The 72089-nt window shown below is 44.6% G+C and overlaps 1 protein-coding gene and 2 long non-coding RNA genes across 3 annotated transcripts; 2 read left to right on the plus strand and 1 right to left on the minus strand.

Moving 5' to 3' along the window:
* Positions 1 to 29284: 29284 nt before the first annotated feature.
* On the plus strand, positions 29285 to 30922 carry LOC117530303 (zinc finger BED domain-containing protein 1-like). The gene is made up of 2 exons (XM_034193197.1): positions 29285 to 29565; positions 30750 to 30922. The coding sequence occupies exons 1-2, from the start codon at positions 29300 to 29302 to the stop codon at positions 30772 to 30774; spliced, it is 291 nt and encodes a 96-aa protein (XP_034049088.1). The 5' UTR covers positions 29285 to 29299; the 3' UTR covers positions 30775 to 30922.
* A 521-nt stretch (positions 30923 to 31443) lies between these two features.
* Positions 31444 to 34052, minus strand: LOC117530308. Its single transcript, XR_004566298.1, has 2 exons — positions 31986 to 34052; positions 31444 to 31649 (listed from the first exon to the last, which is right to left on the minus strand). It is a non-coding gene; the product is annotated as an uncharacterized LOC117530308 (long non-coding RNA).
* Positions 32013 to 55129, plus strand: LOC117530340. Its single transcript, XR_004566329.1, has 3 exons — positions 32013 to 32147; positions 51503 to 51509; positions 55119 to 55129. It is a non-coding gene; the product is annotated as an uncharacterized LOC117530340 (long non-coding RNA).
* The last annotated feature ends 16960 nt before the right edge of the window (positions 55130 to 72089 follow it).

The following is a 72089-nucleotide window of genomic DNA, read 5'->3' on the forward strand; positions in this document are numbered from 1 at the left end:
ATGCTGAGAATGACAGTCTCAACACTGCATTTAATCTATTATTAGACTCAATTGGCTTTGCTCAAAATGTAAATGAGTCCACCCACCACTTTAATCATATCTTAGGTCTTGTTCTGACTTATGGTATGGAAATTGAAGACTTAACAGTATTCCCTGAAAACTCCCTTCTGTCTGATCATTTCTTAATAACATTTACATTTACTCTGATGGACTACCCAGCAGTGGGGAATAAGTTTCATTACACTAGAAGTCTTTCAGAAAGCGCTGTAACTAGGTTTAAGGATATGATTCCTTCTTTATGTTCTCTAATGCCATATACCAACACAGTGCAGAGTAGCTACCTAAACTCTGTAAGTGAGATAGAGTATCTCGTCAATAGTTTTACATCCTCATTGAAGACAACTTTGGATGCTGTAGCTCCTCTGAAAAAGAGAGCTTTAAATCAGAAGTGCCTGACTCCGTGGTATAACTCACAAACTTGCAGCTTAAAGCAGATAACCCGTAAGTTGGAGAGGAAATGGCGTCTCACTAATTTATAAGATCTTCACTTAGCCAGGAAAAAGAGTCTGTTGCTCTATAAAAAAGCCCTCCGTAAAGCTAAGACATCTTACTACTCATCACTAATTGAAGAAAATAAGAACAACCCCAGGTTTCTTTTCAGCACTGTAGCCAGGCTAACAAAGAGTCAGAGCTCTATTGAGCCGAGTATTCCTTTAACTTTAACTAGTAATGACTTCATGACTTTCTTTGCTAATAAAATTTTAACTATTAGAGAAAAAATTACTCATAACCATCCCAAAGACGTATCGTTATCTTTGGCTGCTTTCAGTGATGCCGGTATTTGGTTAGACTCTTTCTCTCCGATTGTTCTGTCTGAGTTATTTTCATTAGTTACTTCCTCCAAACCATCAACATGTCTATTAGACCCCATTCCTACCAGGCTGCTCAAGGAAGCCCTACCATTAATTAATGCTTCGATCTTAAATATGATCAATCTATCTTTATTAGTTGGCTATGTACCACAGGCTTTTAAGGTGGCAGTAATTAAACCATTACTTAAAAGCCATCACTTGACCCAGCTATCTTAGCTAATTATAGGCCAATCTCCAACCTTCCTTTTCTCTCAAAAATTCTTGAAAGGGTAGTTGTAAAACAGCTAGCTGATCATCTGCAGAGGAATGGTCTATTTGAAGAGTTTCAGTCAGGTTTTAGAATTCATCATAGTACAGAAACAGCATTAGTGAAGGTTACAAATGATCTTCTTATGGCTTCAGACAGTGGACTCATCTCTGTGCTTGTTCTGTTAGACCTCGGTGCTGCTTTTGATACTGCTGACCATAAAATTTTATTACAGAGATTAGAGCATGCCATAGGTATTAAAGGCACTGCACTGCGGTGGTTTGAATCATATTTATCTAATAGATTACAATTTGTTCATGTAATGGGGAATCTTCTTCACAGACTAAGGTTAATTATGGTGTTCCACAAGGTTCTGTGCTAGGACAAATTTTATTCACTTTATACATGCTTCCCTTAGGCAGTATTATTAGACGGCATTGCTTAAATTTTCATTGTTACACAGATGATACCCAGCTTTATCTATCCATGAAGCCAGAGGACACACACCAATTAGCTAAACTGCAGGATTGTCTTACAGACATAAAGACATGGATGACCTCTAATTTCCTGCTTTTAAACTCAGATAAAACTGAAGTTATTGTACTTGGCCCCACAAATCTTAGAAACATGGTGTCTAACCAGATCCTTACTCTGGATGGCATTACCTTGACCTCTAGTAATACTGTGAGAAATCTTGGAGTCATTTTTGATCAGGATATGTCATTCAATGCGCATATTAAACAAATATGTAGGACTGCTTTTTTACATTTGCGCAATATCTCTAAAATTAGAAAGGTCTTGTCTCAGAGTGATGCTGAAAAACTAATTCATGCATTTATTTCCTCTAGGCTGGACTATTGTAATTCATTATTATCAGGTTGTCCTAAAGGTTCCCTGAAAAGCCTTCAGTTAATTCAAAATGCTGCAGCTAGAGTGCTAACAGGGACTAGCAGGAGAGAGCATATCTCACCCATATTGACCTCTCTTCATAGGCTTCCTGTTAATTCTAGAATAGAATTTAAAATTCTTCTTCTTACTTAAAAGGTTTTGAATAATCAGGTCCCATCTTATCTTAGGGACCTCATAGTACCATATCACCCCAATAGAGCGCTTCGCTCTCAGACTGCAGGCTTACTTGTAGTTCCTAGGGTTTGTAAGAGTAGAATGGGAGGCAGAGCCTTCAGCTTTCAGGCTCCTCTCCTGTGGAACCAGCTCCCAATTCAGATCAGGGAAACAGACACCCTCTCTACTTTTAAGATTAGGCTTAAAACTTTCCTTTTTGCTAAAGCTTATAGTTAGGGCTGGATCAGGTGACCCTGAACCATCCCTTAGTTATGCTGCTATAGGCTTAGACTGCTGGGGGGTTCCCATGATGCACTGAGTGTTTCTTTCTCTTTTTGCTCTGTATGCACCACTCTGCATTTAATCATTAGTGATTGATCTCTGCTCCCCTCCACAGCATGTCTTTTTCCTGGTTCTCTCCCTCAGCCCCAACCAGTCCCAGCAGAAGATTGCCCCTCCCTGAGCCTGGTTCTGCTGGAGGTTTCTTCCTGTTAAAAGGGAGTTTTTCCTTCCCACTGATGCCAAATGCTTGCTCACAGGGGGTCGTTTTGACAGTTGGGGTTTTTACGTAATTATTGTATGGCCTTGCCTTACAATATAAAGCGCCTTGGGGCAACTGTTTGTTGTGATTTGGCGCTATATAAATAAAATTGATTTGATTTGAAAACTCTTAATATTTTCAGAGTCTGTCAGATTTTGGATTCTAACGTGTGGTGATGCTGCCGTTTGTGTCGCTGGACTCTATATTAGTCCCGCCGTGAGCGTGCACGCAGTTTGTCTTCTAGAGCCCGACCGATATGGATTTTTTGAGGCCGATGCCGATAACGATATTTGGATGAAAAAAATGCCGATAATAGAAAAATCGGCTGATTTGCCGATAGCCGATAAATCAGTTGATATTCTTTTTTATTTTTTAATTAATAAAATGTTGTTTTTGGACCCTTAACAAATAAGGTATGAGCTAAAAGCTGAAGCTTTGTCCTCATATTGATTAACTTTATAACAGAGAAGAATTTTCAAGTTCAAAAAATGCAAACATGCAATTGGAGCTGTTGGGGGGCTATTCAAACAGGCCAACTAGTAAGATATCACTCCTGAAAACGATCTTTGCTATATCATGTAAGGTAAATCTACCCTACGATTGGATTTTGGAAAACCATGTGACAGAGAACCAATTCCGATTGGACACTCACATTGCGCACGTCATCACGCATCTTCTATGAGGAGTACCAAGATGGCTGATCCGCGGAGTTAGCTTTTCAGCAAAACAAAAAAGTAAATTTCTATCTCATATCATGAAAAAAGTTATTTACAATTTAGTAAAGCTCGGTCCTAGCCGTCGTATACAACAGCGTCGGCCCCAGAGGGTTAATGGCGAACTGCAGTAATTCCCAGAACCCTTCTGGATGACCAGTGAATCTGAATGTTTCAACCTCTTAGCAGTAAACAAAAATTTTTCATGCTAGAAATAAGGTCTACACAACGTGGGCTTAAAAAAAGTGTGACCAAGGCAATGAAGCACATTTGACACATTACTACATAAACTGAGTTAATTAAACTGAATTGAACTGAAACGGGAGAAAAGTGGGGTGAATGTAATCGCAAAGTTATTACAAACAACATCCTTATAAACTTACTTGTATGCTTTTGTCAGCTGATCAGTGCAGTGTGACGGCGAACTACGAGGGCCAGTGATGAATACATTTAAGCAGGGGTGTAAGCAGCTCTCAGTTGAATTGAGTCAGAGCTCGATCTACTGGGCAAACTGTGCAAGGACATTTTACATTGCCGACACAAACATTATTTCAGTAACTGTTCTGTTTATGAGAAATTGTCAGCGTTCTATCGACAAAATTTTGGCCGATAGTGAGTACTTTGAAAATGGCTTATATCGGCCGATAATGTCGGCCGGGCTCTAATGTCTTCATGACACTGTTTTGTACAGGTTAGACACGCAGATGGATTTTTTTTATATTGGGAAAAAGTCGGAATGCGTTATTTTCAGGAGATAATGCACTTTCTATCTAACCGTGAGAGAACTTTGTGAGGAGCTCTGCAACACCGGCTGGCGATCGCACGTGATCCGTGCGTGGGGACTCCTTTGGTGGAGCGGACTTTGGAAATCACAAGTGGATGACTGTTCAGATTTTTTTCTTCTTCTCAGTGGACCTGGTAGGATTTATTTTTATTTTACTTTTGAGTGTCTGTCTTGATGTGAGGCTGTTCGGTAAAGGAAGTGCGCACCACACTCGTGCAAGTTTTTGCACAGTGGAAAGCGGATTCCCCAGATGCCCCGGCGATCGACCCCGCTAAGATGAAACAGTAATTGCAGACATCTGGCTTTGTGTATGGCTTGTTTTGTCATGGTTTGTGTTGTGTGGGCCGCTGAAGAGGAGGTACTGCTGGCCCACCACCACCAGAGGGCGCCCTGCCTGGAGTGCGGGCTCCAGGCACCAGAGGGCGCCGCCGCCTCACGTGAGCAGCTACGGTGACAGCTGTCACCCATCACCTGAGACAGCTGACGGCAATCATCTGTGGGGTATATTAGCAGGACGGCACCTCCACCTCATTGCCGAGATATCGTTTCTACCAGAGAGGTAACGTATCGAAGCTACGGAGTGTATCTTTTTGGATTTGTGCTTAGTTTGTGGATTACTGTTCCAGCGAGAGGTGGAGGTAACTTCCCTGCTGTTCTGAGTCCTGGGTGCAAACGCGCCCCCATCTAACTGTCCTTTGTTCCTCGCCAGCAGTACCAGGTCCGACACGCGGAGGCAGTGGCCACCTGGGAGTTCGGGACTTGGCAGCTCCAGTATTCCCGGGGTCCTGTGGTGGAGGAAGCCGTGTGGTTCCGGTCTTACCTTGGAGAGGCGTCTCCTATCTTCGAGCCTGCCCACACGACACTTTTGTGAATTGACTGTAGTCCATTGCTGTGATTGGTTGTATTCGTTGTGCACATTCACAACAGTAAAGCTTTGTTATTTTGACTTACTCCATTGTCCGTTCATTTGCGCCCCCTGTTGTGGGTCCGTGTTCCTACACTTTCCCAACAGGTTTGTGTCATCTGGATGTAAACAGGATAAAATAACGAAGTTGTAAATGTGAAATTTCCCGCAAAAGCGGGTTTGCGTGCCGTTAAGATTCCCACCAAGTTTCCCGCTAAAACATCATGAGATGACACTACACAATACTGGCACTAGATGGCAGTATGACGGCACGGTGCCGTTGTTCCATTGCCTTGGGAGAACCCTGGTAAAGCATAATGTTCTTATTTCAAAACTTTCAAAATTTAATATTTCATCAGAATTGCTGCAATGGATGGCTTCTTATTTATCTGATAGGATGCAGTGTGTTAAAGTTATTGATGTTTTTTCTGATAATATTAAGTGTACAATGGGTGTGTCACAAGGTTCTGTTTTGGGTCCCCTCCTATTTAACCTCTATATTAATGATCTGCCACAGGTGTGTCAAGGCATGGATCTGCAAATGTATGCCGATAATAATGTTTTATACAATCAACTCAACTTTTTTCTTGTATAGCGCCAAATCACAACAAACAGTTGCCCCAAGGCGCTCCACATTGCAAGGCAAGGCCATACAATAATTATGAAACACAGTCTACGTCTAAAGCAACATAACCAAGGGATGGTCCAGGGTCACCCGATCCAGCCCTAACTATAAGCCTTAGCGAAAAGGAAAGTTTTAAGCCTAATCTTAAAAGTAGAGAGGGTATCTGTCTCCCTGATCTGAATTGGGAGCTGGTTCCACAGGAGAGGAGCCTGAAAGCTGAAGGCTCTGCCTCCCATTCTACTCTTACAAACCCTAGGAACTACAAGTAAGCCCGCAGTCTGAGAGCGAAGCGCTCTAATGGGGTAATATGGTACTATGAGGTCCCTAAGATAAGATGGGACCTGATTATTCAAAACCTTATAAGTAAGAAGAAGAATTTTAAATTCTATTCTAGCATTAACAGGAAGCCAATGAAGGGAGGCCAACACGGGTGAGATATGCTCTCTCCTGCTAGTCCCCGTCAGTACTCTAGCTGCAGCATTCTGAACCAACTGAAGGCTTTTTAGGGAACTTTTAGGACAACCTGATAATAATGAATTACAATAGTCCAGCCTAGAGGAAACAAATGCATGAATTAGTTTTTCAGCATCACTCTGAGACAAGACCTTTCTGATTTTAGAGATATTGCGTAAATGCAAAAAGGCAGTCCTACATATTTGTTTAATATGCGCTTTGAATGACATATCCTGATCAAAAATAACTCCAAGATTTCTCACAGTATTACTAGAGATCAGGGAAATGCCATCCAGAGTAACGATCTGGTTAGACACCATGCTTCTAAGATTTGTGGGGCCAAGTACAATAACTTCAGTTTTATCTGAGTTTAAAAGCAGGAAATTAGAGGTCATCCATGTCTTTATGTCTGTAAGACAATCCTGCAGTTTAGCTAATTGGTGCGTATCCTCTGGCTTCATGGATAGATAAAGCTGGGTATCATCTGCGTAACAATGAAAATTTAAGCAATACCGTCTAATAATACTGCCCAAGGGAAGCATGTATAAAGTGAATAAAATTGGTCCTAGCACAGAACCTTGTGGAACTCCATAATTAACTTTAGTCTGTGAAGAAGATTCCCCATTTACATGAACAAACTGTAATCTATTAGACAAATATGATTCAAACCACCGCAGCGCAATGCCTTTAATACCTATGACATGCTCTAATCTCTGTAATAAAATTTTATGGTCAACAGTATCAAAAGCAGCACTGAGGTCCAACAGAACAAGCACAGAGATAAGTCCACTGTCCGAAGCCATAAGAAGATCATTTGTAACCTTCACTAATGCTGTTTCTGTACTATGATGAATTCTAAAACCTGACTGAAACTCTTCAAATAGACCATTCCTCTGCAGGTGATCAGTTAGCTGTTTTACAACTACCCTCTCAAGAATCTTTGAGAGAAAAGGAAGGTTGGAGATTGGCCTATAATTAGCTAAGATAGCTGGGTCAAGTGATGGCTTTTTAAGTAATGGTTTAATTACTGCCACCTTAAAGGCCTGTGGTACATAACCAACTAACAAAGATAGATTGATCATATTTAAGATTGAAGCATTAAATAATGGTAGGACTTCCTTGAGCAGCCTGGCAGGAATGGGGTCTAATAAGCATGTTGATGGTTTGGATGAAGTAACTAATGAAATAACTCAGACAGAACAATCGGAGAGAAAGAGTCTAACCAAATACCGGCATCACTGAAAGCAGCCAAAGATAACGATACATCTTTGGGATGGTTATGAGTAATTTTTTCTCTAATAGTCAAAATTTTGTTAGCAAAGAAAGTCATGAAGTCATTACTAGTTAAAGTTAAAGGAATACTCAGCTCAATAGAGCTCTGACTCTTTGTCAGCCTGGCTACAGTGCTGAAAAGAAACCTGGGGTTGTTCTTATTTTCTTCAATTAGTGATGAGTAGAAAGATGTCCTAGCTTCACGAAGGGCTTTCTTATAGAGCAACAAACTCTTTTTCCAGGCTAAGTGAAGATCTTCTAAATTAGTGAGACGCCATTTCCTCTCCAACTTACGGGTTATCTGCTTTAAGCTACGAGTTTGTGAGTTATACCACGGAGTCAGACACTTCTGATTTAAAGCTCTCTTTTTCAGAGGAGCTACAGCATCCAAAGTTGTCTTCAATGAGGATGTAAAACTATTGACAAGATACTCTAACTCCCTTACAGAGTTTAGGTAGCTACTCTGCTCTGTGTTGGTATATGACATTAGAGAACATAAAGAAGGAATCATATCCTTAAACCTAGTTACAGCGCTTTCTGAAAGACTTCTAGTGTAATGAAACTTATTCCCCACTGCAGGGTAGTCCATCAGGGTAAATGTAAATGTTATTAAAAAATGATCAGACAAAAGGGAGCTTTCAGGGAATACTGTTAAGTCTTCTATTTCCATACCATAAGTCAGAACAAGATCTAAAATATGATTAAAGTGGTGGGTGGACTCATTTACTTTTTGAGCAAAGCCGATAGAGTCTAATAATAGATTAAATGCAGTGTTGAGGCTGTCATTCTCAGCATCTGTGTGGATGTTAAAATCGCCCACTATAATTATCTTATCTGAGCTAAGCACTAAGTCAGACAAAAGGTCTGAAAATTCACAGAGAAACTCACAGTAACGACCAGGTGGACGATAGATAATAACAAATAAAACTGGTTTTTGGGACTTCCAATTTGGATGGACAAGACTAAGAGACAAGCTTTCAAATGAATTAAAGCTCTGTCTAGGTTTTTGATTAATTAATAAGCTGGAATGGAAGATTGCTGCTAATCCTCCGCCCCGGCCCGTGCTACGAGCATTCTGACAGTTAGTGTGACTCGGGGGTGTTGACTCATTTAAACTAACATATTCATCCTGCTGTAACCAAGTTTCTGTTAGGCAGAATAAATCAATACGTTGATCAATTATTATATCATTTACCAACAGGGACTTAGAAGAAAGAGACCTAATGTTTAATAGACCACATTTAACTGTTTTAGTCTGTGGTGCAATTGAAGGTGCTATATTATTTTTTCTTTTTGAATTTTTATGCTTAAATAGATTTTTGCTAGTTATTGGTAGTCTGGGAGCAGGCACCGTCTCTACGGGGATGGGGTAATAGGGGGATGGCAGGGGGAGAGAAGCTGCAGAGAGGTGTATAAGACCACAGCTCTGCCTCCTGGTCCCAACGCTAGACAGTCACAGTTTGGAGGATCCCAAAAAATTGGCCAGATTTCTAGAAATGAGAGCTGCTCCCTCTAAAGTGGGATGGATGCCGTCTCTCCTAACAAGACCAGGTTTTCCCCAGAAGCTTTGCCAATTATCAATGAAGCCCACCTCATTTTTTGGACACCACTCAGACAGCCAGCAATTCAAGGAGAACATGCGGCTAAACATGTCACTCCCGGTCTGATTGGGGAGGGGCCCAGAGAAAACAACAGAGTCCGACATTGTTTTTGCAAAGTTACACACCGATTCAATGTTAATTTTAGTGACCTCCGATTGGCGTAACCGAGTGTCATTACTGCCGACGTGAATTACAATCTTACCAAATTTACGCTTAGCCTTAGCCAGCAATTTCAAATGTCCTTCGATGTCGCCTGCTCTGGCCCCCGGAAGACAATTGACAATGGTTGCTGGTGTCGCTAACTTCACATTTCTCAAAACAGAGTCGCCAATAACCAGAGTTTGATCCTCGGCGAGTGTATCGTCGAGTGGGGAAAAACGGTTAGAGATGTGAACGGGTTGACGGTGTACACGGGGCTTCTGTTTAGGGCTACGCTTCCTCCTCACAGTCACCCAGTCAGCCTGCCTTCCCGACTGCACGGGGTCTGCCAGGGGGGAACTAACGGCGGCTAAGCTACCTTGGTCCGCACCGACTACAGGGGCCTGGCTAGCTGTAGAATTTTCCACGGTGCGGAGCCGAGCCTCCAATTCGCCCAGCCTGGCCTCCAAAGCTACGAATAAGCTGCACTTATTACATGTACCGTTACTGCTAAAAGAGGCCGAGGAATAACTAAACATTTCACACCCAGAGCAGAAAAGTACGGGAGAGACAGGAGAAGCCGCCATGCTAAAACGGCTAAGAGCTAGTAGCTACGCTAAGCTAGCGGATTCCCAAACAGGGAATCCGACACTAGACAGGCTGTGGAGCAGCACAGGTAACGCACGACAACAGTGCTAAAATAAAATAAAAATCCACTAGACAGGCTGTGGAGCAGCACAGGTAACGCACAACAACAGTGCTAAAAAATAAAATAAAATAAAAATAAAAATCCACTGGACAGGCTGTGGAGCAGCACAGGCAACGCACAACAACAGTGCTAAAACAAAATAAAAATCCACTAGACAGGCTGTGGAGCAGCACAGGTAACGCACGACAACAGTGCTAAAACAAAATAAAAATCCACTAGACAGGCTGTGGAGCAGCACAGGCAACGCACGACAACAGTGCTAAAACAAAATAAAAATCCACTAGACAGGCTGTGGAGCAGCACAGGCAACGCACGACAACAGTGCTAAAACAAAATAAAAATCCACTAGACAGGCTGTGGAGCAGCACAGGTAACGCACGACAACAGTGCTAAAACAAAATAGAAATCCACTAGACAGGCTGTGGAGCAGCACAGGTAACGCACAACAACAGTGCTAAAACAAAATAAAAATCCACTAGACAGGCTGTGGAGCAGCACAGGTAACACACGACAACAGTGCTAAAACAAAATAAAAATCCACTGGACAGGCTGTGGAGCAGCACAGGTAACGCACAACAACAGTGCTAAAACAAAATAAAACTCCACTAGACAGGCTGTGGAGCAGCACAGGTAACGCACAACAACAGTGCTAAAACAAAATAAAAATCCACTGGACAGGCTGTGGAGCAGCACAGGTAACACACGACAACAGTGCTAAAAAATAAAATAAAATAAAAATAAAAATCCACTGGACAGGCTGTGGAGCAGCACAGGCAACGCACGACAACAGTGCTAAAACAAAATAAAAATCCACTAGACAGGCTGTGGAGCAGCACAGGTAACGCACGACAACAGTGCTAAATAAAAATCCACTGGACAGGCTGTGGAGCAGCACAGGTAACGCACAACAACAGTGCTAAAACAAAATAAAAATCCACTGGACAGGCTGTGGAGCAGCACAGGTAACGCACGACAACAGTGCTAAACAAAATAAAAATCCACTAGACAGGCTGTGGAGCAGCACAGGTAACGCACGACAACAGTGCTAAAACAAAATAAAAATCCACTGGACAGGCTGTGGAGCAGCACAGGTAACGCACAACAACAGTGCTAAAACAAAATAAAAATCCACTAGACAGGCTGTGGAGCAGCACAGGTAACGCACGACAACAGTGCTAAAACAAAATAAAAATCCACTGGACAGGCTGTGGAGCAGCACAGGTAACGCACGACAACAGTGCTAAAACAAAATAAAAATCCACTGGACAGGCTGTGGAGCAGCACAGGTAACGCACAACAACAGTGCTAAAACAAAATAAAAATCCACTAGACAGGCTGTGGAGCAGCACAGGTAACGCACGACAACAGTGGTAAAAAATAAAATAAAAATCCACTGGACAGGCTGTGGAGCAGCACAGGTAACACACGACAACAGTGGTAAAAAATAAAATAAAAATCCACTGGACAGGCTGTGGAGCAGCACAGGTAACACACGACAACAGTGCTAAAAAATAAAATAAAAATCCACTGGACAGGCTGTGGAGCAGCACAGGTAACGCACGACAACAGTGGTAAAAAATAAAATAAAAATCCACTGGACAGGCTGTGGAGCAGCACAGGTAACACACGACAACAGTGGTAAAAAATAAAATAAAAATCCACTGGACAGGCTGTGGAGCAGCACAGGTAACGCACGACAACAGTGCTAAAAAAAAAATAAAAAAAAAATAAAATAAAATAAAATAAAATAAAATAAAATAATAAAATAAAAATCCACTGGACAGGCTGCGGAGCAGCACAGGTAACACACGACAACAGTGGTAAAAAATAAAATAAAAATCCACACGTGCAAAAACTGCTGAACTAGCAGCTAGGAAGCTGACAGCTGCTATGGAAAGGATCACAGAGTGGCTTGACCAGTCATGTCTCAGCCTTAACATAAGTAAGACAAAAGGTATGTTCTTTTCTAAAACCAACCAGTTTGTGAGTGATGAAATTGTTATAAAAGGTGAGAGGATTGACATTGTGAGGGAGTTTAAATATCTTGGCGTAATAATTGATTCAAATCTTAATTTTAAGTCACATGTGAAAAAAATGATCAAAACCATCAGATATAATGTGATACATTTCAGACATATTAGAGGCTGCCTTTTATTGGATGCTGCAAAGACCTTCATGCATGCTATGATCCTTTCTCATTTGTCATATTGTGTCACATGTTGGGGGCAGACTGGAGAAACAGTCATTAAACACTGGAATCTCTGTATAAACAAACCTTAACATTTCTAGATAAAAATAACTATGCAATATCACCACTGCAGGATCCTGGAAAAGCTTCATCTTCTTAGTGTTGAGAATTTTAAACGATTTTCTAATTAGTGTCTTATGTTTAAGATTTTACATGGCTTGGCACGGCCCCATTACGTCAATTTATTAATATTCGTCCTGAACAGTCTGTAAGATCTACCAAAATATCTTCAGTGAGGGACTGTTCTGTGCCTGTCCGCCGTACTGCTTTTGGTCAGTCAGCTTTCTGTGTAAAAGCCACAACTCAGTGGAATGCTCTCCCTGACAGCATTAAGAACTCTGATTCTATTCTACAAACTCAAATATTTACTGAAAGACACTGAACTGTGATTCATCTTTAGCTCTGCAGCGCTGAAATAATGTTTTTGTGATGTTTTATTATTTATGTTTTAATTGTGACCTGCCAAGGGACTGCAGATTAGCTTTAAGCAAACTCTGGTACAGTGCATCAAATGGAAACATTTATGTTCTTTATTGTCTACGGTCCATTTACAAATAAACAAAAACAAAACAAAGATAACTGAAAGGATTCTGGTGGCAGTGACTTATGTATTCTGGCACATAGAGGTTTGGCTTATTTTGATTCAACACTTGGCACTAAAAGGTCAACATCAGTAACCTGTTGTACACGGGTGAGCAGCTCTGGTTATGAACAGACGGAGAATAATTATCTTTGCTCCCAGAATTTATTCATCACTGCATTATTAATTCAAATCATCGTGACTTCAATGAATAAAATCCATTATTTTTTTTCTACAGCTCCCATCAACAACCCAAACTATGGAACTTTTCCTTGGTAACTTGGTAGCATTAATAGCCGGCTTTGCTACCAGGCGTTGACCTGAATCGCGTAAATGTAGAAGTGTGCAGAAATGTGGGTTTGCAAAAGAGAGAGGGAGAAAGAGAGGCTGTGATGGAAGTCTGGTCCCAGAAACAGTCTTTGTTAACAGAACTGTGTTTGGTTTTGTGATATCAGTCCACTTAGCCTTAGAAACTCAAGTTGGTTCTTGTTAATGTTCGTAACTGAAAATGTCTGTTCACACAAATATGTGGATCTAAAAAAACTTCAGAATTTGTTTTTTTATCTGTTAATCTGTTCCTCTTGTTTGGCCTTAAAGGCTTTTGACGTGTGCAAAACCTCCGTTTGTATACGGATTTCTATCAAAATGTGTTTCCATGTTCTGTTTATATTGTCATATAAAACTGCTAACTTAAAGAATATATATATATATATATATATATATATATATATATATATATATATATATATATATATATATATATATATACGAGGTCTATTAGAAAAGAAACCGACAGTTTTATTTTTTTTTAAAAACTATATGGATTTGAATCACGTGTGATTGCATCAGCCAAGCTTGAACCCTCGTGCGCTTGCGTGAGTTTTTTCATGCCTGTCGGTGACGTCATTCGCCTGTGAGCACGCCTTGTGGAAGGAGTGGTCCAGCCCCCTCGTCGGATTTTCGTTGTCTGAGAAGTTGCTGAGAGACTGGCGCTGTACTTGATCAAAATTTTTTCAAAAGCTGTGAGGCACATCCAAGTGGACATCATTCGAGAAATTCAGCTGGTTTTCGGTGTAAATTTTAACAGCTGATGAGAGATTTTCGATTGTTTCTATCGCTGTAAGGACTTCCCACGGAGCGGGACGTCGCGCAGCACTCCGAGCTGCCGTCGTCAGCCTGTTTCAAGCTGAAAACCTCCAAATTTAAGCCTCTGTTGACCCAGGATGTCGTGAGAGAACAGAGAAGTTTCAGAAGAGGTCGGAATCAGCAGTTTATCCGGACATTCCACTGTTAAAGGAGATTTTTTTAATGAAAGACGTGCGGACGGATTGGCGCGTTGGCTCGCAGCCGGCGCGGCATGCCCGCCACAGGAAAAACACCTCCATGTTGATAACCATTTGTAAAATCCAGGCGGCTTTTGGTGGCTTTCAGTTGAGTGAGTATCTGAGAAATTGTTTAACAGCAGGGCATGTTCCAACTTGTCCTTAAGGCTTCCAACGGAGGTGTTTTTCCTGTGGCAGGCACGCGGTGCCGGCTGCGAGCCGACGCGCCAATCCGTCCGCACGTCTTTCATTAAAAAAAATCTCCTTTAACAGATAAACTGCTGATTCCGAGCTCTTCTGAAACTTCTCTGTTCTCTCACGACGTCCTGGGTCAACAGAGGCTTAAATTTGGAGGTTTTCAGCTTGAAACAGGATGACGACGTCGCCTCGGAGCGCTGCGCGACGTCACGCTCCGTGGGAAGTCCTTACAGCGATAGAAACAATCCAAAATCTCTCATCAGCCGTTAAAATTTTCACCGAAAACCAGCTGAATTTCTCGATGTGCCTCACAGTTTTTGAAAAAATTTTGATCAAGCACAGCGCCAGTCTCTCAGCAACTTCTCAGACAAAGGAATTCCGACGAGGGGGCTGGACCACTCCTTCCACAAGGCGTGCTCACAGGCGAATGATGTCACCAACAGGCGTGAAAAAACTCTCGCATGCCCACGAGGGTTCAAGCTTGGCTGATGTAATCACATGTGATTCAAGTCCATATGGTTTTTTTAAAAAATAATAAGGTCGGATACTTTTCTCACAGACCTCGTGTGTATATATATATATATATATATATATATATATATATATATATATATATATATATATATATATATATATACACTCAACAAAAATATAAACGCAACACTTTTGGTTTTGCTCCCATTTTGTATGAGATGAACTCAAAGATCTAAAACTTTTTCCACATATACAATATCACCATTTCTCTCAAATATTGTTCACAAACCAGTCTAAATCTGTGATAGTGAGCACTTCTCCTTTGTTGAGATAATCCATCCCACCTCACAGGTGTGCCATATCAAGATGCTGATTAGACACCATGATTAGTGCACAGGTGTGCCTTAGACTGCCCACAAAAGGCCACTCTGAAAGGTGCAGTTTTATCACACAGCACAATGCCACAGATGTCGCAAGATTTGAAGGAGCGTGCAATTGGCATGCTGACAACAGGAATGTCAACCAGAACTGTTGCTCGTGTATTGAATGTTCATTTCTCTACCATAAGCCGTCTCCAAAGGCGTTTCAGAGAATTTGGCAGTACATCCAACCAGCCTCACAACTGCAGACCACGTGTAACCACACCAGCCCAGGACCTCCACATCCAGCATGTTCACCTCCAAGATCATCTGAGACCAGCCACTCGGACAGCTGCTGGAACAATCGGTTTGCATAACCAAAGAATTTCTGCACAAACTGTCAGAAACTGTCTCAGGGAAGCTCATCTGCATGCTCGTCGTCCTCATCGGGGTCTTGACCTGACTCCAGTTCGTCGTCGTAACCGATTTGAGTGGGCAAATGCTCACATTTGCTGCCGTTTGGCATGTTGGAGAGGTGTTCTCTTCACGGATTATGCGAAGGAGATGTGTTGCACTGCATGAGGCAAATGGTGGTCACACCAGATACTGACTGGTATCCCCCCCAATAAAACAAAACTGCACCTTTCAGAGTGGCCTTTTATTGTGGACAGTCTAAGGCACAGCTGTGAGATATTTATCACGACAAAGCATTCAGGCAGTAAAACTGAAGTCACTCAAATACAGAATACAGTTCGACACTAAAAAATAAATTATTTTCTAACTTTTTTCAGAAGTTTTAGTCATTTCCCGTATATTACATATAATACACACTTATGAAAGCTCACTCCACGATTTATTATTATTTATTTTTTATTTAGTTGACCCTTATTTAACCAGCTAGCTTGTTGTTGCACCTGAATGCTGCACAAAACAGCATTTTCAGATCACTTTAACCCAAGTTTAAGTCAGCACATCTTAGGTTTCTATTTAATCTAATGTATGATGACACGTAATAACGCTAAGCAAGATGGCGTTGCTGGCAACAACTCACAGGCTCAGAAATCGATGGTCCAGCGTCTTTCAAGTATTTAAAAAGCCAACACTTCCCCCTCACTTGACCTTACGGCTAAAATACTTCCCACAGAAATTCTTTCAGGCCTTACAATTGATATCTTTCAGTTTTAGCTTCAAAAATGACTAGATATATTTTGTAAAATGAAATATTTTAAGGTAAAATTAAAGCACTGTACTGAATACTGTACAGGTATATTCATTGCTTATGATTTTTATTATTTATATTATAACTGGTGGCATTTGAAAGTGCTGCATTCTGGTGATGACATTTCACACACTATTTAAAATTCAGTTGGTCTGGTGGTGGAATTTTGCATTAATATGCGTTCTTGGTCTGGTGATGGTCTTTTTTTAATTAAATTTTTTTAACTATTACATTAGTTTTGAATTACTTGTAAGTGGCAAGATACTTTTCATTTATAATAGTTGTCATGTCTTTAAGTGTATTTTTTACTAAAAGCTGAAAGAGTGTAATTATTGATTTGTTTTATACGACACACTTAGAATTTGATAAATGTAGAATTAAAACAATGAAACAGAATTAAAGTCAGTTATTGCAGACAGTCAGTCTATTTGTGGAACCCTATTACAGACAATACATACAAGGTAGTGAATAAATTTTAATGAAATCAAGACTTGAGCCATATTTTGTTCCAGTATAAGAGTCAAATACCACCGTATTTTAAACCAAGAAAACTGACCAAAGTGATCTCGGAATGCACAAAATTGCACATTTCCACGGTGGCATGCCCCCGGTCCCCCCAAGGGGACCTCACGCCTTCGGGACTTGTTCGTTTCTAAACGGATGGCTCTGTGGATACGAGACCGTCGTGTGCTCTTTCTCTGGTTATCACAAGAGCTGGACATCAGCCATTTTCCGGCAGATTTCACTTTTAACAAGAGATTTTTTCATGGAAAGCCGCGCGGAGGCTTCGCGCGTAAAGACCGATTCGCTTTGGAAGCGAGACAAAGGGACACCTCCGTTTTGGCATGTCAGAGGACACGTTTGGACATGTCTATCTCGGCTTTCAATGCTTACCAGTCCAGTAAGTATCAGTGAAATTGTGGAGAGCTGGACATGTCCAAACGTGTCCTCTGACATGCCGAAACGGAGGTGTTCCTTTGTCTCGCTTCCAAAGCTAATCGGTCTTTACGCGCGAAGCCTCCACGCGGCTTTCCATGAAAAAAATATTTTGTTAAAAGTGAAATCTGCCGGAAAATGGCTGATGTCCAGCTCTTGTGATAACCAGAGAAAGAGCACACGACGGTCTCGTATCCACAGAGCCATCCGTTTAGAAATGGTCCGGTGGCTTGTGCCGCATCGTCGCGGCGCGTCGAGCATCTTTAAAAGGGTCCTTAAAGCTGTAGTTACAGTCCTTGTTCTCTGTGAAGCCCGTAAAATTTTCACCGAAAGCCAGATAAATTTTTCGAATGGTTTCCAGGTGCCAGTCTCTAACAGCTTCTGAAAAAATTCTGATGGAAAAAAGTCCTTTTCATTCCGCCATTTCCAGACAATGAAAATCCGAAGAGGGGGCGGGACCACTCCTTCCCAAGGCGTGCTCACAGGCGAATGACGTCACCGACAGGCGTGGAAAAACTCACGCATGCGCACGGGGGTTCAAGCAAGTCTGACGTGAAAACACATGAATGAAATCCATATAGTTTTTGAAAAAAATAAAAAGGACCATTACTTTATTGACAGACCTCGTATTTCTTCAATTCAATGTTTAGTACTATAGCAAATGAAGTTGAAGGAACTTTAATCTGTGGAGGGGACTTTAATATAATCCTGAACCACAAATTAGACACGACAAGTGCTCAGAAAAATAAAAAATCTTTGACCAGATTTGTAAAAGTGTCATTGGAGGAATTGGGACTGATATGGAGGACTGTAACCCTTTCAGAAGAATTTCACTCACTATTCTCCCAGTCACAATGTACACTCACAGATAGATTATTTCTGCATAAACAAATCTGACGGATATCAAATGCATCATTGTAAAATTGGTTGTGCAGATGTATCAGATCATAGCGCTCTATATATGATCATTAATATTTCAAGTAGGAAAAAACAGACATTGTGGAAATTAAATATAGGTATTTTGAACAATGAAGTAATTGTACAAGAAATTAAAGAATAAATTTGACAATATTTTGAGCAAAATGATAATGGCGAGGTGAACCTGACAGTGTTGTGGGACGCCCTTAAAGCAGTGGTTCGAGGAAAACTGATATCTATAACAGCCTATTTGAAAAAGTAAAATGAAATGAAAATATATGAGGATTGTTCTGAAAAGCTTAAGGAATTGGAGCAGTAACTTTTGAAAACAAAAACGTCAAAAGCTCATCAACAAATTAAAGATATTAAGAGACTTATTAGTAACATTATAGAGGAGGAAAAAAAACATTTATTTTAGACAGTTGTTATGAAATGGGCCCAAGATCAACAAACCTTTAGCTAAAAAGCTACGAAAACAGCAAGCATTGAATACAATATATGTAATTTAAGATCCATATACTATGTAGTATACTATCTATGTCCAACTTGGTTTTTTTAATCATGTTTTTTGCTTCCTGGTTTTTAACGAAATTCCGCGTTGCGGACCGATTGTCATGGTAACCGGTCTGGATATGGGAAAATATGCGACCGGTAATCAGCCAATCAGAGCGCGTGTAGCGTCACAGTCATATAATAATATCAGTTATTCCCAAACCAGATAAAAACAAGGAATGCTGCACTAATTATAGGCAGATTCCTGTACAAAATATAGATTATAAAATATACACATCAATAATCTTCAGAAGAATAAATACGTTTATTTCAGAATTAACTGACGAGGATCAGACGAGGTTTATGCATGGGCGCCAGAGACATGATAATATTAGAAAAACCCTACATATAATAGAGAGGGCACAGAGAGAGAAAAGGAGCACAGTTCTGCTGAGCATCGATGCAGAAAAGGTGTTAATTGGAACTTTTTATATCTAGTTTTAGAAACAATGGGTTTTAATAATAAATCTATGGGAATTTTCAAAACATTTTAACACTGGCAACCAATTGCCAGAATAAAAATAAATGGAAATCTTACAGACAAAATTAGCTTACAAAGATCAACTATCAACTAGACAGGGATGTGGGCTTTCACCAACACTTTTTTTTTTTTTTTTTTTTTTTTGAACCTCTGGTGCAAATAGTATGACAAAATCCAGGAATTAAAGCAATTACAATAAATGGAGTAGAACATGAAATTGGGCTTTTTGCTGTTGATGTGATAACATTCCTTGAACAACCCAACATTATTACTTAAAAAAGCTTTTGGAAACATTTGGATATTTATCTGGACATGAAATAAACATTTCAAAAACCCAAATTCTAAAATGTATTTTGATGTTAATAAAATCACACCAATTCAGTTGGGAACCAGAGTCAATCAAATACTTGGGAGTAGCAGTAACCAAAGATATTTTTTTTGACACCAATAATAAAAATGACTTACATGTTTAAGAAAATATACAAAAAGATATAGAAAGGGGGGGCCACTTTGCCCTTAGATCTGAGTTCCAGGTTTGAAATAGTAAAAATGAACATCTTGCCTAAATTTCTGTATTTATTCCAAGCCCTGCCAGTAGAGGTCATTGAAATTCAATTTACAACATGGGATAGAATAATATCCAGGTTTATTTGGGAGAGCAAGAGGCCTAGAGTGAAATATGGAACTCTTGAGCTACCCAGAGAGAAAGGAAGTATGGCGCTACCAAAGCTGAAAGAATATTATCACGCTGCCCAATTAAAATATATGTACGGTTGGCGTACTCCATATTACTGTGGTAAGTGGAAAAACATTAAAATTGGAACACTTGAACAGCCAATTCAAAATGTCCTTGGAGAAAAAGATAATTTGGAACGAAATAAAAGCTATCTGGATGTAATAAGTTGTTGGATGGAATGTTCCATGACACCTCTCCTCAGACCATTTAATGTTACAGACTGGATTTGACCTGAATGCTTTGCATGGAGTTCTGATGCATGCCCAAAAATGTCATCATTTGCATACAGTCTAAACTGATAAAATTAAGGTCTTCATATCTCTGTCTGGTACGGGCCATGAAATGTTCTGTTCTTTGCTTATCACACTGACACAAATACATGCATCACAAAGTTTTGATATAACACATACTGAGATATAACAACGCGATCACGGTCACCCACCTACAATGGCAAACGCAACAGTCTTCAACCAGTCACATAGCTCCACTGATCCAAGTGGCAGGGCAAGACCCACCCACCTGGGGGTGGGCGAAGTGCAGGCTTAAAAAGCAGGCTACCCTCAATGTTGAGGCTCTTGTCCTCAACAGTGCATGTGACGTTTTGTTTCCAGACCCTAGTGCTGCCTTAGCTGACTCTGTTCTTCAGTGAAGGCATCTTTTCAATACAACATCTGTTTTTGAAGCCCGTCTCCTGTCAGTCTTTTGAGTCTTTGAGTTCACTCATCACATAAAACTACCGGGAGGGGATCAACAGGCAGAAAATCCCTTACAAATATGGTGCTGTGGCCCGGATGTGGTCACGGATACTTTATTTTAATGTGTGTTCTTACATTTGTTAATTTGTTTCTTTACAGACAAACTGTCAGACATTTTTGAAAACAACAGTAGATTAAATGAAATTAGATTAGATAAAACAGAACTTTATTAATCATTTTGGAAGACTCCCTCAGGGAAACTGAGGTTCCAGCAGCATTGTATAGCAGCACACAGAGCATCAAACATGAAAGTAAAAAAAAGGTTTTCAGTCTGTTGGTCCTGCACAAGGAGCAGTCTGTGGCTGAAAAGCCTCCTCTGGTTGCTGATGACAGTGTGCAGAGGGTGACTGGCAACATCCATAATGTCCAGCAGTTTGTCCAGTGTTCTCTTCTCTGCCACTGTAACCAGAGAGTCCAGGTTCATGCCAACGACAGAACCAGCCTGCCTGATCAGTTTGTCCAGCCTGGATGTGTCCTTCATAGATGTTCAACCCCCCCGATTGATTGATTGATTAATTGAATAATTGAAAGCCCACATCCCTGTCTAGTTGATAGTTGATCTTTGTAAGCTAATTTTGTCTGTAAGATTTCCATTTATTTTTATTCTGGCAATTGGTTGCCAGTGTTACAATGTTTTGAAAATTCCCATAGATTTATTATGGCTTTATGGTATCACTCAACTCATGAAGTCATGAGTTGATAAATCCTTAAAATCTTTGTGGGGTTGAATATTTCTGATTGCAACTGTATAAACCTTGTTCCTGACTTCCATGTGTAAAAACTCCCTTAAAGGGTCCCTGCCACGCCATGACGTTGTTACATATTCTTGAAGAATAAAAAAGCTTTTTCCACATGTTGTCTTTGTTTTTTTTTACCATAAAATTACACTGAAGGATTTAGACGTTTCGTTACCCATCTGAGAATTTGAATTTACCGCCTCCGAGTTGACCTACTTTTACGCTGCGACGGATGCGACGTCATTCGAGTAAATGTGTCGCAGCGCCGCTCTGTTTACCAACACGGCAGACACGGACAGCGAAGGCATAGTGCGCGATTATAGCAAAGATTTAAGTGACATATCGATTGTTTTTGAAGAAGATGAGGATGTTTCTGATGAAGATATTAACGGTGTAAATAATGAGCAGCTTCCAGCCGAACATGACAGAGAAAGGATGAAGCTGCAGCTGTCAGCAGCAGCATTGAGGAGGACGACACAGAATGGTTTGTTCACTCACCACTTTCTTATAAATGATCATTTATTCCTGGCACGGTGTGTTTGTGTATGAAAAAAAATTATTTGAGCAGCACAGCGTGCTTAAATTCAGGAGTTTGTTCTAAAATCACTGAAAATAAAGTTTCTGTACATTCTGTATATATTTAATCACTTATAAATCAGTTTCTTGTGATTGCTAATTCTTCACTTTTTATTCAAAGCAAATGATTGCAAATCTTTATCTGAAAAGCTGTAGACCCACATGGGATGGGGGGAAAAGATTTCTAAATAAAAGAAAATTTTACTTATATATCTGTTGTCAAATTTTATCAGGCATAATATTGTAGATAAATGTTTGTGCTAAATGGAGACTTTCCTGTGTAAAATACACATACAGAACATCTGTAATCATAAATTGTATCACATCTAATCTACTTTGAAGACGTCTGAACAAAAAACAGGCTGTTCAGTTTACATTCATATGTATATTTGGAAAACACAAAAATGTCAATGTTCTGGGGTTTTTTTTTTTTTTTCAGGTGCTCATGTGAACACAGTCAGCCGATGCCACTCGTGATCGAGTCTCCTTCTCATATCAGGGTCAGCTTTACAGGTAAGTTGTCAATGTTATCTCAATAACACCCTAACTTTCAAACAGCATTTTAAAATGTATATAAGCAATGTTTTTATTAATGTTGTTTCAACTTCTGTTTTATGACTTTGGTGGCAACCCTTCATTTTAATGAAAATGCAGGGAGACAACAAAAGCAAGAGAGACCAAGGTTCAGAATATACAGTAGTGTTTAGAATAATAGTAGTGCTATGTGACTAAAAAGATTAATCCAGGTTTTGAGTATATTTCTTATTGTTACGTAGGAAACAAGGTATCAGTAGATTCAATAGATTCTCACAAATCCAACAAGACCAAGCATTCATGATATGCACACTCTTAAGGCTATGAAATTGGGCTATTAGTAAAAAAAAAAGTAGAAAAGGGGGTGTTCACAATAATAGTAGTGTGGCATTCAGTCAGTGAGTTCGTCAGTTTTGTGGAACAAACAGGTGTGAATCAGGTGTCCCCTATTTAAGGATGAAGCCAGCACCTGTTGAACATGCTTTTTTCTTTGAAAGTCTGAGGAAAATGAGACGTTCAAGACATTGTTCAGAAGAACAGCGTAGTTTGATTAAAGAGTTGATTGGAGAGGGGAAAACTTATACGCAGGTGCAAAAAATTATTGGCTGTTCATCTACAATGATCTCCAGTGCTTTAAAATGGACAAAAAAAAAAAAAAAAAGACGCGTGGAAGAAAACGGTAAACAACCATCAAAATGGATAGAAGAATAACCAGAGTTACCTGTAAGTGCTGTGACAGTTAGAATACGCCTGTGTGAAGCTAATTTGTGTGCAAGAATCCCCCGCAAAGTCCCTCTGTTAAATAAAAGACATGCAGAAGAGGTTACAATTTGCCAAAGAGCACATCAACTGGCCTAAAGAGAAATGGAGGAATATTTTGTGGACTGATGAGAGTAAAATTGTTCTTTTTGGGTCCAAGGGCTGCAGACAGTTTGTGAGACGACCACCAAACTCTGAATTCAGAATCAGAAGAAGTTTATTGCCATTGCCAATGAACAGGATTCACAGACTAGGAATTTGCTTCAATATAATGGTGCAACATTAAACAGAGAGCAATATAAAATGCTAAGATAAAATATACAATATGTGCCAAAATAAGACAAAATATAAGATTAAAAAATGACATATGAAATATGAAAGGCTGTGTGCAACAGAAAAACAGAAAGAAAGAGGAACAGAAAAAAACAGTGCATTGGGAGAAGTGCAATTAAAACCAAAGTACATTGTCTAAAGTGACCCGTGATAAAATGATAAAGTGACAGAGTTAAGGTTAAGGTGACTGAGTTATGAGGAGTTCATGAGTCTAACGGCAGAGGGGAAGAAACTGTTCTTATGGCGGGAGGTTCTGGTCCGGATGGACCATAGCCTCCTGCCCGAGGGGAGTGGTTTGAATAGACTGTGTGCAGGGTGAGAAGGGTCGGCTGTGATCCGACCTGCTCGGCCCAGAGTCCTGGAGACGTGCAGGTCGTGGAGAGATGGAAGGCTACAGTCGATCACCTTCTCAGCAGAGGCCACAATGCGCTGCAGTCTGTGTCTGTCCCTGGCTGTGGCCCCGGCGTACCACACCGTGATGGAGGAGCAGAGGATGGACTCGATGATGGCCGTGTAGAACTGCACCATCAGCTGGACAGGCAGCTTGGCCTTCTTCAGCTGCCGCAGGAAGTACATCCTCTGCTGGGCCTTCTTGATGAGGGAGCTGATGGTTGACTCCCACTTGAGGTCCTGGGTGATGGTGGTGCCAAGGAAGCGGTGGCAGTCCACAGTGGTGATGGGGCTGTTGGTGAGGGCGAGGGAGGGCGGGGGGCTGTGGCTTTCCTGAAGTCCATGATCATCTCCACTGTTTTCTAGGCGTTGAGCTCCAAGTTGTTGCTGCTGCACCAGGTCACCAGCCGGTCCACCTCCCTCCTGTAGGCAGACTCATCCCCATCCGAAATGAGTCCGATGAGGGTGGTGTCGTCCGCAAACTTGATGAGCTTTACAGAGTCGTGGCTGGAGGTGCAGCAGTTAGTGTACAGGGAGAAGAGCAGAGGGGAAAGGACACAGCCCTGTGGAGATCCTGTGCTGAGAGCCCGAGTGTTAGAGACATTCTTTCCCAGCCTCACATGCTGACTCCGGTCCGTCAGGAAGTCTGTGATCCACCTGCAGGTGGAGTCGGGCACGTGGAGCAGAGAAAGCTTGTCCTGGAGCAAAGCCGGAAGGATGGTGTTGAATGCAGAGCTGAAGTCCACAAACAGGATCCTAGCGTAGGTTCCTGGGGAGTCCAGGTGCTGCAGGATGGAGTGCAGGGCCAGGTTTATGGTGTCATCTACAGACCTGTTGGCTCTCTAGGCAAACTGCAGGGGGTCCAGGAGGGGGTCGGTGATGGACTTCAGGTGGGATAAAACCAGACGTTCTAAGTTCTTCATGACTACAGACGTGAGAGCCACAGCCCTGTAGTCATTAAGTCCAGTGATGCGTGGTTTCTTGGGGACTGGAACTATAATGGAGGACTTGAAGCAGACTGGAACATGGCATGACTCCAGGGAGGTGTTGAAGATCCCCGTGAAGACTGTGGCCAGCTCATCAGCACAGTGTCTCAGGGTGGCAGGAGAGACACAGTCTGGGCCCGGGGCCTTACGTGGATTCAGCCTTTTGAAGTGTCTTCTCACGTCCTCCTCTTGGACGGAGAGGGCAACGGGGGGAGGGGGGGAGATCCATGGTGTTTGAATATCCAGTTGTGTGGGGGGTGGGGAGGTGTGAGTCCTTGTCTTCAAAGCGTGAGTAGAAGACGTTCAGGTCGTTGGCCAGCTTCAGGTCGTCAGTAGAACGAGGTGCTTTGGGCTTGTAGTTGGTGATCTCTTTCAGCCCCCTCCACACAGAGGCTGAGTCGTTGGCAGAGAACCTTTGCTGCAGACGTGAATTGTACATGGATTTAGCCTTTACCACCTCCTTGCTAAATCTGTACTTTGCACCTCTATAGCTGTCTCTGTCTCCTTCTCTGAAAGCCACCTCTTTCTCCTGACGGAGCTGCCGGAGCTTAGGTGTGAACCAGGGCTTGTCATTGTTATATCTCACCCTGGTGTGCTGTGGGATGATGCTGTCTTCACAGAAATGAATATATGATGTCACAGTGTCCGTGTAGTCATCTAGACTGTCTGTTGAAGCCTCAAACATATCCCAAGCCGTAGTGCCCAAGCACGCGCGTAGCTCCTCCACAGCTTCATTGCTCCACACTTTAGATGTCCTCACAACAGGTTTAGAGAGTTTTAGTCTCTGTCTGTATGCGGGTATCAAATGGACCATCACGTGATCTGAGAGTCCCAAAGCTGCACGGGCCGCCACTCGGTACGCACCACTCACTGTCGTGTAACAATGATCTAACGTGCTCCCTTCTCTGGTCGGGCATTTAACAAACTGTTTGTATTTTGGTAATTCCTGACTGAGATTCCCTTGGTTAAAATCACCGAGAATTATAACAAGAGAGTCCGGAAAGTCTCTCTCCACGCTCATAATCTGATCCGCGAGCGCGCGCTCGGCCTCGTGCACGTCCGCGCTCGGTGGAATATACACAGAGCAAAGTATGAAAGAGTTAAACTCACGTGGAGAGTAGAATGGTCTGCAGTTTATGAGGAGATATTCCAGAGAGGGACAGCAGTGTTGGGAGATCAGTCACATCGGAGCACCAGGCGTTGTTGATATAGAAGCAGAGTCCTCCCCCTCTAGTTTTTCCACCAGAGTGCTCGGTCTCTGTCTGCGCGGAGGAGTTGGAATCCCTCTAGTTGGAGCGCGCAGTCCGGTGTCTCTGCATTTAACCACGTCTCCGTGAAGCACAGTACACAAGATGAGGAGAAATCTCTATTCTTCTTCATCAGCAGTGCCAGCTCATCCATCTTGTTGTGGAGTGAGCGGACGTTGGAGAGAAATATCCCAGGTAGGGGCTTGCACGTGCCACTTCGTCTGAGGCACACGAGAGCTCCAGCTCGTTTTCCTCTCCGCCGGCATCTCACTCTTTTGGCCAAAAAGTGAACCAGTTCAGCTGCAGGCACTAAAAAAACTGGCGTAATGTCCGTAGGTGTTGATGATCTGAAGTTTAGAAGCTCCTCGCGGGTGTAGGAGCACGATGACACTCGATTTACGCACAAAAACAGACAAAACAGGGAACACCAGAATACCAGGGCGCCTTCACATGGCGTCATCTTGGGTAGATGCCACAGTTCACAGTGAAGACAGTGAAGCATGGTGGTGCAAGCGTCATGATATGGGCATGTTTCTCCTACTATGGTGTTGGGCCTATATATCGCATACCAGGTATCATGGTTCAGTTTGGATATGTCAAAATACTTGAAGAGGTCATGTTGCCTTATGCTGAACAGGACATGCCCTTGAAATTTGTGTTTCAACAAGACAATGACCCAAAGCACACTAGTAAACGAGCAAAATCTTGGTTCCAAACCAACAAAATTAATGTTTTGTGGCCTGCCCAATCCCTGTACCTAAATCCAATTGAGAACTTGTGGGGTGACATCAAAAAAGCTGTTTCTGAAGCAAAACCAAGAAATGTGAATGAACTGTGGAATGTTAAAGAATCTTGGAGTGGAATAACAGCTGAAAGATGCCACAAATTGGTTGACTCCATGCCTCACAGATGTAAAGAAATCATGAAAAACTGTGGTTATACAACTAAATACTAGTTTAGTGATTCACAGGATTGCTAAAAAAGCAATTTGAACATAATAGTTTTGAGTTTGTAGCGTCAACAGCAAATGCTACTATTATTGTGAACACCCCCTTTTCTACTTTTTTTTTTTTACTAATAGCCCAATTTCATAGCCTTAAGAGTGTGCATATCATGAATGCTTGGTCTTGTTGGATTTGTGAGAATCTACTGAATCTACTGGTACCTTGTTTCCCATGTAACAATAAGAAATATACTTAAAACCTGGATTAATCTTTTTAGTCACATAGCACTACTATTATTCTGAACACTACTGTACTTTCCTTAGTGGAAAAGAGGAGGATTGAGAAAGTTAGCCACATATCCAACATGTGATATGTGGAAAATGGAAAAAAAAAAAAAAAAAAAAAAAAAACAGATTATTTGTGTAGCATGTTAAAATGAATAAAAATGCAATTTCACATAAGTTTCACATTGTTTCATTCAAATGAGAAGTGTTTTACAATTTGTTAAAACACATTTTATTCAGTCTATGTGAGCAACAGTGTAGTCGGATGATGGTGATGGAAAAGTGCTCCTTATTTGAATACAACACAAGCTGGTAGTGGCAACCTTCTGTGCCTTCCCAAGTGTCTCGGCACAACCGCACAAATTGCCGATATGTGATATGATGATACTTTCTGCGACAAAAAAATAGCATGGATTGATGTTCAAAACAACAGTTCATTCTTTTTTTATTTGAATATTTTTTACTTTTTTCTATAAACCATGTAAATAAAACTTTCTATTTCATGTGCTGACTCGTACTGTGGAGCATCATGTAGGCATAGTGTGCTACTCTGAGGACCTCTGCATCTAAACACACAATCGAGAAACTAGCTTTCTGTCGCATTCGGCTGGAACATACACGGTTTGGAGCTGCTCATTATTTACACCGTTAATATCTTCATCAGAAACTTCCTCATCTTCTTCAAAAACAATTGATATGTCACTTAAATCTTCGCTATAATCGCGCACTATGCCTTCACTGTTCGTGTCTGCCGTGTTGGTAAACAGAGCGGCGCTGCGACACATCTACTCGAATGACGTCACATCCGTCGCAGCGAAAAAGTAGGTCAACTTGGAGGTAGTAAATTCAAATTCTCAGATGGGTAACGAAACATCTAAATCCTTGTTCAGTGTAATTTTATGGTTAAAAAAAACAGACGTGGAAAAAGCTTTTTTTATTCTTCAAGAATATGTAAAAACGTCATAGCGTGGACCCTTTAAACTTTTATTTTTATATCCCCAGTATATTTTTGTGAGCGGCAACCAAGGGCGCAGTTTAGAACTAGAAATTGGGGCTGGACAATGTGCGAGGCCCGCAGGGCTGAAGCGGGGGATCTGGGGGCCAGAAGCCAACGGTTTCTAGATAAGCTCATATGCATTCTGAGCATCCAGAACAGTAATTTAATGTTTTGAGAAGAACATAAAGTGGACACCATTTGACTTATACAATTTGAAACTGTGGATATAAGTACTTTATTCTGAGAATAGCCAGCATTGATTTTTTTAACATCCTGGTGTAAATAAGGTATCACCACATGTGTAGAACTCAAAAAGAATGATAGGATGAGTTTTCATAAAAAAAAAACAACAACTGCAATGTGGTAAAATGTATTCAGAAATATGAAAGAACAGACTCTTAATAATTATTAACTATCGCATACTGTATTTTTTTTTCCTCAAGATTTGTTTTTGCATAAGTTTGAAAAAAACAACAGATCATAAGTTTAGGATAAAATACTTATCATGAATTTAATTTTCGAAGTGGCACTAATGACAACACTCATACTGAACATAATTTCGCTTGCATAGTAGGGGTGTCGTAAAATTCGATTCACATCCGAATTGCGATTCTTATTTATTACGATTCTGAATCAATCCAAAATGTCCAAGAATCGATTTTTAAAAAGCATTTTTTAAACATTTTCTTGCTTACTCGCTGCGTGTACTGTTTGTCAGGCAACGGCTTCCATACTACAGCGTCCCCGCGAGGGGGGGGGTCCGGCGTGCTTCAAACACTCATGAGCTCCAGAGTTCAGTGGCTGTAGCTTAGCATGGCGGACGAAGAGCTAATTCAGCCAGCACCGTCTTTGCTGAAGGCAAATGTTTGGGCGCATTTTGGATTTGATTATTTGCTGCTTAAGAAGGAGCTTGCCATGACTTATGCAGTGTGCAAAATCTGCAAAATGAAAGTCAAGTACTTCGGAAACACTTCAAATCCGCAAGCCCACATGCTACGCTATCACCCGGAGCTAAAAGAGGGGAGCAGTGGTATCTGCCGACTACTGACCAGCCAACTCCGAACGAGCAAAGGCGATAAGTAAATTTACATCTAGAATCACTTGATTAACCTTGTAAAGCTGCATTTTCTTAAACATTAACATTTTTAAGTAATATAACTATTTCTCAGAGCTCTTTGAATCGAAAATCAATTCTGAATCGAATCGTCACCCCAATAATCAAAATCGAATTGAATCGTGAGTTGTTGAACGATTCACATCCCTATTGCATAGACTGATTTTGGAGATCAAGCAATAATTGCAGATGGGCTTTATGAGGTCCCCGATAGCTTTTCTGATTTCCTTTTCTAACTTTCAGAATTTAGTAAATTAGCATATGGTCCATTGATACTTATGTGTAGACACTAGTCCCTAGAGGCAACTATTTTTGGTTTCAAATCTGGGCAAATGCAGTCCCAGAAAATTCTGAATGTGACAAACAAGAAAGGTGTAAACAAGTCAATGCTGCTAAAAAATACAAACTTGCAGAAACAAAGATACTATTCTGACATGGTTTTGCACATAAGACTTACATGGTTTTGCACATAAGACTGGCATAGCATGTTTCAAGTACACACATATATGTCAGAAGGTGGGGGAAACATACTATATTCTGTCCCCCTGGTTGAAAAGGTGGGATGGACATGTCCCCCCTATCCCCCACCAAATTGCGCTCATGAAGGCAACATAAATTTTCTGTGGCACAGCCCTTCACAGCAGTCTCCACAGTCTTGGAAACCAGGGTCTAATGTTTAAAGGAATGGACTTGACAGCAGAGGATCCTTGTTTCCTCGTCAGATGAGAAAATCACAAAGGTTCTTAAACACCAGATCGCTTCCACTTCATGAGCATGAAAAAGTGCATGTGGGACATCACTATAAAGCTCTTGGACCGTGTTTATCAGATGGGAAAAAGTGCTGTGGAGAGTCCATCAACATTGTAATTGAGATCCACAACATTATAAAATATTAATTAAAATAGTTGGCTTGTATTTTTTAATGAGTTGTAATGTCATTGTAGATGTGTTCATATCATATTTCACAAGTTTTGACATTATGTTGGTGTCCAGCTAAAGTATGTGTGAAATGTAAAATGAATCCTCCTGATGTACATTTCCACTTTATCAGTTCCATCAGTGCAATAACTTACTGTCATCAGGTCAAACTCACCACTCTATTTTAATGAGTGTTGTTCTGACATTTATTGTTGATTTGTTTCTTTGCAGACATGCAGCCGTTATTGGTTATTAAAGAAAAAACTCTCCCTGAAAACCAAGAATGGAGTCTGAGTGTTGACCAGGAGGGCATTAAAGAAGAAGAGAAGCTGTGGATAAGTCAGCAGGGAGAGCAGCTTCAGCAGCTGGAGGAGGCAGATCTCACCACATTTGGTTTCACTGCCGTCACTGTGAAGAGTGAAAATGATGATGAAAAACCAGAGTCATCACAACTTCATCAAAGCCGAAGTGATGAGAGCACAGAGGCTGAGCCTGTAGCCAGCAGCTCATCTGTACACAGAACACTGACAGCAGAAGCTGATGGAGAGGACAATGGAGGACCACAACCAGCCAGCAACTTGGGTCCAAACAGTCATTTACAACTCGATACCAGTGGCAGGATTTCAGACAGTTCAGGAACTGAGACTGATGACAGTTATGACTGGAAACAGACCAGAGAACTTCAGTCAAGTTTTAACTGTCCAATAAATACCAATATTTTTTCTTCAGGCAACACTGATGAGAAACAATTTAAATGCCCTAAATATGGAAAAGCATCTGGTCATATAAACAACTCAGAACAACAAAAAGGGAGGCAAGCAAGCAAAAAAACATTTAGCTGTTCTGATCGCAGTAAAAGACAGAAACAGAAGGGAAATTTTAACAAACACATTAGAATTCAGACAGGGCAAAAACTATTTGACTGTTCTGAATGTGGTCAAAGATTTGGAAAAAAAGAGCACTCTGAACACACACATGATAATTCACACAGGACAAAAAGCATTTGTCTGTTCCGAGTGTGATCAAAGATTTGGGCGAAAGAGCACTCTGAAAACACATACAATAATTCATACAGGTCAAAAAGCATTTGTGTGTTATGAGTGTGGTCAAAGATTTGGGCGAAAGAGCTACCTGAATGAACACATGATAATTCATACTGGGCAAAAAGCATTCATATGTTCTGAATGTGGTCAAAGATTTGGGCTAAAGAGCACTTTGAACAAACACCTATTAACTCATACAGGGCAAAAGGCATTTGTTTGTTGTGAGTGTGGTCAAAGATTTGGGCGAAAGAGCTACCTAAACCAACACGTGATAATTCATACTGGGCAAAAAGCATTTGTCTGTTCTGAATGTGGTCGAAGATTTAGACAAAAGAGCACTTTGAGCAAACACCTGTTAATTCATACGGGGCAAAAAGCATTTGTCTGTTCTGAGTGTGGTCGACAATTTGGGCTAAAGAGCAACCTGAATAGACACATGATAATTCATACAGGAGAAGAAGCATTTGCCTGTTCTGAGTGTGGTCGAAGATTTGGGCTAAAGAGCAACCTGAACAGACACATGATAATTCATAGTGGACACACAAAGAAAATACCGACACCGCAAAAATGACCTATGAACAACATGGTAATTGAAAGAAATTGCTATAGAGGTTAAAGTTCAATTGGGCTCAGAGCTAGCTCTCGCCATTTTGGTGCCCTTGGTCTCAGGTTTTCTGTGGCAACCCCATGTGCAAGCCAGGGACTTACTTTTTAGGTGAGAATATGATTTAGATTATAGATTGACAACAGCCGTATAACAGACCTAAAGGTTTAATTGGGCAGCGCAATCTCGTTTGAACCCTGCATGATATCGCAGGATTTGATCACTTATGGGGACAGCCACACCCGTTGTGCAATATAAATATACACAGCATAACTTCACACAGGAAAATGGTGTACTGTTTTGTTTTTGGCTGCAATCACAGAAGCAGTCGCTTCCCAGTGGAGAAGGGAAGACGAGGCAAATGGGAGACTGTGTCGGTCAGTGTTAGCTCACACAGCTAACCAGAGTTGCTGCATTCTTTTGCCTGCACAACCACCTCCAAATGTTTGAGCACCAGGTCATAAACAAACCGCAACGTCCACCGCATCGTCACTTTTTCTTTGAATTTTCACTTTGTGTGTAATTTGCCAAAAATTTCAGAGAAAGTACTGCGTTTCTGTCCCAGAAGTAGAGAAGTTATGTCATATGCATCATATTTTAGCCGTTTAGCACCTGCCCTTAAACGAGACTGCGCTGCCCAATTGTTGATCAAACACACCCATACACAAAAAAATAAAATAACATAAATAACAATGATAAATATTTAAATGAAATAACATAAATAAAATGCATAAATAAAAAACATTTTTTCACCATGAAGGAAACTATGTAAACTACAAAAATTACAGAAGTGTTTGGAAAGTTGAACAAGTTTTATTTACACTTTCTGTTTGTACTTCTGCCTTTATAATTGTAAATACCTTTATCGACTCACGACGGCAGCATTTCTCCAACAATAAAGGTGTTCACAGTATTTTCATGAAGAAACCAATTTGACTGAAAGCACCAAATTTGGTCTTTATGTTGATGAAACAGTTCACGGGCCGAGGAGGTTTTCTGGCCTGTTTAAGGAGAATAAATGATCTGATCATAAAGATTCTATAAGCATATGGTTCAGACTATTTATGACAGAATGTTCTGGAGTTATGGGTTAAAATCAGCAGAAAAGGTGACAAAGGTCAACTTCAGTACACACACGAGTCAAAAGTTAAAGTTGCTCCAAATTTGTTAAAAATGATGCAAATTGTTCTGATCAGTCAAATAATGTGGTTTAGTATTTTTAAATGTTGACCCTTGTGTAACCCTTGGTTGACCTCTACCTGGCTCCAACTGTCACCCTGGGACGGCTCCATGTGTTACTGAACCACAAGACAAAATGTCACATCGGCCAGAAATGAAATTAATGGTGATGACTTTGTCTGCTGTCGTCTCCAAACAACAAAGTCACTCAGTTATGACAAATTTGCTGCTTTCTGTATTTTGACAAACTCCAGATAAACTCAAGAAACCCTTTAAAAAGTATAGAATCAGCTGTTTTTCCACCTGTATGGAAGCTGTAACATTATTATTATTATTTTAACTTAAATCAATCTCAGCAACTTGACTAGAACCTTTGGCCACATACCTGCTTTGTATGTTTCTGTCTCATCTGGATTTTCTTTGTGTCATCCCATCTGCCCCCCCACAGCATGTTTACCCTCTGGCAGTGGGGTCAGGGTGAAGGTGTCATTTTCCTCCTGGTTTAAAGTTTAAGAGTTAAGATTCACTTTCAACACGAATGTGCAAGTGTCAGATACAGGGAGATCTTCCCCTGTTGGTGAGAGCCAGTAACATTAGAAATGTGAGACTAAACCACACCCACTGTAATGTCCACATGGTATAAAAAGTGTTTTATGACTCATTTTAGGGGCCTTCCACAAGATGGACACTGTCTGTGAGGGTCCCGGTCCGGGCTTCATTGTGACCTTTAATAAATCCAAAATGAGGAATACAATGGTTTGGTTCTTGGAAAGGGGCAGTAAATTACATAAAGAGCCGGGAGAAATTACATTATGTAATTTCTCTACTTCCGGGGAAAACATTATGGCATTTTCTTTTTAGGCAAATTACATGCAAAGTGAAATTGCAAAGAAAAAGTAATGATGAGGTGGAAAGTGAACATGTGTTGCTGTTTGTTTAAGACCCAGAGCTCAAATGTGTCAAGGCGGTTTTGCAGGTGAGAGAACGCAGTTACTCTGGTTAGCTGTGTACCCTTAGGAAAAGTAGTATACTTAAAGTTCATTTAATTAAGTATGCTTCAGTATAAGTATAGCAAGTATACTACAGACCGTGTACTGTTAGTATACTAGAAAGTACACAAATGTAATACTTTTTCGTACTAAATTGGGACATTTCAAGTTTATAAAAGTATTTTAAAGTTTGTTTTAACTTTGCAAAAGTACACTCTATACAACAAGTACACTCATCTATATACTATCAATGTACAATGTACACTTATCAATGTCCTTGATATATCCCTCTCCTTTGCTTAAAGTATACCACAAGTGTGCTTATCGATATACTGCCATTGTACTAGTTGTATACTTTGAGTCCCTATTTTTAGTTTATTATCGTATACTGTTATACACATTGGATATTTCACAATTTTATTTTTTATACTTTAATTTTGCTTGGCATATTACTTGTAGCTTAGTATTTATATACTGAAAATATACTCCTTAAAGTATTCTTAAAGTTTTCTCATACTGTATGTACACAAGAGTGTGATGCATTTAAAAAAAATCACAAGACAGAATGTTGAAAACAAGTTTGATATAGTTTCAAACATTTCAAAAACAAAGACCTATGAAATCAAGTCCTTCCTTTGTGGAGAAAATTAAAGGAAAAAATGCATGTAAAATGTAAACATAATGGTCTCTCCAAGATCAAGTCCTTATTTGTAAAAATGTCAACATAGCATCTTCAACTGAGAACTAAAGTCCTTCCTTGTTAAAAAAGGTAAAAAAAAAGAAAAAAAAAAAAAAGAACGTGGGCCAAGAGGGGACTCATCACACTGAATCAGTTATTTGATGGAAATGTTATGAAAAGTTTCAAACAACTAAAAGCTAAATTAGAGTTACCAACAAGCGATTTTTATAGGTATTTACAAATAAGAAGTTACACCATAAAACATACAAACTGGGAACATATTAGAAGAGAATCTACAAACATAGAAAAACATTTTATTAATTTGGTTGAAAATGCAGGGGTAATTAATTTTCATTAATGTACCAAAAATTGTTGATTGATATGGCAGACAACACGCAACACATAAAACAGCAATGGGAAATGGAGCTAAATGTCATTTTAGAGGATGCTGTTTGGAGGGATATTTGCTCTGGTTGCCACAGGGGAGTGGGTCCCCATAAGTGATCAAATCCCATTCCATATCAGACAGGGTTCAAACGAGACAGCGGTGCCCTCTTGTTTGGCTGTTTGTTTGCAGCAGTATTGCTTCCCAAGCCAAGACTGGTTTCATTTACAGCTGGCTGGACTGGTAAAATGCAAAGGTCAAGTCCAAGGTCACAGACACTCAGCAGAGATTAAAAACCCAACATAGTACCCAGCTCCTATTTCACTGAGTGAGCTGCTGTGCATTCTGAGAAATGTGGAACCAAAACATACTTCTTTTGTCACACATTTCATTCTCACTGTACATGTGGAGTTGTATCAGCATCCAGTGTGGAACCATGTCTTCACTTGGCACCAGGTTCACACTGGATGCTGATGCAACTCCATATGTACAGTGAGAATGAAACGTGTGACACTTGAACCACTGGGGATCTTATTGTTTGATTATTTTTTTTGCAGTGTTAACTGAAACATTTGCTGACGTTATTTCGCTGCATTGAGAGCTGTATTTGTTCTCAGAGTGACTCTGTTCCCAAAGCATTCTTTGCATTTCCATCACCTCAATTTCAAGTCTGCCTCTGAAAACACTCATTTTAGAAGGTTGATTTAAGGGAGATCCCTTTCCTCAATCCCTTAAAGAAGTAGGTCACCCTACACTTCACAGGATGCACAAAATGGAGAGAAAGGTTGAAGGGAGAGATTTGGGATTGGGCCTCAGTCTGTGTTAATTATAGGAAAGGGAGAATAGCTGGGTTTTTAATCTGGATTTAAATGACTCTCGAGATTCAGACTGTTTTATCTCAGCAGGAAGACTATTCCGATTGAAGCAGCAGGACCTTTGTGGCCGGGACGACGGTGGGGGATCGAACCCACGCGGCTCGCACCAAAAGACCGTTCCTCTACCAGGTCAGCCAAAGGGGAACTCCCCGTTAGCCAAGCTAGCGGGAACGTCTTTTCAATTGGGACCCAGGACTTTCATCCCGCTACACAATGAACAGGTGCACGATAAGAGAAACCTCTGTGGCCAGCTCACTTCTTTTTGACCATAGGAATACACACAATAATCCTGTCTCTTGGGAACACAACATGGTGCCGGTACATAAGGTTTAATTAGATCAGCCAGGCAGGGAGGAGTAGTCCAGAAAGGATTTTGTATGTTGATGACAAAACCTTAAAGTGTAACTTCACACGGACAGGAAGCCAGTGAAGGGAGGCCAAGATTGAGGCAATATGGTCAAACTATCTTCTGTTTAGAACTCTGGCAGCAGCATTTTGAACTATTTGAAGTCATCTGATTTTTGTCAGACAGAAAATAAGACATGACGGCAACCCAAGTAACACCAAACATTTTGATAACATTTGTCCAATCACCCAATCTTTTGGTTACATTGTATGATAAGATTCCAAGAACGTTCATAGAATGTTTATTCAAAAGCCCCCCCCCCCCCAATAAAAACCTACAGAAAACATTCTCCTATAATACTGAATGAAGTTTTGGGGACTTTATTTTCATTCCACCATTTAGATTGAACCAGTCAAGGTTATGAGCAAGGTTTCAGTTATCTGATTATCTGTTATCGAAGTTAATTTTTTGGTTATCTGTGCCCACCACTGTGCATATGTATATATATGTATGTATGTATGTATATATGTATGTGTATATGTATGTATATATATACATACATACATATGTTTCTTTCTGTAAAAGGGAGTTTTTCCTTCCCACTGTCGCCAGGTGCTTGCTCATAGGGGGTCGTTTTGACCGTTGGGGTTTTTTTGTAATTATTATATGGCTTTTGCCTTACAGTATAAAGTGCCTTGGGGCAACTGTTTGTTGTGATTTGGCGCTATATAAATAAAATTGATTTGATTTGATGTATATATGTATATGTATATATGTATGCATGTATATGTATATATATGTATATGTGTATATGTATGTATATATGTGTGTATATATGTATGTATATATATATATATATATGTGTGTGTGTGTGTGTGTGTGTGTGTGTGTGTGTGTGTGTGTGTGTGTGTGTGTGTGTGTGTGTGTGTGTGTGTGTGTGTGTGTGTGTGTGTGTGTGTGTGTAAAACTGTGGAACACATTACATCTCAGAGAATCCATCACCACTCTGATAGGTGTAAATGCTTAAGCCATGTGATTCCAGCAGAACTGAATACCTTGTGGGAGCCCGAACAAAGAAATAAGACATGGTGAAGAGGGCTGAGAGATAAGGAGGGGACACCGATGAGAAAAAAGACCTCTTACTATGGGAAAGCACTGCCATTCTCAAAGTAGTTGAAAGAACAAAGAGACAATTTATCTTTCACCTTTTTTGGAAAGACTGAGTTGCAAAAGACACCTTTCCTCTCTGTTTATTATTATTATTTAATGGGACTCTGTGTTTGGATGAATTAATGATCAAAGTGGCTTGAACTCTGCTTCTGCTTTAGGAGAATAAACATATTTTAAGATCAGATCTATTTTATTTATCACAAAGGAAATTATTTGCCAGATTACAGAAATAATAAACGGTGAACAATGTTTTTTCTTTTTTTGTACCCATCCTACAGAGGGGCTGGGGGATTATACAGTCTGATTGCCACAGGTAGGAAAGACCTCCTGTGGCATTCCAGGACTCAAAATAGTACGTGCGTGTGTTAGTTTGTGCACGTATTATTTGAGGGGTGCATGTAATTTTATACTGCACTTGCACTGGTGCAAGTAACTTTATCCAAGTTTTATCAACTATAAGCACCAGTAAAATGAACCAATAAAGGAATAAATAAGGAAAAAAACAATTTCCAGTGTGTCGTCTTCATCTTCCCTGCGTTTTATGACTCACACACACGGAGCGAGTTGCTGTGTTCTATTTGTTGTGTTTTTGCGCAAACATGTAAACAAAGAAAAGAAAAAAGCTGGCTGCGGTTCCTCACTCTCTGCCCTCAAACTCTGTCATCATTGTGTTATAAACCAGTCACCATTTGTTTTATTATACATCTCTGTTGTTAATAAAATTATCTTCACGGATGATTAGTTCACGCGCGCACGTGAAAAAAAACCTGGCTGCCACTGCGGTTCCTTTATGTAACCCAGGAGAGGTCACTTAAAGTGATTTTTTTTTCTGGACATGATAAATTGTGCGCATGTTTTCCTTTAATTGAGCCCACGAAATAATAAAATGTGCTCTCAAATTAATAAAACGTGCGCACGTTTTCCTGGCCGTGATCATTCGTGCGCACGTTTTCCTTTCATTCAAAATGAACTCCATAATATGACCTAAATTGTCATCCTCACGACGGGGAGATGCTTCGCCCTCAGCATCCTTTTTAATGTGCTTAAACTCCAGATGATGCCATGCTGGGCAGCTGGAGTTCTCTGTATGTCCTTGTGCACCCAAACCATGATGATATACCCTATTCCAGGGCTCCATAGTTCCTCGCTCTCTCTCCCCTGAAACACTGTCATAATTGTGTTATAAACCAGTCACCATTTGTTTTATTATACATCTGTGTAGTTAATAAATAAAATAATCTTCACAGATGATTCGTTCGCGCGTGCACGTGGAAAAAAAAAAACAAAATTGCCGACTCTACTGCTGCTGTTCTCCCCTCAAACTCTCCCCAGAGAGGAAGAGTCTTACACATCAGATGAGGAGTTTTAAGGCTGATATAAGACTGACTTTTGGTTGTGCAAGTCACTTTTTTTGGTGCAAGTAATTTTTTTGTTGCTAGCACCAGTGCAAGTAGGTTAAAAAATGTATTTCGACCCCTGCATTCTGTGGTGCACCTGGGTGGTCTCAATCTATGGCAGAATGTGCTCTGACAAGGACGTCAGTGTGGCTTGCAGAGGGTGGGAGGTGTTGTCCAGGACGCTGAGCAGCTTCCTCAGCATCCTCCTCTCTCACACCTCCACAATAGACTCCAGTTCAAACTGCGGGGCAGAGCAACCTCCTGATGAGCTCATTGAGTCTATTGATGTCAGATGCCTTCAGACTGCTGCCCCCAGCACACTACAGTGGAGAAGATGACAGTGGCTTTAGTTCCACTACTGCCTGTTTATTATACTGAAGTGCACTGCTCTATCCTGCCAAGTTATGAGCATAATTTGCAAAGCAGTTTGTCAAAATATCATAAAATGGAGACAGATATAAATGTAAAATAGGCCGTGTTAAGTTTGTAATATTTAAATAGTTTTCACACTGAGGACAACCTGGATATTGGCTACAGTAATAAAACATTAGATCCCCCACCTCAGAGACACCAGTTTTTAAAAATACATTGGTTAGGTCAGCACACTCTAGTAATTAAACTGGTCATAAAAATAGGCTGGTGAAAAATCATCTGCAAAAAAATATTCCCTCCCTGGTGCATTAAGATTCAAACCCTGTTATAGAATTAACTGATTTCAGTACAATGGTTGGTGTTATGGATAAGACGCGGAGTGAGGAGCGGTCCAGTATCTGACTGAACCCAGCATGAAATAATCAGAAGCAGTTCCAAAAAGAAAACACATTTATTTTTCTCCCCTTTGTGCTATACATAAAATACTAATTAATTAAAGTTCTGGTGAGGTGAAAAGGCGGCGCGCTCTCTCAGCGTCTCAACAGTCGGAGTCCGAACGTTCAGGACTCAGGAGTTCCGCCGACACCCCCCCCCCCCCAGGTGACTTTTTTTCCCAGAACTGTACTCTGCGAAGGAGGAACAGAGATGAGATTATTCAACACTATTACTACGAAATATTGTTTGGAGGCAAACTTATCAGCTACACGTTTAGGTCTGAATTCCAACTTAATTCAAGGAGGCTGCTGCTCACAGCTAGTGGAGGATCATTAATCCGCACGCCACTGCCGTGAGGAGCACGCCAAACACTTTCCACCAATAATTACTTATAGCTTATATATAAGACGCCAATTTACATTCCCGGATAAACTTTTCAGAATATTCACCTCTGTCGTGTGCTGACAACGTTTGTCTCTCACCCTTGTCCTCCTTCACAGGCGCGATGTCAGACTCTGAAACGGCCCTCAGCATCCCCACATGGTCATCACAAGGTCGTATTCTCCGGCAATCTTATCCAACTCACTGCTGGTTTAAATGTAGTTCTTCATCACTACATTGGTACCAGCTGGAAGTCCTCAGATCTGCACGTGAACATCATAGGTGTCGTGGATTATCCTGATAGAGAGCCGCACGAGAATGCAACAGGTGCAGCCAATCATCGTAACAGAGGAGAGAGACTCTTCTGCAGCACATTTTCCTCAGAGAACAGCCCCAAATCATCTGGGAAGGAAAATAAACACAAAACAACCCAACCTTGTCCAGCCAAACCCCCCCAACACACAACAGTTGGTGGTCGGGGACATGCCCCTTGTGATCTGTACAAATGTAAAACCTTATCTTCCTGTAATTTAGATGGCTTTCTACATGATTGTATGTTAGGTTTTGCTTTTTTACATTGCAGGAAATACATTTCTAATACACTGAAGAAATCCCAGTAGCACGAGTACAAGTGTAGGTGGCCAGTAGAGAATTAAGCAGTAGAACAATACAGTCACAGTGATGAAGAAACATAACAGACTCATTCTGAATGTGTGTTTAAGTTTGATCTAGTCCAAATACATAGAGCGTTCTCAGAAACTGTCTTTACAAATAAGCAGTTGCTAATGAAGCATACAGCATTCTAGCAGTGAATATTGCACGAGGGCCGTACAAAAAAGACCATCCATCCATCCATCCATTTTCTTCTGCTTCATCCGAGGTTGGGTCGCAGTGGCAGCAGCTCAAGCAAAGCCGCCCAGACCTCCCGATCCACACACACCTCCCCCAGCTCCTCCGGGGGAACCCCGAGGCATTCCCAAGCCAGCTGCGAGACGTAGTCCCTCCAGCGTGTCCTGGGTCTTCCCCGGGGCCTCCTCCCGATGGGACATGCCCTGAACACCTCTCCAGCGAGGCGTCCAGGGGGCATCCAAAAAAGATGCCTGAGCCACCTCAGCTGGCTCTTGTTGGTCTTCATTTTGCATGTCCACATTGAGCTTGTTTGCTATTAATTCCTCCACTTCAAACTCTTCAGTGTAATAAAATTTGCTCGGAGAATGATCCTCTTCATTGCTCATAATTTCTTTGTTCTTTTTTGGTTTGTTTTATTTCATGCATATCAGGTTTTGGCCCTGTTCTGGTTCATGATATTATTTTTCCCCTTTCCTTTACCTACGACCTGCCTCCTTCTTGGTTTAGCAGTCATTTTATTTTGTCATTTATTGAGTCTCATTTTACTTTGGTTCTTTTTCTCTCTGTTCTGTGTAGTATACTTCACTGGTTTTGTTATATTTGGTTCTTTTTCTCTCTGTTCTGTGTAGTATACTTCACTGGTTTTGTTATATTTGGTTCTTTTTCTCTCTGTTCTGTGTAGTATACTTCACTGGTTTTGTTATATGCTTATCATTTATCTTCAGTGTTTTGCATTATCTGTTATACTGTAGTCTCTGGTTTTGTTTTCTGTTAATCATTTAGTCTCTGTTTTGCTTATAGTTTGTTGTGCCACTTTGTTATCTTTAGTTGTATACTTTAGCCATGGTCAGTTCCATCCCAGTTTTGCCTTAGTATTTATTGTCTGATGGTTCACTTTTAAGTTCTTATGTTTATGCTTACTGCGATCCTTTTCATATTAGTATTTTATTCTGCCTTCGGTTTTTGATTTATCTTTGTTATCATTTATCTTCGTCCCTGTTGTGTGGGCCGCCAGAAGAGGAGGTACTGCTGGCCCACCACCACAGGACGCCCTGCCTGAAGTGCGGGCTTCAGGCACGAGAGGGCGCTGCCGCCTACAGGAACAGCCGAGGTGACAGCTGTCACTCATCAACTATGACAGCTGTCACCGATCATCTGCATCTCACCCGGGATAAAAGCAGGATGACACCTCCACCACATCGCCGAGATATCGACTTCTGTGAGAGGTAATATTCTCTGCCAGCATTCAGTGATTTCCAGAGCTATTGTGTTGCAGCTGTCAACCAGAAGACCGGCGTGGGTCGCGACTGTTTCGTCCTTCGTCTCGTCAGATAAGTGGTTAAACAGACGCTGCACGAGTGTGTGTTAAAGGTGGAGGTGGAATTCCCACTGTTATTGTTACGGGGTGTACACACACCCACACTTGACTGTTTTCCGCCAGCAGTACCAGATCCGACACGCTGAGACGGTGGCCACCTGGGGACTTCGGGACTTGGCGGCTCCAGTATCCTTCGGGTTCGGTGGCGGTGGAAATCGTGTGGTTCCGGTTCATCTCCAGACGGGCGTCTCCTATCGTCGAGCCTGCCCACACGACACCTTCATTAATTGACTTGTATTCATTCTGTAATCTGCTGTGTGTGGTTGTGACATTCACAACAGTAAAGTGTTCTAATTTAACTCCCTCTATTGTCCGTTCATTTACGCCCCCTGTTGTGGGTCCGTGTCACTACACTTTCCCAACAGTCCCATTTGGTTGTGTTGTCACTCCACCCTCTTGCACCTGCCCTTGTGTCTTTGTCTCTCACTTTGATTCTGTCTGCTTAGTGTTCTCCTTTCTTCATGCTCTTGCACCTGCCCTTTGCTCATCTTCATCCTCCTGCCACACCCCCTTTTTAGAATGTTCTCCAGCACCTGTTTCTTGTTACCTAATCACCACCTTCTCTACTTAAGCTGTTCCCAGTCACCACTCCCTTGCCAGTTTGTTGACTTTGTTCACTCTTGTCTCAGTTATGATTTGACATGCCATGTTTTGATCCTGCTCTTTGTTTTTGACTGCGCCTTTTTGCCTCAGCCCTGCTAACTTTTGTTTGCTCATGCTTTTGGACCCTGCTTGTTTTTGACTGCGTCTTTGCCTAGGCCTGCCTGTTACCTCCACTCTGCTGACTGCTTACCTGTGTACCTTACCTTGGCCCAAATTAAAGATTATGTCTTCTTTTACTCCTATGCCTGGTCTGAGAGTCTGCATGTTGAGCCCACTCACTACTTGTGCTATACATCCTTGGTTCCTGACAGTGCAGTTGTTGTTGTTGTCCATTTGGCTGCTCACGTTGTGTTCGGGGCCACCACAGCAGATACAGCACGATCCGCATTCATATTTGGCGCAAGTTTTCTGCCGGATGCCGTTCCTGATGCAACTCCAGTGTAACCTGGAGAAACGCACATAGCCACTGGTTTCCCAAAGAGGTCTCTCATCCAAGTGCTAACCAGGTCCTGCACTGCTTAGCTTCTGAGATCTGAAGGGATCAGGCTTACGCAGAGCAGATCGGCTGCTGTTCCTGACAGTGCAGTAAAAATTGCAAACAAAGTCGCAAATCTGATACACGATCTGGACTAATTGTCATGAGAACGGTCTGACATGGGAAAATATCAGACTAGAAATCAGCTACTCAGAGCGCGCGTACTGTTAGAGCCATATAATAATAGGGTTTATAAAATGTTAATTTATGTAACACTGTTACTGTTATGTGTCGGACGCAGGACGGAGAACCGACCAGCGTTTGAAGGACCCAGTATAAAATAAGCAGAGCACGGTACAAAGGATAACTGAATTTAATAACATAACAGTGATGTGCTACAATATAACAAATGAGTGCGCGGTCTGGCGTGGTGGAATGACGGTGTGCTCCCAGCAGCACAAACGGTCCGGAGCCAGAAACAGTTCGGACCCAAGGACCCCGCCGACACCCCCCAGGTGGCCGCGACAAACCGAGTCTGTGAAAGAGGAAACCATCATGTGAGTCCACACTCCACACACAGAGAGACCACTCAAAGGTGTACATAAACAGCAAACACTTCCTGGCTTAATCACTAATCAGCTTCCCATCCTGCAGGCATGGAACACCCAGTTCACATTCCTCCACTGCAGTGGAAGCTGATTAAACGACTAACATAACAGCTCAATATAATAAGGTGTGAGGGACACCACATTTACTGACTGTACTAATGTTAGTCACAAAACCTACTGTACCTCAGGAAGTGTGCTGACGAGCGTGAGACCTCACCCCCTCCTCTTTCACAGACCATGGCATCAAAACCTGGGACGGTCTCTGCATCCATGATGATGAGATGGCTCTCGAGACGACGATCTCACCCGTCTGGTCACAAGGTCGAGTCTCTGGCAAATACACACTGTGTACTCCAGACTTAAATGCAACCATGCTCCAATCCATGTAGATGCACCACAGCTGTGAGTCCTGACGAGCTGCACATGACCAGCCTCAGGTGATCAGGGTGAGGTCCTGATAGCTCAGCCACACAGCCACTCAGTCCTGAATGCAAGCCACCTGGAAGGAAAAACAAAAGACAGAACAGAAGACAGAAACAAAAGGCAGCCAGGCACCCCCAGCCATACAACAGTTACAACAGTTTATTGTGTACAAAATGTCATAATATGCAAATATAAAAACCTAGCCTGTGCTTATTTGCTAAAAAAGTGTTTCTATTGTGATGTTTCCCATCTTGGTAAAATCCAAAATTGGCAGAAGATGAACAGCGATTATGGACAGCCCACTGACTTATAACAATTGCCACATTTTATAAAAGGAGAGAAAATATAGATAAATAAAGATTCTATTTTCTTTGTACATTCTGCCATTGGGGTCAATTATAACCCAGCACAACCTGTCCTTTCATTGTTATGCAGATGATCTGCAAATCTATCTGCCTGTGAGGACTAATGGGAGTGATGCTTTGTCATCATTATTTAATTGTATTCGTGATGTAAAGCAGTGGCTGTCCCGAAACTTCCTTTACTTGAATGATGGTAAAACTGAGATCATGGTGTTTGAGTGCACTGGCATACCAAATGTGGTAACACCAAATTTTGGTGCTTTGGCTAACTATGTAAAACCAGCTGTCAAGAATTTGGGAGTGATATTTGACAGCTGTTTGAGGTTCGATCAACAGATAAATTCTGTTGTCAAAGCTAGTTTTTTCCAACTTCGCCTTTTGGCTAAAATAAAGCACTTTGTCAGTAGACGTGATCTTGAGACGGCCATTCATGCTTTCATCAGCTCCAGACTTGATTATTGTAATGCACTTTATTCAGGCATTAATCAGTCGTCTCTTGCACGTCTCCAGATGGTGCAGAATGCTGCTGCTCGTCTTTTGACAAACACTTTTAGAAGTGAGCATATTGCGCCCATCCTGTACTCACTCCACTGGCTTCCAGTTCGTTTTAGAATTTATTTTAAAATTTTAATGTTTGTGTTGTGAAAGTGTAGGAACACGGACCCACAACAGGGGGTGTAAAAGAACGGGCAATGGATAAGCCAAACAGTAACAATTTAATGTTGTAAATTGTGCACAACGGAATACAGACAACAATCAGTTTGGGACTATAGTCAATTACACGTTGGGTGACGTGTGGGCAGGCTTGAGGATAGGAGACGCCCGTCCAGAACCGAGCCGGATCCCACACGGCCCTCACCGCCAACGGATCTGAAGAACACCGGAGCCACCAAGTCCTGGGTCCCCAGGTAGTCACCGTCTCCAGCTGTCAGACCTGGTACTGCTGGCAGAGAACAGAAACAGCACAGGTGAGTGTGAGTACGCACACTCAGTAATCCCACAGTCTGTGTTCTTTTGGGAGGGAGCACCTCCACCTCCAGTCACACACTCGTGCAGCTCCTGTCTAACCACTTATCTGGTTGGGGTGTGAAGCGAAGCCGTCGCTGATCACACCAAACGCCAATCCCACAGATAAGGCAACACCACAGGAAAACGGCTGCAAAGAAGTTCAGACTATTAGTCAGCGTTAAATACAGCAGAGAAATTACCTCCAAGGTAGCTGATTTCTCGGCGAGGAGGTGGAGTTGCAGTCCGGCCTCTATGGTGATGGTGATGAGTTGACTGAGTGACAGCTGGTGCTGATGATGAGTGACAGCTGTCACTCCCAGTGGCTCCGGCGCCCTCTCATGCTTGAAGCCTGCACTCCAAGCAGGGCGCCATCTGGTGGTGGTGGGCCAGCAGTACCTCCTCTTCAGCGGCCCACACAACAGTTTGTTTTTAAAGCTATTTATGGCCTTGCACCTCCCTACTTGTCTGAAATTTTAACTTTGCGCACCTACAGTAGGACATTAAGTGTTATGTGTCGACGCGGGTTGAGGAGCGGACCTGCGTCTGACGGAACCCAGCGCTAAAATAACCAGAAAGCGGTTCCAATAACAAAACAATTTATTTTTTCCACCCTCTGGTGCATAACAAAGTGTATGAACAAAAGATGCGTCAGTCTGGTGGAGTGAAGGCTGGCACACTCTCCAGCGCCTAAAAGGATCGAAGCCCGGCGCTTCTGGACTCACTTTACCGCCAAACACCCCCCAGGTGGACACGACAAACCGACTCTCTGCGAAGGATAGAAAAGGTGAGGTAAGTCAGCAGCTACAACCAATATCCTTCAAAAGGCACACACTATCAGCAACACATTCAGGTCTGTATTTAAGCTTTATGTAAATGAGCAGCTTCTCACAACAGGTGGAGGATTACCACTCCGCACGCCACGGCAGTGAGAAGCAAGCTGCACAATTCTCATCACAATTCAAATCTACTGCGTAACAAAATACCAAGTTACTATCAACAATTAGTCAAACAATTAATCACCTCAGATGTGTGCTGACAGCATGTGTCCCTCACCCTTCTTCCTTCACAGGCACGATGTGTCAAACCCAGGCGCGGTCCTCAGCGTCTCACAAACGAACATCACAAGGTCGAGTTCCCGGCAATTCTGCTTGAATCACACATGGCTTAAATGCAGAACGCCATCTCATTATGTGCTTCAGCTGAAAGTCTTTAAGGTTGCACTTGAGCACCATCCACAGGTGCTGCACATAACGCTGATGAGGGTGAAGGACTCTTCAGCCAGCACCTTCTCCACAGACAAATCAGTTTTCATACCACCTGGAGAGCAAAGAAAAGAAAAGAACACCAAAATGTCCAGCCACACCCCCCCCCCCCCCCCCCCCCAACACACAACATTAAGGGCGTCTGGCCAGCTTTACTTGGATGTTCCAAGGTCAAGATATAAACGCTGGGGTGATCATGCTTTCGCGGTAGCTGGCCCCAGACTGTGGAATGAGCTACCTCTTGAGTTACATACTATTCCTGACCTAGCACTTTTTAAATCTAAGTTAAAGACTTATTTATTTAAACTGGCTTTTAACACTTAGTGGGGAGGTGACATGTTCTGTTATTTTTATATTCTTTTTTTATGTGTTGTTTTAAAATTTTATTTTATATGTGTTTTATTTTTGTAAATTTGGGTTTTTAATGTTAAGGACTTTGGACACCAGTCGGTGCTGTAAAGCACTTTATAAATAAATGTTGATTGATTGATATAGAAGACTCTGAAACGATCTCATTGTTATATTCCATAGTTTCAGGTAATGTGGGAGTATAAGTTTTTGTTGGTGTTAGTCAGCTGGTGGTGGCCACAATGAGTGCAGGTGTGAGGTTTATGTGCATGTATTTCTAATTCAAATAAATAATTCAATAAAAATGCTTATTTTTACATTATTCTGACACAAACAGAAATGAAATGAATTATCAAAATCCAAAATAAATTTAATGAGTGTGTTGCCCGTGGAACTCTTCCAGTTATCTTGCAATGACCGCAGCCAGGAGATTGCGTCATTAGATGGTTACCAACAATCATTGAGTGTTTTGACCGTTAACCATAACACTCTCCTGTTGGCGGGTCAGCAGTGGTGGCCAGCCACTGCTCACTCCCTCTTGGCTGCCAGCTCAAGTCCTCCCTCCTATTCCAAATCCAACAGGAGGCTCTCTCTGCTGCCTCTCCAAGTCTTCTCACCGCCTTACCCCTCTCTGCGCCTCTTAGTCCAACCGCTGTCAACAGTTTCCAAACTGACTGGGCTGGGAATCCCCTGCATCCCACCTCAACTGGGTACAACCACATCTGCCAGCCTTTGTCTCTGCAGTCCTGCACCAGCTCTCTATAATGTTCAGATTTCCTTTCATATGCCTCTTCACACCCCTCCTCCTATGGCACAGTAAGCTCCACCAGGATGATTTTCTTTCCTGTAACAGAGTAAAGGACTGCATCTGGTCTCAAGGTTGTGTGGACAAAATCCGGAAACTGAAGTCTTTTCTTTAGGTGTACCCTAAGCTCCCACGCCTGGGCAGACTGCAATAAGCTGGAGCTGGACATACTGGGCCCTGGTAGCTTTGACCCCTCCTTAACAAAGTGTATAGCCGGGGCCGCCTTCCTCTTGTACTGACGTAATAAATTAAGCAATGAGTTGGAGTGGCGTGTCAGTCCAGAATATTTTTAGAACCTTAGACCTCAGCAATTTTTAGCAGAGGAACTGAACCCATTTATTTCCTGTTAATTATGTAATGTGTAATGTTAATTTACTCTCTTAATGTATTTATAAATGGTTTAGGTTGTTGTTGCTATCACATGCTCTAGGGATGGGACCAATCCGATCTCGGATCGGTATCGGGTTCTGGATACCAACGTAATTCTCGTATCGGAAAATACCGATCCAACCCGCTTCTGATACTAGAGAAGAGCCATTGTGAATCCTCTCAACTGCTGTTGTTTCCTCTCTGCTTGTTTACTGCTGAGCGGGCAAAGGGGAGAGGGAGGTTTTCTGAAGGTGGGCTGTTTGAGAGAGCTCTCTTGTGCAGTGTTCTAGCTGCAGTTAGTGGTAAATTTCTGCCCAGTTCTCTGGTCCAAATTGTCTGTTCATCGAGCATGGATTTTCCAAAAAAAATAGCTGAATTGTTACTGAAAATGTGTGATAAAAAGTTAGCCACTTCACTGTCCCAAGGCTGTCAAAAGCTATGAAAAGCCAGCTCAGCATGCAGCCGAGGAGAAGCCGAACAGAGATTCTGTCCGCTGAAAGGGAAGAAGTTTCCATTTAAATCCTGCGTGTGAGCGTTGCTGATAATACATTTATTTTACAGTTGAAAGGCTTTGTATTTACAAAAAGTTTGACGTTTGCATAGCACGAAAACAGCAAGAAAGAGACAGAGGGAGAGAGAAAGTGAGAGAGAGAAAGAGAGACAGAGGGAGAGAGAAAGCGAGAGAGAGAGAGGGAGAGACAGGCAGAGATAGAGACAGAGTATCCTCCTGTGGACACAAACACTTGATCATGAGTGTTTGGACAGTAAATGTCCCGCTTTTGTCCCGGTTTGACTTTGATGTATCAGTGGTTGTAAACTAACGATTTTTGGCGCCCCCTTCTGGCCGACATATGATCCAGACACCAGCGTGTTTTGGTTCTGTGTCAGTGACGTGTCTTTAAAATGTACAACTAGCCTGTGCAGTGTTACCACACAGTCCAGACCAACATCTGGACATCGGCAGAGCCCACACTGTGCCAAAACACAGCTTGCTGGACTTGGACTTTTTCAAACAACTGAACTGAGTTCATTCTAGTCGACAACAGACAGCAGCTCCAGATACACGTGAGTGATGAAGCCGACTGAGCTATTTGCAGAACGACCAAAGAGGAGGCAAGGGGAGGCTGCCTAGTCTGTTACCAGCTGATGTCTGCTAAAGGCTAGAGCTACCAGACCACAGCTGCCTAGTTTCTTACCAGCTGATGTCCATTCCTAGGCTAAAGTTAAATAATCAGTTAGTAGATTCGATCACTGTCAAGCTGAGTGTTTGACCTATTTTTGTTTTTACCAAATAAAGCTACCAGACCGCAGCTGCGTAGTCTGTTATTTGCTTGTGTCCACTTGTAGGCTAAAGGCTAGAGCTACCAGCTCTGTTACTAGCTGATGTTCGGTCTCTTGAAAAGCAGATGATGAGCTGAGAACCAGATTAACCACCAGCGTGAGATCAGCTATGCTCTTATTTTGTCTTAAACCTGGTCCTGGAACAGTCTGCCGGATTTGGCTCTGCAGCTGCACACACTCGGTGCACCGCAGCGACCGCACGCCCACCTCAGGGACAAACAGAGGAGGAGGTGTCTGCATGTGCGTGGACAACAGGTGGTGTTTTGGATGTTCAGGTCATCGAAAAATGCTGCTCTGACATCAAACTGTTGATGGGGTCGTGCTGACTGTTTGACCTGCCAAGACCGATCAGTGCAGTGTCTGCTGCCTGTGGATGGATCTCGTGACTGCACCGGGGACACTGCAGGACTTCCTCAGCAGACATGAGACTGTCCACCATGATGCTGTCTTCGTCCTGGCTGGTGATTGTTGAGGAAGGATATCGTGTCCTGCAGATCAGAGTTGTCTGCAGATGTGACCGTCCATGGAGATGTGTGTCTCTGCAGCGGCCTCAGTCCACAGCGGCCTCAGTCCACTTGTTGTCTGTCCTCTGACAGCCAGCTAAAATCTTTCCTAACATCAAGCCTCTGAAGATCGTTGTCTTTTGTCCACAGGTTTGTTGATGTTTCAAGGAACGTGTGAACATGGTTTTTCAAACTACTGTCATATGATTTTTCCATGTCATCAATTTTCCATTTGTTCATATTTGTTGATCATTTCTTCATATGAGTTTTAAATATCAACAACATTTGACTCACAGCAGAAATAACTTCAGGCCTTGTTTTGTTTTTAATAAATAAATTAATAAAACGTCACATAACTGAGACCAAAATAATGATGGACAGCAGTGAAGACAAACTGATCTTGTGCAAAGTTCTAGTGACACCCAGTGGCAAAGAATACAAACTGCAGCTTTATTGTGGGAAATAATGAAAACAACTCTCAGCTTTCAGCCGGAACACTTCCTGGAATTTTAAGAGTTTGAAAACTAATCATGTTTAAATAAATGACTTTGAATCACGTTAAATCTTTGTGAGTGTTAAATTACAGTGTCATCTGCATTAAAGGTGTGATTTACATGTGGTGCTCCTACAGCAAGTCTTTATACAAACTGTAAAAAGTCATGGGCCTAAAACTGAGTCCTGAGGGACACCCCTTGAAATACTCAACAAGCCCAATTTGAGATCTTCCACCTGGACACACTGAACTTTGTTACAACATCTGGGATTAGGCCTGTTCTGGACCAGTTAAAATTATAGAAAGAAAGTGTGGTTCATAAATTTCAAGAACAGCAAAATGTTCTTCCACAATTCAAACAAGTGTAAACTCTTAATCCGGATTCTAATCACATCACATTGACCCTTGAATGTGTGTTTAAGTTTGATGTAGTTCCTTCACGTGAGAGAGACACAATCCAAACTTCTATTCCTGAGTGGTATCAGACCCACCTGCAGTGCTGGATCTAGAGGGGGTTTTGGGGGTTGCAGAACCACCATATCCCCCCCACTAACCTGAATCTTGATCTGGCCCTGGCCTGGAGTCACTAGACGAAGCTCCAAAGAGCCGCTCCATGGTGCTGACTTATCAAATCAGATTGACTCAAAAATACAACTGATCATCTGGACCAACAGAAGAACCAGCTGGAACACTTCAACACCACAAAGTCTTCAAGAAGAACCAGCTGGAACACTTCAACACCACAAAGTCTTCAAGAAGAACCAGCTGCAGCAGCTCTTCCTCCAGACTGAACCCAGTCCCCGGGACACAGGACAACATCCCGGTCCTCCTCAACAAGTGTGGACGTGATTATGGACAACAAAAAACTTCAGTTAGACCCCCACCACACATAGTACAAATGAGGCTGAATGAAAAATCTACCTACATTCGGGAGGTGTCAAGGTGCATTTGGAAAACGTCGGACAGCAGGCTCAGAGCAGTCGAAACAGTCAGGCCCATTTGTGCACCCACTTCAAATGTTTTGCACATGTTCAAAACCCTGATGGCCCACTGGAGGTGGAACAACTATCAAATGGCAGTCAAAGTGCCGTCTGACTGCAGTCTAATCAGTCGGATGGCGTGAAAACATCATTCGTGACATCCTGATCCAGGGTTGCCATCTCTCACTTACCTGGCGTGACAGTCACGCTTTCAGCATCAATCTCACGCACAAGCGAGAAATGTCACGCCAAAATAAAAATGTTGCCGTTAATTTTTTGTTAATGACGAGACCAGACCACAGCGCATCATTTCTTAATGAAAGGAGAGGTGTTTCAGGCACACACACAAAACAGCTGTTAACATCTGCTGACAGCATTCTCACTGCAGGATTCTCTGATCGTTGATTTGCTGAAAAACGTGCACCTGATACATCAGGTGTGCGTGTGAAGAGTTCAGAAAGAATTCGAGCACAGCTTCGCTTGTTTCTGAGTCGGCCACTGTTTGGATGACAAGGTAAGCTGATAAAAATCCTAACAAATCGAATAATCTATTATCTAATAAAATTTTGTCCCTTGTCACTACAGATGTAGAGAAATATTTCAGAAAAAGGAAGTAGGATGGAGAGGAGAAGAATCAAGCAGAGTTTCCCTTCTGTTATTTTTATTAGTGAATGCAAACTGTTTTTTAATTAGGGTTAGGGTTACCAAAAATTTTCCGCTCACACTATGTGCACGCAGACTCTCAGTCCAGCCAAAGTCCCAAAGTTGGCAACCCTGATGATTGCGTTCGGGGAACGTTCGGCATGCTTCCACACTAACCAGATTTCCCAAATGTGGCTGAACGCACCACGATGGAGACAGACTTGAGTCTCATGTTGCACTGGTCCCAAACATACACAAGTCTTGTATTGCACTGGTCCCAGACAGACATAAGTCAACACTTCTACATTGCTGTCAGCATGAACATTCATTCATTCATTCATCTTCTACCGCTTAGTCCAATTAAGGGTCGCGGGGTGGCTGGAGCCTATCCCAGCAGTCATAGAGCGCGAGGCGGGGTACGCCCAGGACAGGACGCCAGTCTGTCGCAGGGCCACAAATAGACAACACAGACTGTTGTGTGGGCCGCTGAAGAGGAGGTACTGCTGGCCCACCACCACCAGATGGCGCCCTGCTTGGAGTGCGGGCTTCAAGCACGAGAGGGCGCCGGAGCCACTGGGAGTGACAGCTGTCACTCATCCTCAGCACCAGCTGTCACTCATTCATCTCATCACCATCACCATAAAGGCCGGACTGCAACTCCACCTCCTCGCCGAGAAATCAGCTACCATTCAGGTAACTTTCTCTGCTGACTCAAAACATTGAGTAATAATCTGTACTTCTTTGCAGCCGTTTTCCTGTGGTGTGTCCTTATCTGTGGGATTGGCGTTTGGTGTGATCAGCGACAGCTTCGCTTCACACTCCAACCAGATAAGTGGTTAGACAGGAGCTGCACGAGTGTGTGATTGGAGGTGGAGGTGCTCCCTCCTAACTAAACACTGACTGTGGGATTACTGAGTGTGCGAACTCACACTCATCAGGACTGTCTCTGTTTTCTGCCAGCAGTACCGGGTCTGACTGCTGAAGACAGCGGCCACCTGGGGCGCAGGGCTTGGCGGCTCCGGTGTTCTTCAGCTCCGTTGGTGGTGGAAGCTGTGTGGGGATCCGGCTCTTCTCTCGCCAGGCGTCTTCTATCGTCGAGCCTGCCCACATGTCACCTGGTGTATGATTGACAGTCCACCATATTGTTATTGTCTGTACGTCGTTGTGCGATTCACAACATTAAATTGTTCATTAACGCCCCCTGTTGTGGGTCCGTGTCACGACACTTTCACAACAGGATTTCTCGGCCAGCGTCATGGATCCCGAGGGGCGTCAACCATCGCTTGAACAGCCAATGGAAGAGCGAGGTGCACAGGCGCCAGCAGGAGGTGTGTTGGGTGAGTTGCAGCACATCTTAACCGCCTTTACCGCTCGGTTGGACTTAGTTATCGAGCAGAGCAGTGTTCTCAATCGTAGGATGGAGGCTCTCACCGCCCAGGTGGAAGCGCGTGCTCAGGGCGCTGCTGCAGCACCTCCTCCTGCTGACCGTGTGCCAGAAACAGACATTCCGCTGGTCGTTCAACGAACCCCCCCACCGTCCCCTGAAGCATACATAAGCCCTCCGGAGCCGTACGGAGGCTGTGTGGAGACGTGCGCGGACTTCTTGATGCAGTGCTCGCTCGTCTTTTCACAGCGTCCCGTCATGTACGCAGCAGATGCCAGCCGGGTGGCTTATGTGATCAATTTGCTTCGAGGAGAGGCACGCGCCTGGGCTATGGCGCTTTGGGAGCAGAATTCACGGCTCCTAACGGTTTATACTGAGTTTGTGAGGGAGTTCCGACAGGTGTTCGACCACCCTCATAGAGGCGAGAGCGCTTCAAGTGTGCTGCTGTCGATACGGCAGGGGCGTCGGAGCGCAGCGAAGTATGCAGTCGACTTCCGCATCGCGGCAGCGCGAGCCGGCTGGAATGCTGTTGTGCTCCGCGCCGCCTTTGTAAACGGACTGTTTCTGGTCCTTAAGGAGCACCTGGTGGCGAAGGACGAGCCGCGGGATTTAGATGGGCTTATCGACCTGGTTATATGGTTAGACAACCGATTAACGAAACACCGACGGCAGCGAGACGAGGGGCGTGGTCAGGTACAAGCCGTCCCTCTTCCTCCCGGGTCTGAAGGGAAGCCGACTTCCCCACGCTCCACTGCCAGGGCTCTCCACGTGACAACAGCTCCCCCTGCTGACGTTGCTATGGAAACGAGCAGGGCCAAAAAACGATCAGATCAGAGACAAAGGAGGCTGATCCGTGGAGAGTGTTTTCTCTGTAGCTCTACCGAGCACACACAGAGAGAATGCCCCAAACAGTCAAAACAGCAGCACTCGTCCTTAGAGACTGGGCTAAGGGTGGGTCACAACACCCACGTGGGGAAACCCTGACGATCTGCACGAATCCCAGTCACGATCCTGAGTGGGGATCTAACCCTTCACGCCCCAGCACTGGTGGACACGGGTCGGAGGGGAATCTGCTGGATAGCAGATGGGCAAAGGAGGTTGGGCTCCCTCTAGTGGCCTTACCGTCACCATTGTCAGTGCAGGCGCTAGATGGCACCCTTCTTCCACTAATCACACACCAGACACAGCCAGTGACGTTGGTGGTGTCTGGGAATCACAGGGAGGAGATTGTGTTTTATGTAACACCTACCTCCCGAGTGATTTTGGGTTTTCCATGGGTGTTAAAACACAATCCCCGGATTGATTGGCCGTCTGGGGTTGTGGTTCAGTGGAGCGAAACCTGCCACCGGGAGTGTTTAGGATCCTCGGTTCCACCCGGTGTGACAGCTAAGGAGGAGGTTTTAGTCCCCCCCAATCTGGTGGCGGTGCCGGCCGAGTACCACGACCTTGCTGACGTCTTCAGCAAGGATCTGGCACTCACGCTGCCCCCGCACCGTCCGTACGATTGTGCCATTGATTTGATACCGGGCACTGAGTATCCGTCCAGCAGGCTGTACAACCTCTCACGTCCGGAACGCGAATCAATGGAGACCTACATCCAGGACTTGTTAGCTGCCGGGTTGATCCGGAACTCCACCTCCCCGATGGGTGCTGGTTTCTTTTTTGTGAGCAAGAAGGACGGCGGACTCCGTCCATGCATTGATTACAGAGGGCTGAACAAGATCACGGTTCGCAACCGATACCCGTTACCTCTGTTGGATTCAGTGTTCACGCCCCTGCATGGAGCCCAAATTTTCACGAAATTGGATCTTAGGAATGCTTATCACCTGGTTCGGATCCGGGAGGGAGACGAGTTGAAGACGGCATTTAACACCCCGTTAGGTCACTTCGAGTACCTGGTCATGCCGTTCGGCCTCACCAATGCGCCCGCGACGTTCCAAGCATTGGTTAATGACGTCTTGCGGGACTTCCTGCATCGGTTTGTCTTCGTATATCTAGACGATATACTCATCTTTTCTCCGGATCCTGAGACCCATGTCAAGCATGTACGTCAGGTCCTACAGCGGTTGTTGGAGAATCGGCTGTTTGTGAAGGGCGAGAAGTGTGAGTTCCACCGCACTTCTTTGTCCTTCTTGGGGTTCATAATCTCCTCCAACTCCGTCCCTGATCCGGCCAAGGTTGCGGCGGTGAGAGATTGGCCCCAACCAACGAACCGTAGGAAACTACAACAGTTCCTCGGTTTTGCAAATTTCTACCGGAGGTTCATCAAGGGCTACAGTCAGGTAGTTAGCCCCCTGACAGCCCTGACCTCCACAAAAGTCCCCTTCACCTGGTCGGATCGGTGCGAAGCCGCGTTTAGGGCGTTGAAACGCCGGTTCTCGACTGCACCGGTTCTGGTGCAGCCCGATCCCAAGCGCCAGTTTGTTGTTGAAGTGGATGCCTCTGACTCAGGGATAGGAGCCGTGCTGTCCCAGAGCGGGGAGTCCGACAAGGTTCTCCATCCATGTGCCTACTTTTCCCGCAGGTTGACCCCAGCTGAACGGAACTATGACGTCGGCAATCGGGAACTTCTTGCGGTGAAGGAGGCTCTTGAGGAGTGGAGACACCTGTTGGAGGGAGCATCAGTACCATTTACGGTTTTCACGGACCATCGGAACCTGGAGTACATCCGGACCGCGAAGCGTCTGAACCCCAGGCAAGCCCGCTGGTCGCTGTTCTTCGGGCGTTTTGACTTCCGGATCACCTACCGCCCCGGGACAAAGAACCAACGATCTGACGCCCTGTCCCGGGTGCATGAAGAGGAGGTCAAGACCGAGCTGTCAGACCCCCCTGAAACCATCATCCCCGAGTCCACTGTCGTGGCCACCCTTACCTGGGACATGGAGAAGACCGTCCGGGAGGCCCTGACATGGAGCCCGGACCCGGGGACAGGTCCGAAGGACAAACTGTACGTCCCACCAGAGGCCAGGGCTGCGGTCCTTGACTTCTGTCACAGTTCCAAGCTCTCCTGTCACCCAGGGGTGCAAAGGACCGTGGCAGTGGTCCGGCAGCGCTTCTGGTGGGCGTCTATGGAAGCCGACGTCTGGGAGTATGTCCAGGCCTGCACCACCTGTGCCAGGGGCAAAGCCGACCATCACAAGGCCCAAGGCCTCTTCCAGCCTCTGCCTGTGCCTCGTCGCCCCTGGTCTCATATCGGCCTGGACTTTGTCACAGGCCTCCCGCCGTCCCAGGGCAACACCACCATCTTAACGATAGTGGACCGGTTCTCCAAGGCGGCCCACTTTGTGGCCCTCCCAAAGCTCCCGACGGCCCAGGAGACTGCAGACCTCCTGGTCCACCACGTCGTGTGTCTGCATGGGATTCCAGCAGACATTGTCTCAGATTGTGGTCCTCAGTTCTCCTCCCAGGTCTGGAGGAGTTTCTGCAGGGAACTGGGGGCCACCGTCAGTCTCTCGTCTGGGTACCACCCCCAGACGAACGGGCAGGCAGAGCGGACGAACCAGGAACTGGAGCAGGCCCTCCGCTGCGTGACCTCCGCGCACCCGACGGCCTGGAGTGACCATCTGGCCTGGATCGAGTACGCTCATAATAGCCAAGTTTCATCTGCCACCGGCCTCTCCCCGTTTGAGGTGTGTTTGGGGTACCAGCCCCCATTGTTTCCGCTAGTGGAGGGAGAGGTCGGGGTGCCCTCGGTCCAGGCCCATCTGAGGAAGTGCCGTCGGGTGTGGCGTACCGCCCGCTCTGCCCTGCTCAGAGCCCGGACGAGGGCTAAGGCCCATGCAGACCGCTGGCATTCCCCGGCCCCTGCATACCAGCCCGGGCAGGCAGTTTGGTTATCCACAAAGGACATACCTCTGCAAACGGAATCCCAGAAGCTGAAGGACAGATTTATAGGACCCTTCACCATCGTGAAGGTCCTCAGTCCAGCCGCAGTGAAGCTGGCAGCTTCAGCTTCACTGCGGATACATCCAGTATTCCATGTCTCCAGACTCAAACCCTGCCACACCTCTCCCCTCTGTGCCCCCGGACCGGCGCCGCCGCCTGCCCGGATCATCGACGGGGAGCCGGCTTGGACTGTGCGCCAACTCCTGGACGTTCGTCGAAAGGGCCGGGGGTTCCAGTATTTGGTGGACTGGGAAGGATATGGACCCGAAGAACGCTCCTGGGTGAAGAGGAGCTTCATCCTGGACCCGGCCCTCCTGGCCGAATTCTACGCCCGGCACCCGGACAAGCCTGGTCGGGCGCCAGGAGGCGCCCGTTGAGGGGGGGGTCCTGTTGTGTGGGCCGCTGAAGAGGAGGTACTGCTGGCCCACCACCACCAGATGGCGCCCTGCTTGGAGTGCGGGCTTCAAGCACGAGAAGGCGCCGGAGCCACTGGGAGTGACAGCTGTCACTCATCCTCAGCACCAGCTGTCACTCATTCATCTCATCACCATCACCATAAAGGCCGGATTGCAACTCCACCTCCTCGCCGAGAAATCAGCTACCATTCAGGTAACTTTCTCTGCTGACTCAAAACATTGAGTAATAATCTGTACTTCTTTGCAGCCGTTTTCCTGTGGTGTGTCCTTATCTGTGGGATTGGCGTTTAGTGTGATCAGCGACGGCTTCGCTTCACACTCCAACCAGATAAGTGGTTAGACAGGAGCTGCACGAGTGTGTGATTGGAGGTGGAGGTTCTCCCTCCTAACTAAACACTGACTGTGGGATTACTGAGTGTGCGAACTCACACTCATCAGGACTGTCTCTGTTTTCTGCCAGTAGTACCGGGTCTGACTGCTGAAGACAGCGGCCACCTGGGGCGCAGGGCTTGGCGGCTCCGGTGTTCTTCAGCTCCGTTGGTGGTGGAAGCTGTGTGGGGATCCGGCTCTTCTCTCGCCAGGCGTCTTCTATCGTCGAGCCTGCCCACACGTCACCTGGTGTATGATTGACAGTCCACCATATTGTTATTGTCTGTACGTCGTTGTGCGATTCACAACATTAAATTGTTACTTTTGGCTTATCCATTGTCCGTTCATTAACGCCCCCTGTTGTGGGTCCGTGTCACGACACTTTCACAACACAGACACACCCACACATAAACCTACGGACAATTTCAAAGATTCCAATCCACCTAACCCACATGTCTTTGGATGTGGGAGGAAACCGGAGCACCTGGAGGAAACCCGCACAAACCCGGGGAGAACATGCAAACTCCACACAGAAAGGCCAAGGGAATTGAACCCACGACCTTCTCGCTGTGAGGCAACAGTGCTAACCACTAATCCACCATGCTGCCATCAGCATGAACAATCCTCTTCAAAAAGGCTTCTTCTATGATGTCATAGAGTGTGTGTGGTCCTTTGAATAGTGAGGATGGAGAGTGTGTTGAAGACAGAGGGAAGATTTTTGGTGTTTGTCTGTGTCCAAAAAGATAAAAGAAAATCACTCCTGTTAGAGCAGCATTCTAGAATAATGTTTAAAAATGGAATAACAAAGAATTGAAGGCAGTCCAACAGTTTTTATGAATATATTTTCTCACAGCAGCTCAGATCTGAAATTAATATTTAAATCAACTATTTGTATTTTAATGTGTTTCTATTTTATCACAGTTAAATGACTCTGTTACAGATTAAATGTTGCCGAAGTGGAATAAGGTTAAACATTATTAGCACTAATATGGGCAGCACATATGACAAATTGCCTTGGAGATATGATCAATATTGTGCTTATGATACATCATAACCAACTGTTGATTAGTGCACTGTTCACTGTTCACAGATCAAAATATTTTTAAATGGAATCGTAATGGAAATAACATACATTCAATTGAAATGTAAAAAAAATGAAAATTTGAAGTAATCAAATCTCATGATGGAAATGAAAGAAATTTGGTGAAAAAGACCACCAGCAGCCACACCAGTTACACTGAGAATCACACACAAAATTATATAATAAACCTAATGAGTAGCAAAATTATGTCAGTGATGGTGAATGATATCAGACAAGCAAAGTCCCCTCCAGATATCAGCCACACTGACCAGATTATCAGTGGACACTGGAGTGGTCTCACTGGAGGAGAAGCCCTGTTTAGAATGCACTCAGGATGCTGTCGGAGGTTTTTGGAAGTGCCTCAACAATTCCAGAATGTATGTCAAATTTTCAATCGGCCTCTGGTGTGACGCGGATATGAACATTCAGATTTTTTGATGTTTGTTTTCATCTCATTTTCACCAATCGCTATGCTAACTAGCCCAGGCAGCTTATTACAGATGAACACGCTAATAAACGATAACACGGCTACTGCAAGGCTAAAATCAAAGTTGACTGCCCTCAAATGAAATTATTTCGACATATGATCTACCACGTGCTGGGTAATCGGGAGAGTCGGGAGTTTTCCCGGTGGGCTGGTCCAACCTGGTGCCGTTGTGAGGGGGTGTTAATATATACATACATATATGACCACCACTAACTGTTAGGCTACACAGCAAGACACTTGGGCTGCTGTATCTTAAAGAGAAGACATTAAGTGTTATAAATGTTTTTCAATCACGAAAATTCACAAGAAAATAACAAGACTGCTTCTTTTGCAACGCTGTTATCTTTTCCAAAGCCCAAGGTAGGGATATTACAGTTAGTTCAGTCCAGTCAAGCCCTGTGCGCTCAGATAGGACTTGCACTACTAGCAAGTATAGGAGGAGTGGCCTGTGAGTGAAAAGATGTGTTGTGAAAGTGTAGGTACACGGACCCACAACAGGGGGCGCAATGAACGGACAATGGAGAAAGGTGAATAACAAGTTTTACTGTTGTGAAAAGAGCACAACCAATACAACAATTAATAATTTGGAGTTTGAAGCCGAAATCTGCTGGTGTCGTGTGGGCAGGCTCGAAGGTAGGAGGCGTCCGTCCTAGTCGAACCGGAACCACCCAGATTTCCTCTGCCACCGAACCCCAGAAGTACTGGAACCGCCAAGTCCCGAATTCCCAGGTGGCCACTGCCTCCGCTCGTCGGATCCGGTACTGCTGGCGGGAAAGAGCACAAACACACAGGTATGGATGCGACAGCACCCAGTAGACGGAGAGGGGAGAAGCCGCCTCCACCTCTTGTTACAATGAAGCAGGAAAGGTGAGTACTTATCCAAGCAAGTAGCTTTCTGTAGTCAGCTGTCCTGAAAAGGTTTACCAAGGTTTATCAGAGTCTTTAATATGAGCTTGCAGAGAAGGTTACCTTAATCTCAAGGCGATATCTCGGCACTGAGGTGGAGACGCTGTCCTGCTGATATACCTCCGTCCTGAGTGCAGTCAGCTGTGTCCAGTAATGGGTGACAGCTGTCACCCTGGCAGCCCTCGTCGGCGGCAGCGCCCTCTGGTGCCTGGAGCCCGCACTCCAGGCAGGGCGCCCTCTGGTGGTGGTGGGCCAGCAGTACCTCCTCTTCAGCGGCCCACACAACAAGATGGACAGAAAAAAGCCAGGTGGAGCTGAAAAGCTAGATTAAGAAAAAGAAAAGCTTTGGAGGAAGATGCTGCCCTATCAACATTTGGTGGTCCCTTGTTTATCGCGGGAGTTACGTTCTAAAAATAACCTGCGATAAGCGAAATACGCAAAGTAGTCAGCGCTATTTTTTTACAATTACTATAGCTGTTTTAAGGCTGTAAAACCCCTCACTACACACTTTATACACTTTTCTCAAACAGGCATTAACATTTTCTCACTTTTCTCTCCTGTGTAAAAACTCTTTTTTGTTCTGGGCGAGAAGATTATAAACAGACACACGCAGAACACAATGCGCATGCTCTCCCTTCACTCACTGCCTCCAGAGGTACAGATGCGGGACCCGCAAAGAATCCAAGTCCTGTCTCGGTGGGCACAGAGCTCTGTGGCTGCGGTCAACATCCGCATCAAAACAGCGAGCGTAGTCTCTGGACCTGTTGGCAGATTTGGCGCAGCTCCGCACAGCAGAGAGGGGGGCGGTGTGAGTGACCTGCTGCTGCGTTTACCGAGCCCGCAGACGCAGTAAGAGCATCGGAGGCAGTGAGAGCAATCAGGGTGATGCCGACCGGTGCCGCCTGATAAGGACGCAGAACACAATGCGCTGTTAGAAAAAAAAAAGCATGCAAAATTGCAATGAAAAAAATCCGCGAAACTGCGAGGCCGCGAAAGGTGAACCGCGTTATAGCGAGGGACCACTGTACCACCTCTTCCAGCTACTTGCAGTATGGGACTTTACTGCTTAGTGGTGTACTGGTGAGTTAACAATAACGTTCTTGTTTGAACTAACTAACTTTTACTTTCTATTATAAGCCACCCAATTTTCACAGTCAGTTAAATGCCAGAGCAGAACTCTTATTATCTCTGTGCACTGGCGGTTTGTGGGCCGGTTGGATATGAAACTCCCGGGCTGAAAAATGTTCCCAGCACGCCCCTGCATATGATGGATGGTTTCTCTCTGACAATCTTGTCCCAAGTGTCTGGGCACACAATTTATGGGCTGTTTGTGTTATGTGTCGGACGCAGCTCGGAGAACCGACCAGCGTTTGAAGGACCCAGTATGAAATAAGCAGAGCACGGTACAAAGGCTAACTGAATTTAATACATAACAGTGATACAAAAATAACAGAAAGTGCGGTCTGGCGTGGTGCGCTCCCAGCAGCGCTAACGGTCCGGAGCCAGAAGCTGTTCGGACCCAAGGACCCCGCCGACACCCCCCAGGTGGCCGCAACAAACCGAGTCTGTGAAAGAAGGAACCATTATGTGAGTCCACACTCTACACACAGAGAGAACACTTAAAGGTGTACAAACAGCAAACACTTCCTGGCTTGATTACTAATCAACTTCCCAACCTGCAGGCATGGAACATCCAGTTCACATAACTCCACTGCAGTGGAAGCCGATACATGACTAACATACAGCTCAATATAAAAAGGTGTGAGGGACACCACATTTACTGACTGTATAAATGTTAGTCACAAAATCTAACGTACCTCAGGAAGTGTGCTGACGAGCGTGAGACCTCACCCCCTCTTTCACAGACCGTGCATCAAACCCTGGATGTTCTCTGCATCCACTGATGATGAGATGGCTCCCGAGACGACGATCTCACCCGTCTGGTCACAAGGTCGAGTCTCTGGCAAATACACACTGTATACTCCAGTCTTAAATGCCACCATGTTCCAATCCATATAGATGCACCTCAGCTGTGAGTCCTGACGAGCCGCAGGTGATCAGGGTGAGGTCCTGATAACCTCAGCAACACAGCCACTCAGTCCCAAATGCAAGCCACCTGGAAGGAAAAACAAAAGACAGAAACAAAAAGGCAGCCAGGCCCCCCAGCCATACAACAGTTTGTTTGTTTTCATCTCGTTTTCACCGATCGCTATGCTAACTAGTCCAGGCAGGTTACTACTAGGGGTGTCCGAAAAAAAATCGATTCACATCCGAATCGCAATTCTTATTTATTACGATTCTGAATCGATCCAAAATGTCCAAGAATCGAATTTTTTAAAAGCATTTTTTAAACATAATCTTGCTTACTCACTGTGTGTACTGTTTGTCAGGCAACGGCTTCCATACTACAGCGTCCCCGCGAGGGGGGGTGGTCCGGCGTGCTTCAAACACCTGTGAGCTGCAGAGTTCAGTGGCTGTAACTTAGCATGGCAGACGAAGAGCTAATTCAGCCAGCACCGTCTTTGCTGAAGGCAAATGTTTGGGCGCATTTTGGATTTTATTATTTGCTGCTTAAGAAGGAGCTTGACATGACTTATGCAGTGTGCAGAATCTGCAAAATGAAAGTCAAGTACTTTGGAAAGACTTCAAATCCGCAAGCCCACATGCTACGCTATCACCCAGAGCTAAAAGAGGGGAGCAGCGGTCTCTGCCGACTACTGACCATCGCTTCGCTAACCTGCCAGCCAACTCCGAATGAGCTCAGAGCTCTTTGAATCGAAAATCGATTCTGGATCGAATCGTCACCCCAAGAATCGGAATCGAATTGAATCGTGAGTTGTACGATTCACATCCCTAGTTATTACAGATGAACAAGCTAGTAAACAATAGCAGCAGCTAGTCGACAGTTTCCAGTCAAAATTAGCACAGGCATAGCATTTATCGTATGGCTTTAATACATGCCAAAATTCCTGTTTTGCTAAAACAGCGAGAGATCATGAAGGAGAAATGACTTACTTCAGCGAATATGTATTCTCTCGCGCTGGTGAGTGCTGCCGAACATAACGCCTTTTACGATTGGTCTACAAGAATGGGAACACATTGGCCATTAGAGCTGCGTCTCAGGATTGGTCTTCCTGAGGACGAGACACTGAGATGATTGGCTGTTGAGTGCTCAGCTTTGCTCAGCTTCGCTCCGCCATTGGCTGTTTGAGCACAAGATAAGGACTTGGAAGAGAATTTGCCGGCTGTGTGTGTTTCTCCAGGTAACACTGGAGTTGCGTCAGGAAGGGCATCCGGCGAAAAACTTGTGCCAACTACCAATGCAGATCTAGCTGTATCCGCTGTGGCGACCCGAACACAACACAGAAGCAGCCGAATGTGTTGTGTGGGCCGCCAGAAGAGGAGGTACTGCTGGCCCACCACCAGAGGGCGCCCTGCCTGAAGTGCAGGCTTCAGGCACGAGAGGGCGCTGCCGCCACGGACACAGCCGGGAGTGACAGCTGTCACTCATTATTTCCTGACAGCTGTCACTCATTCTTCATCATCTCACTCCATAAAACCCAGACGTAATCTCCACCTCATCGCCGAGATATCGTACTTCTATGGAGGTAACTTTCTCTGCCAGCATTCAGTGATTTCAAGAGCTATTGTGTTGCAGCTGTCAACCAGAGGACCGGCGTGGGTCGCGACTGTTTCGTCCTACGTCCCGTCAGATAAGTGGTTAAACAGACGCTGCACGAGTGTGTGTTAAAGGTGGAGGTGGCATTCCCACCGTTGTTGTTACGGGGTGTACACACACCCACACTTGACTGTCTTTGCTCTTCGCCAGCAGTACCAGATCCGGCAGTCGGGGACGGTGATCACCTGGGAATTCGGGACTTGGCGGCTCCAGTATTCACCAGGTTCGGTGGTGGCGGAAATCGTGTGGTTCCGGCTCTTCTCAGGACAGACATCTTCTATCCTCGAGCCTGCCCACACGTCACCTTTGTGGGTTGACTGTTGTCAGATTCTGAGATTGTCTGTATATTCGTTGTGCACCTTCACAACATTAAATTGTTACTTTTTAGCTCATCTATTGACCGTTCATTTGCGCCCCCTGTTGTGGGTCCATGTCACTACACTTTCACAACAGAATGGACAACAACAACTAAAAGATATGCCTGCATCGTATTAAATGAACAAGAGTCTGGCATGTGCTTCTCTAGTTGACACAAGGAGTCAAAAATAAAAAAAAAAACCTTTGCATTTCCACCCCCGTCCCTGCCTGGTAAGAAAATTGAAGTGTGTCAAGGGCTCCATCCACCCTTTCCAAAATAAGATTCTTCAGAATTCTCTCAAAGCTTTTCATTATAAGTGATGCTAAAGTGACAGGTCTAAAATCGCTATGTTGCTGCGGTTTAGTCATCTTTGGGACTGGATCACTGTAGATTTCCAACTGAGAGGGATTTGATTGGTTTGATTTGGTGACTGATGTTTCCATATTCAGTACCATCTGTAGGCATGTCATGTGGCAATCCAGAAAATGCATTACAATAGTCATTTCTGAAAGACAAAAGCTAAATTAAACAAATCCTCCTGATGTACTCATACATTTCCACTCTAACAGTTCCATCAGTGCAAAAATTTACTGTCGTCAGGACAAACTCATCACACTGCTACTTTATTTCAATGAGTGCTGTTTTTACATTTACTGTTAATTTGTTTCTTTGCAGACATGCAGCCATTGGTGGTGATTTAAAAAGAAATTTGTCCTGAAAACCACAAATGGAATCTGAGTGTTGACCAGGAGGACAGTAAAGAAGAAGAGAAGCTTCTGTGTAGGCTCTCAGTTGTCCAGGTGGTTTCCATAGTAGAGAAGCTTGAATCTTCCACTGGACTGGGTTGCTTGACGCGAAGGCGTTTCGCTTCAAATCGCAGAAGCTTCCTCAGCTAAAATTCTTGCTCTGGTAGTCTGACTTCTGTCTTGACTCTTGTAGAGAAGAATAAACAGAAGCCAACAAAAGCTGGAGTTTTTTTTTTTTTTTTTTAAACCTAACCAGACCCCTCCTACCAAGAGGGCGACTACTATAGGCTAGTGACTAAACAATAGCTCTAATTAGCACCTATTGTGCTGTAGTTAGCACCCTCCTAATGACAGGGCAGCTGTCCCTCCTAATGATGGGACAGAAGCCTCTCTTGATGGCTCCCTTGATAAGTCAGCAGGGAGAGCAGCTTCAGCAGCTGGAGGAGGCAGATCTCACCAAGTTTGGTTTCACTGCCGTCCCTGTGAAGAGTGAAAATGATGAAAAACCAGAGTCATCACAGCTTCATCAAAGCCGAAGTGATGAGAGCACAGAGGCTGAGCCTGTAGCCAGCAGATCATCTGTATACAGAACACTGACAGCAGAAGCTGATGGAGGACCACAACCAGCCAGCAACTCAGGTCCAAACAGTCATTTACAACCAGATTCTGGAAGTGTGACTAATTGTTGTGAAAGTGTAGTGACACGGACCCACAACAGGGGGCGCAAATGAACGGCCAATAGATGAGCCAAAAAGTAACAATTTAATGTTGTGAAACGTGCACAACGAATATACAGACAATCTCAGAATATAATTACAGTCAAATCACAAAGGTGACGTGTGGGCAGGCTCGAGAATAGAAGACGTCTGTCCTGAGATGAACCGGAACCACACGATTTCCTCCGCCACCGAACCCAGAGAATACTGGAGCCGCCAAGTCCCGAATTCCCAGGTGATCACCGTCCCCGACTGTCGGATCTGGTACTGCTGACGAGAACAAAGACAGTCAAGTGTGGGTGTGTGTACACCCAGTAACAACAGCGGTGGGAATGCCACCTCCACCTCTCACTCAATATGCTGATGTGTTTGCAGTGATCCCTCAGAGAAAAAGAGTGCCGTCCTGCACTCACTCAGCTTCCACAAAACAAGGGACCGGTACGCCTGCAAACACTCACAATGTACAGATTACAGATAAACACAAAAAGGCTGAGGATATTACCTACAATGAAGTACGATATCTCGGCAACGAGGTGGAGATGACGTCTGGTCTTTATGGAGTGTGATGATGAAGAATGTGTGACAGCTGTCAGGAATTAATGAGTGACAGCTGTCACTCCCGGCTGTGTCCGTGGCGGCAGCGCCCTCTCGTGCCTGAAGCCCGCACTTCAGGCAGGGCGCCCTTTGGTGGTGGGCCAGCAGTACCTCTTCTGGCGGCCCACACAACAGGACCCCCCCCTCAACGGGCGCCTCCTGGCGCCCGACCAGGTTTGTCGGGGTGTCGGCGGTAGAAGTCGGCCGATTCGACGGACGTCCAGGAGCCGGCGCCGGACCGGGAGCACAGAGGGGTGAGGTGTGGTGAGGCTTGATCCTGGAAACATGGAACACCGGGTGGATCCGCAGTGAAGCCGGGAGCTGGAGCTTCACTGCGGCAGGGCTGAGGACTTTGAGGGTTTTGAAGGGTCCAATGAACCTGTCCATCAGTTTTGGTGACTGTACTTGTAGAGGGATGTCCTTCGTCGACAACCACACCTCCTGCCCGGGCTGGTATGCAGGGGCCGGGGACCGCTGGCGGTCTGCATGGGTCTTGGCCCTCGTCCGGGCCTTCAACAAGGCAGAACGGGCGGTGCGCCACACCCGACGGCAACTCCGAAGGTGGGCCCGGACCGAGGGCACACCGACCTCTCCCTCCACCACGGGAAATAATGGGGGCTGGTACCCCAAACACACCTCAAATGGGGAGATGCCGGTGGCAGAAGACACCTGGCTGTTATGCGCATACTCGATCCAGGCCAGATGGTTACTCCAGGCCGTTGGGTGCGCGGATGTTACGCAGCGGAGGGTCTGTTCCAGTTCTTGGTTGGCCCGCTCTGCCTGTCCGTTCGTCTGTGGATGGTACCCAGACGAGAGGCTCACGGTGGCCCCCAGTTCCCTGCAGAAGCTCCTCCAGACATGTGAGGAGAACTGGGGACCATGATCTGAGACGATGTCGGTGGGTATCCCATGCAGACGGACGACGTGGTGGACCAGGAGGTCTGCTGTCTCCTGGGCTGTTGGGAGCTTCGGGAGGGCCACGAAGTGGGCCGCCTTGGAGAATCGGTCCACTATTGTGAAGATGGTGGTGTTGCCCTGGGACGGCGGGAGGCCCGTGACGAAATCCAGGCCGATGTGGGACCAGGGGCGATGAGGCACGGGTAACGGCTGAAGAAGTCCTTGGGACCTTTTATGGTCTGCCTTGCCCCTGGCACAGGTGGTGCAGGCCTGGATATATTCCCGGACGTTGGCCTCCATAGATGCCCACCAGAAACGCTGCCGGACAACTGCCACGGTCCTTCGCACCCCTGGATGACAGGAGAGCTTGGAACTGTGACAGAAGTCCAAGACTGCAGCTCTGGCCTCTGGTGGGACGTACAAACGGTTCTTCGGACCGGTTCCGGGGTCCGGGCTCCGTGCCAGGGCCTCCCGGACGGTCTTCTCCACGTCCCAGGTGAGGGTGGCCACGATAGCGGACTCCGGGATGATGGGCACCGGTGGATCCGACAGCACCGTTTTGACTTCGTCTTCGTGTACCCGGGACAAGGCATCCAATCTCTGGTTCTTGGTCCCGGGGTGATAGGTGATCCAGAAGTCAAAACGTCCGAAGAACAGTGACCAGCGGGCTTGCCTGGGGTTCAGCCGCTTGGCGGTCCTGATATACTCCAGGTTCCGATGGTCAGTGAAAACCGTGAATGGCACAGACGCTCCCTCCAACAGGTGTCTCCACTCCTCAAGAGCCTCTTTCACTGCAAGGAGTTCTTGATTGCCGACGTCATAGTTCCGTTCAGCTGGGGTCAACCTGCGAGAAAAGTAGGCACACGGGTGAAGAACCTTATCGGTCTCTCCGCTCTGGGATAGCACGGCTCCTATCCCTGAGTCAGAGGCGTCCACTTCAACCACGAACTGGCGGCTAGGGTCGGGCTGCACCAAAACTGGCGCAGTAGAGAACCGTCGTTTCAACTCCTTGAACGCGGCTTCGCACCGATCCGACCAGGTGAAGGGGACTTTTGGAGAGGTCAGGGCTGTCAGGGGGCTAACTACCTGACTGTAGCCCTTAATGAACCTCCTATAGAAATTAGCGAAACCGAGGAACTGTTGCAGCTTCCTACGGCTTGTTGGTTGGGGCCCAATCTCTCACCGCCGCAACCTTGGCCAGATCAGGGGCGACGGAGTTAGAGGAGATGATAAACCCCAGGAAGGACAAAGACGTGCGGTGAAACTCGCACTTCTTGCCCTTCACAAACAGTCGGTTCTCTAATAACCGCTGCAGGACCTGATGTACATGCTGGACATGGGTCTCAGGATCCGGAGAAAAGATGAGAATATCGTCCAGATATACAAAGACGAATCGGTGCAGGAAGTCCCGCAAGACGTCGTTAACCAAGGCTTGGAACATCGCGGGGGCGTTGGTGAGGCCGAACGGCATGACCAGGTACTCAAAGTGACCTAACGGGGTGTTAAATGCCGTCTTCCATTCGTCTCCCTTCCGGATCCGAACCAGGTGATACACATTTCTAAGATCCAGCTTAGTAAAGATTTTGGCTCCATGCAGGGGGGTGAACATGGAATCCAACAATGGCAACGGGTATCGGTTGCGAACCGTAATCTCATTCAGCCCCCTGAAATCAATGCATGGACGGAGTCCGCCATCTTTCTTGCCCACAAAAAAGAAACCTGCCCCCATCGGGGAGGTGGAGTTCCGGATCAGCCCGGCAGCTAATGAGTCCCGGATGTAGGTCTCCATTGATTCGCGCTCAGGTCGTGAGAGGTTGTACAGCCTGCTGGATGGAAACTCAGCGCCTGGAACCAAATCAATGGCACAATCGTACAGACGGTGCGGGGGAAGGGTGAGTGCCAGATCCTTGCTGAAGACGTCAGCAAGATCGTGGTACTCAACCGGCACTGCCGTCAGATTGGGAGGGACTTTGACCTCCTCCTTAGCCTGTAAACCGGGGGGAACCGAGGATCCTAAACACACCCGATGGCAGGTTTCGCTCCACTGAACCACCACCCCAGACGGCCAATCAATCCGGGGATTGTGCTTCAACATCCATGGGAAGCCCAAAATCACGCGGGAGGTAGAAGGAGTTACAAAAAAACTCCATCTCCTCCCGATTGTTTCCAGACACCACCAGAGTTACTGGTTGTGTCTTGTGTGTGATTAAAGAGAGGAGGGTGCCATCTAGTGCCCGCACCTGCACTGGCGAAGGGAGCGCCACCAGAGGGAGCCCTACCTCCCTTGCCCATCTGCTGTCTAGCAGACTCCCTTCTGACCCCGTGTCCACCAGTGCTGGGGCTTGAAGGGTTAAATCCCCGCTCAGGATTGTAACTGGGAGTCATGTGGCAATCTGTGTGTGTCTCACTTGAATGTTTTGACCCCCCCCTTAGCCCAGTCTCTAAGGGCGAGTGTTGTTGTTTTGGCCGTTTGGGGCAGTTTTTCTGTGTGTGCTCAGTTGAGCTGCAGAGAAAACACTCTCCACGGATCAGCCTCCTCATTTTGGCCCTGTGCGTTTCTCTAACAACGTCAGCAGGGGGAGCTGTTGCCCCACGGAGCGCTGTGGAGCGTGGGGAGGGCGGCGCCTTTTCGAACCCGGAAGGGAGAGGGGCGGCGCGTATCCGGTCACGTCCTTCGCCTCGCTCCCGACGGCGTTCCTCCAACCGATTGTCTAACCGTATAACGAGATCGATAAGCCCATCTAAATCCCACGGTTCCTCCTTAGCTACCAGCTGCTCCTTCAGAACCAACGACAGTCCGTTTATGAAGGCGGCGCGGAGCGCAACGTTATTCCAGCCGGACCTCGCAGCCGCGATGCGGAAGTCGACTGCATAAGCGGCTGCGCTCTCGCGTCCCTGTCTCATTGACAGCAGCACTGTTGAAGCGGTCTCTCCTCTGTTAGGGTGATCAAACACTGTTCTGAACTCCCCCACAAACCCAGTGTATGCTGATAACAACCGTGAGTTCTGTTCCCAGAGCGCCGTAGCCCAGGCGCGTGCCTTACCCCGAAGCAGAGCAATCACATAAGCTATTTTACTAACATCTGACGCGTACATGACGGGACGTTGTGCGAAGACGAGCGAACACTGCATAAGAAAGTCCGCGCACGTCTCCACACAACCTCCGTACGGCTCAGGAGGGCTTATGTATGCTTCACGGGATGGTGGGAGGGGTTGTTGAACCACCACTGGAACGTTCATATCCTGCACAGGGTCGGCAGGAGGATGAGCTGCAGCAGCGCCCTGAGCGCTCGCCGCCATCTGTGCGGAGAGAGCCTCCACCCTGCGGTTCAGGAGGATGTTTTGCTCAGTCATCTGATCTAACCGAGCCGTAAAGGCGGTGAGAATGTGCTGCAGCTCACCAATCACGTCTCCTGCAGACGCCTGCGCTCCCTGCTCTCCCATTGGTCATTCAACAACCGGGTGACGCCCCTCGTAGTCCATGACGCTGGCCGAGATATCCTGTTGTGAAAGTGTAGTGACACGGACCCACAACAGGGGGCGCAAATGAACGGCCAACAGATGAGCCAAAAAGTAACAATTTAATGTTGTGAAACGTGCACAACGAATATACAGACAATCTCAGAATATAATTACAGTCAAATCACAAAGGTGACGTGTGGGCAGGCTCGAGGATAGAAGATGTCTGTCCTGAGATGAACCGGAACCACACGATTTCCTCCGCCACCGAACCCAGAGAATACTGGAGC

This window comes from Thalassophryne amazonica, chromosome 18, assembly GCF_902500255.1.
Source record: "Thalassophryne amazonica chromosome 18, fThaAma1.1, whole genome shotgun sequence".
NCBI lineage: Eukaryota > Metazoa > Chordata > Actinopteri > Batrachoidiformes > Batrachoididae > Thalassophryne > Thalassophryne amazonica.

Excerpts from the sequence above, each read along its gene's own strand:
- LOC117530303 (XM_034193197.1), top strand. The coding sequence starts at position 29,300 with ATGGCGGACGAAGAGCTAATTCAGCCAGCACCGTCTTTGCTGAAGGCA. Across the intron at positions 29,566-30,749 it reads CGAACGAGCAAAGGCGATAA|ACATGCAGCCGTTATTGGTT; the intron begins GTAAATTTACAT and ends GTTTCTTTGCAG.